We start from the raw sequence: 59,949 nt of genomic DNA, 5'->3' as shown, positions 1-59,949 counted from the left end.
AGTTATGTCCTTCACCGGAAAAGTTCGTCAATTTTGTGCGCCTTGGTGACGCCATTAACCAGATAGAGGGGATCGCCTGTATCCCTGCACGAATGATGTTCACTAAAAGCAAAGTTTTTCGTGGAAATGCAACGAACTCGAAAGTTGTCTCTACAATGAGGATCGCTTGAACAAACGGTTAAAACTAAGTGCGTCTACAGGTAAAGGATATCCTGTTCAACATTTTCCCGAACGAAATATGAACAATTGTGTCGACAAGGCAAAATTCTCTTAGTATGTATAACTTTAAACGGAGTTGACCAGGTTTTCTGTATGGTAAGCATCTCATGCAAATATTGCTTGATATAGCCAATAGTGCTGACAATGGCGTTAAACAACAACAATCAATCAATCAATCAATTGACCGATAATCAAGGGTTGAATATAATTATACCGATCCTGATCAAAATGTGATTTTGGTGTTGCCTATTATTAAATGTTCCTTAACCATGCAAATGTCCTCCATTATATAAAAAAATATCTTAGAACTGGTTAACACTATTGTACAAATAACGAATGCAAACTGTTGGAACTTCAGCAATGCATCGATGAATTTTAAAAAGTAAAACAAAATTACCGAACTCAAAGGCCAATTCAAAAAGGGGAAGTCCTTAACAACTGACAAAATCCAACGCTATCAATCAACGGAACAAGTGAAAAGCACACTTCCATATTATACTAAAAATATGATTTAAGTTATCTAGTTTTTGATATAAGATAATATCGTCTGACTTACCAGTTCCAAATTTAGTCAGCTGCTGATCGGGGCCATATAAAATGTATGGGTATGAATTTCCAGGTAGCCTATCATAATTACAAAAACGGTAATTTGATTCAGATGTGTCAATCACTGCCACCCAAGCACGGTCGTCATCACAACCACCATAGTTGTGGCTAATGAAGAAACGACGTGCACCATAGGTATCGTCACTATATCAACAAAATAAAGAAAAACTTATATTTAACCTTTTTTTAATCAAGTGTATTGTGAACAAAAACTGAGTCATTTAGAAGTCTGAAACAAATTGTGTAATTTTTCTGATTATTTATGTTTGCAACTTTCTATAATTTGATAATCATTTATTATAAAAACACAATGTTGATTGCAAACCATCAATAAAGACAACAAAATAATGATGTGAACAATTACATCTTATTGGGCGACCGTCAAAAATGAGTAAACCCATACGGTTTAGTAAGCCACAAAAGGCCCCTGTATGAAAACGTTTTAAATATGGCAATAGCAAAAAACCTACAACCTTAGTTATAATTTATCATTGAACAAATATGCCAGACAATAACTAACGTCAACTACAGGATTACAGGCTTAAAACCGTGTTCAACTCCCCTAACCTAGGACAGTGATGTGACAACACAAACAATCTCCGCCGCAGAGCTCACATCCGTTTCGTGCTTACTTCGTATCACTACACCGAATATGTAGTGTGTAGTGTACTGAGTAAACGGAACGGAAACGAGCGCTGTACGGAGATTGCAACACAACATAATAACAAACAACAGTTGAACAGGGCTTGACTCATCACAAGGAATACAAATTACAAAAAGACAAAAGGCACAAATCACCTATCTAAATGCAAGAAAGCAAGTTCAAAGCAAAATTAAAACTAATAAATAAACCGTGTTCTCCCAGACTAAAATGTCAATCAGTACACCTCTAACGAATGTAGAGTCAAGATATCGTGGGCAGTCCGACAAAAGCAATACCTTGTGCAATTCCAACAAATAAGTATCGACAGGATGTAGGCTCGTGAGTATATATGCCTGGATAGATATACCTGTTTAGTTATTAAGCTATAGAAAAAATAGAATTAATATTAGTATCGATACAGACAACATTTAAAGATTTTTCTACAATGCTAAATTGATAACCTTTAAGAATGATTTAACTCAAAAGAACACTCAGTTAATATGGATCGTATCTTATTCTACGAGTGACCTTGGTGACCATTGATTCTAAAAGGAAAAAGCGGACAGCCTATCCATCTTACAAAATGCTATGCCAAAGTCCATGAATACATTAAGAACTTGCTAGTGGGACAGTAAACAGTCCTATTTTGTTTTCTCCTGCAAGAGGAATAATAATAGTTAAAGATCGGCAGTTGTAAAGAGAATTTGGTGTTTCCATTGAACTTTCAACTTTTTGTGCCCTAACTTTTATACGCAACATGTGATATGTTCAACGGAAAAGTACTTAAGAAGCGCGTAACATTCTAGAAGAGTTATAAAAGCAGAAAGAAAATTGCTGACATCTATTCAAAGTCAAGTTGAGAAATATCAGATACCGAGTGAGCTAATAACAAATGTGTATATAGTTCTAGTTGGTGATGAGAAGGCAGCAAACTAGTTCTTATTACAGATCTTGAGGACATTCAAGCGTCAGATCACTGTACTTGTTGGAGAAAATGTCGATGATGAAATTCTTCTAACACACCTTAGTTACCTGGGACGCACACAATTGATTTTCTGTATGGATCACTGGTGTCGTTTTATTAACAGTTTCACAGTTCAAGTAGCGTTTTGTAAAGCGAAACCAGGAGAACATCCATGAGAAATAAATATTTATTCACACAAAAATATACCTTCCGGGAAATGCGTGAAAATGTACATATACAGTATATGCCAAACGTTTATCAAACTTAGCTTGAAAATATCTTTCGAAATAACGAGCCCTATTGAATTTTTTATCAGTTGGTCAAAGGTCTGCCTATAAATAAACTAACAATTGGGGGGAAGTTTCGTTTCAGGATAATATATTTATAGCCACAAAATCGGGTTTTTACTAACCTTTGGTGGATAATGCATCTGCGGGTCAAGAAGATTCCCTTTTTATCTGAGGTCAAAGTGTCAAAGTTAATAAAATCAATTGATAAATTGAGAATTGGAAAAATGTTTGGTTTTCTACAAATATCTTTGAATCATATTTCTAATCATTACCAAAGTCAGCATTACACTTTTTGTCAACTTTTGTCCTTATTTCTTGAAATATTTCTTGTTTTTGTTGCTGTTCTCTCGATCGATCGATCGATCGATCGAAGTAATACGAGTTTTGTCTTATTTTTCAGATTAATTACCCATCCATTGAGAAGACATTAAAGCCCGACATTTGATTGAGATCGTTGAATGAATTAGAACGTAGTCGATTCTTAGTGAACCAATCAGAACTTTTTGAACCGCGACCATCAAAATAAATCTCTACAGCTAGTTTTCCATTTCTGAACAGCTCAACTTTCACCTGAAATGAACATGTTACTGTAAATTCAGACTTTTCTGTGTGCATTAATTATTGCGATTGTTTAGCTATGAAAAATAAATGCGAGGTCAATTCTATAACAATGTTTTCTTTGTCGAAGCTTGCACTCTATGTTTCCTAGGCCTTCGTGTGATTGCAATCAAGACGATTTTGTCAACTTTCACCAAAATCTCTCTATTTAGTCTATGTGGGGTATAAATGTCAAAGTTTCATAAGAATACCAGGACAAAAAGTAGTTCTAATTAATTCTCTTACATGTCTTTCATTAACTTGAAAAAAATTATCTAAAAAATGGACTTAATATTCGAGCTAAATATAGCACTTACGGAGCATACTCCTTTTATGCTCACCTCCCGGATGACCTAATTGCAGAACCTGCATAATGGATTTTTGTCTGATATGTTCTCGTCATGAATTTGCATGCATTTATTCCCACAAACGTTTAACAATATCAATCAATAAACAAGGAGATGACATAGTATGAATATTTAAAATACTGTAATTAAAAAGAATTAAATGATTTAAAGTGATTTCTTAATGATCAGCCTGCTAACAAAAAATGAACCGAATATGCTTTTTAACAAACGTGTTTATAATAAATGACGAATATCTTTCTTTAAAACCATTCCTGTAGCAAAGGAACATTGTCATGTACAGCGATAACTGTAAATGTTCCACATTATATCTAGAGCTGACAAATATAATACATAATATATCTGCCTAATAAAGCAACATTCATTTTCAAAAGAAGTATTATAGTTTCTTTGCGTTGTTGGTTATTCATTGCAATATATTCGCATAACTATCATTTAAAAATTCAATGATAACAAAGCGTAAGTAAATACTAAATTGAGTTACAAACTAGCAATATTCATCATTATCAAATATTTTGCACGGGTTTCCTTTGCTTTCACATCCAAGTACCACATGCGCTGAAACCTTTTAAATTGAAATTGGTAGCATACGTTTTATTCCATGTAGCTGAAGCCCGCCTCCAGGTGCGGGATGTTCTCGCTGTGTTGAAGACCTCTTGGTGGCCTTGGGGTGTTTTCTGCTCTTCGGTCGGGTTGTTGTCTCTTTGACACATTCCCCGTTTCCATTCTTAATTTTATCGAGTATCATTTCCATGTGAAAGGTGACGGACCAAACTGGCTTTGTACCTCTAAGTAATCAAAGTATCTATAAATTATATGCTAGTATACCTGGTCAATAATTGATCCATTCCATTTGTCAATCATAGTACTTCTGAGGTGTCGATTGGTACACGAGTTTTCAATGTTTCCTAAGCCAATGTCCAATCCCAAACACGGATCTTTCCAAGTGTCCAATACTGACTGTTGATTTCCAGAGCATGCAACAAATATCTTTTGGAAATCTTAAGAAAGGGAGAGACATAGTTATTTCTTCCATTTGTTGTTTTATTTTTTATTATTATTGATATATTTATAAAGAACTTATTTGAGATAATTGTTCTTTAACAGAAATATTAGGTAATTCTATTTTAACGAACCTTCCGTAAAAATAAAGTACTGATACATGAATCAAACATGAATATGTCAATATAAAAATAAGGAGATGTAGCATGATTGCCAATAATAAACAACTATCCACAAAAGTTCAAATGAAGTGGATGAAAGCAATTATAGCATCCGTACGGCCTTCAACAATGAGAAAAATCCATACCCTATAGTCGGATGTTACAAACCCCGACATGAAAAATATGAAACAATTAAATTGAGAAAACTAAGGGGCCTTATTTATAACAAAACAATTTACGAAAAACAAATATGACCGACATAAACCTATGACAAGCACTGAACTTCAGGCTCATGACTTGGGACAGGCAAATAAAAATGTGGCGGGGTTAAACATGTTTGTGAGCGCTCAACCCTTCCCCGACCTGGGACAGTGGTGTAAGGGCACAAGTAAGAACAAACTATAAAAATCAGTTGAAAAAGGCTTACCTAACAACAAAATTATTTTCATTTACCTGTGTTTTAAGTTATTGCAAATGGATGGTATTTTTGTTCGAGCATAGTGTTTTTCTTTAATTGTTTAACATTTCTTACCGATATAACATGTTACTTTTATTATTCTTCCCTTAGTTTATTTATTTTGTATCAATATTATTTATTTTGTAAAAATATTTCCTTTCTCTATTGGTACTGTACACGTATACCTAACAACTAAATTATTTTCATTTACCTGTGTTTAAAGTTATTGCAAATGAATGGTATTTTTGTTCGAGCATTTTGTTTTTCTTTAATTGTTTAACATTTCTTACCGATATAACATGTTACTTTTATTATTCTCCCCTTAGTTTATTTATTTTGTATTTACATTGTGTCATAGGTCAAATTTATTTGTTCAGTGTATGTTCAATGGTGTTAATATGTCCTTTGATTGAGTTAAGCTATTTCAGTTGAATTTTTATAGTGTGTCTTTCTATGTTGTGATGTTACAATATTGTTTCAGAAAAAGGGTGAAGGTTTGGTACCATTAAAACGTTTAAACCCGCTGCATTTGTTTGCACCTGTCCTAAGTCAGGAAGCTGATGTTCAGTAGTTGTCGTTTGTTGATGTGGTTCATAAGTGTTTCTCGTTTCTCGTTTTTTATATAGATTAGACCGTTGGTTTTCCCGTTTGAATGGTTTTACACTAGTTATTTTTTGTGGCCCTTTATAGCTTACTGTTCGGTGTGAGCCAAGGCTCCGTGTTGAAGACCGTACTGTGACCTATAATGGTTTACTTTTATAAATTTTGACTTGGATGGAGAGTTGTCTCATTGGCACTCATACCACATCTTCTTATATCTATTAACTCACAAGATTGATACCAAGCAGAATACATCATACACAAAAAAAGACCGGACGTGGACAATTTATGTTTGATTTACGTTTCAATGAAATCGTAATTTTTCTATTTTATGCAGATTTATGATCACTTGTTGCTCATCTATAAGCTGTTATCATCTTATATTTACTTATTCATATTCACCGGAGGACTGAAACATGTTCCAACGGGAAGGCTATCCGATATTCGAATTCACTTTGGGCTGACGTCAGTCTTTCGTTGTTTGTCGTTATAACGTCTGAGCTTAAGGGCATACGATACAGTTTTGATCCCACGGTGAATTTTTGACAAAATAGATATAAGAAGATGTGGTATGAGTGCCAATGTGACAACTCTCCATCCAAGTCACAATTTGTAAAAGTAAACCGTTATAGGTCAAAAATGTCAAAGTACGGCCTTCAACACGGAGCCTTGGCTCACATCGAACAGCAAGCTATAAAGGGCCCCAAAAATGTCTAGTGTAAAACCATTCAAACAGGAAAACCAATGGTCTAATCTATATTAAAAACGAGAAACAAGAAACACTTATGAACCACATCAACAAATGACAACCACTGAACATCAGACTCCTGACTTAGGACAGGTGCAAACACATGCAGTGGGTTTAAACGTTTTAATAGGCGCCAACATTCACCCTACCTCAACATACATGTAGAAAGACACACTATAAAATATCAATTGAAATGGCTTAACTCAGTGATGCATTGATAACGTTCGTTAAAATCTATGACATCACTACACACACGGGCATAACGAACGGGTTGGGATATATAAACACCGTATGATGGAGCCAAAGTAACATCGCCGTCTAAAAAGGGAAAATTAACAATAGGGAATGAAAAATCGTCTCTTTTGTAAACAAGCTATTTTTTACCTAGTCAATTTTTAATAATGTAATAAAAATATACCTTCATGTGCGTCTTTTAGGGGTAAATGCGGTCGAAATTTTAGACATTTACTAGAAATTTCGGTTTATTTAACAATTCTATCCTTTGAAAAGACATACTTATCTTTTTTGTTTCAAAAGATAAACACAAGCGGATTTTTGTTAAAGCATTTGGATCATCTTCTCTACATAAGTGTGCATTGAATTTGTGTAACAATTCTTTGGAAATTATTCATTTTTAAAACATTTTCATGATTTAAGTCAAACATGTCAAAGAACGGCATTTTTGGCTGTATATTCATCTAATTTAAAAAAAATTCATCGGTGATTTTTTCATAGAAATTGGCACAAATAATCTTCATACATAATCAAGCCAAATGTCATTTTTAAAAAGAGTGGTTCATGAACTCGTATTCAAGTTAAATTAGTCTGAATGATAAAAATCAGTCGAAAATGCATCTTTTCCCGATATGTCACAGTTTGAAGTCGTCAAAAATAACATTTTATGTTAGCAATGTCATTACCTCCCCTGTATCTCTATCGTATGCCCTTTTAACTCTCATACCAACTGCGATCGGTGTAACGGTCCGGAGAGCAGAAAAAACGGAATGTTAATTTTTCTCCGAAGTTAATTCAAGCAAATGCTTGTGTATGTCATTTTAAGTAATCATAATCGAAGCTCTTCGAGTTCTTTTAAGAGTACATGTTCCTGATAATCTATAGTGAAAGGCACATTAATGTTAATTAGCTTTGAAATCGTTTTTTGGTTTTTTTTTGTTTTGTTTATAACTCAAATCTTTATTGTTAATACTGATCAGTAGGCAACAATAAACTGTTGACACAGAGATATGTTTCGCCTGTCGGCAAAAAATTCAGAAAAAGACAATCTGATGGACAGCTAGCAACATTGCTAATTTATTCAAAGTCGCTGGACCAACTATTGGGTAGGGCCTTAAAATTGTTGACAAACTGAGATGTACAGACAGCAGTGTAACTTTATAGAAAATAAAATATATTGTAAGTAGTTCCTATCAAACTAACTTAATTATAAAACTTGAAAATTGTATTTGATTGAAAGTCACTGGACCATGACCTAGGGGACAGGACCTTAAAATAGTCGTCAAACTAAAATGTAACATGTACTGATAGTAATGCAACTTTATAGAAAATATCATTGATCTATCGCAAGTAGTTCATATCAAACGAACTTAAGCAGAAATCTTATCATTGAAAATTGCTAATTAAATGAAAGTCACCGAACCATGGCCTAGGTGTTTGGGCCTCAAAATAGTCGTAAAACTGACATGTACTGATAGTAATGCAACTTCATACAAAATATCATTGATATATCAAAAGTAGCTGCTATCAAACGAACTTAAGCACAAAGCTTAACATTTAAAATGGCTAATTAATTCAAAGTCACTAGACCATGGCCTATGGGGTAGGGCCTCAAAATAGTTGTCAAACTGATATGTACTTATAGTAATGCAACTTCATACAAAATATCATTGATCTATCACAAGTACTTCCTATCAAACTAACTCAAGCAAAAAACTTAACATTGAAAATGGCTAATTAAATCAAAGTCATTGGACCATGGCCTAGGGGGCAGGGCCTTAAAATTGTAGTTAAACTGATATGTACTGATAGTAATGCATCTTCATACAAAATATCAATGATCTTTCACAAGTAGTTCCTATCAAACTAACTTAAGCAGAAAACTTAACAATTGTTGACGACGTAATTGCAGCCGCCGCCGCAACCGTCACCGTCGCCGGAAAAGCAATCCCTATATCTCGCTTTCCGCGACTTTCGTCTCAGGCGAGACAAAAAGTACATAAAACTATAATAAAAATCAGAAGAGGAAAATAATCAATTCTTTGATATCTAGTAAGATACCCACCGGCCAAAAAAAAAATCAAAATTAAATAATCAATAATTATTTGATATCATGCGGTTTAACCCTGTAACCTCGACTGCTGCATTCCATTAAAGAGCAAGGTCATAAAAAGTACAAAAAAATACGATATTTTGCATTACTCCGAACCAAATACAGAATTTGAATGCAGAACGACAAAAAACAATGTCTTCTTGTTTCACACTATAAATAAGAAAATTGATGTTCATGCCCACAACATAGGCATGCAATCTACAGGAATAAATAAAATTGAGAATGGAAATGGGGAATGTGTCAAAGAGACAACAACCCGACCATAGAGCAGACAACAGCCGAAGGCCACCAATGGGTCTTCAATGCAGCGAGGAACTCCCGCACCCAGAGGCGTCCTTCAGCTGGCCCCTAAACAAATATGTATACTAGTTCAGTGATAATGGACGTCATACTAAACTCCAAATTAGTCCAGATCTTGGACAGAAACCTCATTTTTCGGTTTCTTTTTTTCTGTTTCAGGCGTGAACAATATACCAAAAAAGCATACATGACAGAATTTAAGACTATTTGCATCATGATTAGATATTCTATAGATCGCTGAAATTTTATTACCCAGTTTGTGATTTTTTTTCTTCAAAAGTTTATTTTGAAATAATTTCTGTACCGCTCTATTTGGATTCCCGCTGAAAGGGGGTGATATACTAGAAAAGCGCATACATTTGGCATTACACCTAGCCACCGAATGACCGTATACAAAGTTTTTGCATAGCTTCTTCAACGTGCAGCCAGTATGACTATATTGCAACAAAATAGTATTGTTCGGTATTTTTTAAATTTACAAAACGAATAAACTTTATATCATATAATCTATAAATATAATTTCATTGAATTTAGAATTACAACACATAGCACTGAGGTAAGATGATTATTATATATCTTAATAACTGTAAAGTGTGTGTATTTTTCTGTCTTTCTTTGTAAAAGGGATCGGTATAAGTGGACCATTGAATTATATAACAAATATTTATTCGAATGTTTTTTCTTTTTAAATTGAATATCGATCAGTCGATGAACACTTTCTTGCAAAATGTTGTATTTTAAATGTGAATTACTATTTCATGTTGCCAATTGTTAATGGACTTTCCGTTTTTTAAACTTTCCTTGGAGTTCGGTACTTTTATCATTTTACTTTCAACAAACTTGTATAAATTACTGACCAAGCTGTGGAGACAGCCCAAACAGACGGTCTTAAGATAACTTACTATTTTCAGGCGAATGCATATCTGCAAACAATGGGAAGCACTTGTAAGCCGTACCCTTTTGCATGCACACTTCATTAAGCTTACAGTCATGACCTTTACATGGACCAGCTAGTTCCTGAAAGTTGAAACGTAAATGAATTGAAATTATTGCAATTGGACCTCGTGTACTTCTTAGTTGTTACGGGAAAACAACAAATAATAACAAATATAAAACAGCAAATTTATGTAAATTGTGTGTAACTTATCCTGCCTCTGCTTCTAGATAATAACATTTAGGACTTAACATGTACTGATGTAGTTCATCTTTACAGATAATATCGTTTAGGCCTTGACATGTAGTTCAAAATTATAGATAATCATGATAATATCATTAAGGCCATGACATGTAGTTCATGTTTACATATAATATCGTTTAGGCCTTGGCATGTAGTTCATGTTTACATATAATATCGTTTAGGCCATGAAATGTAGTTCATGTTTACATATTATATCGTTCAGGCCTTGGCATGTAGTTCATGTTTACAGATAATATCGTTTAGACCTTGGCATGTAGTTCATGTTTACAGATAATATCGTTAAGGCTTTGACATGTAGTTCATGTTTACAGATAAAATCATTTAAGCCTTGACATGTAGTTCATGTTTACAGATAATATCGTTTAGGCCTTGGCATGTAGTTCATGTTTACAGATAATATCGTTTAGTCCTTGGCATGTAGTTCATGTTTACAGATAATATCGTTTAAGCCTTGACATGTAGGTCATGTTTACAGATACAATCATTTAAGCCTTGACATGTTGTTCATGTTTACACATAAAATCATTTAAGCCTTGACATGTAGTTCATGTTTACAGATAATATCGTTTAGGCCTTCGCATGTAGTTCATGTTTACAGATAATATCGTTCAAGCCTTGATATGTAGTTCATGTTTACAGATAAAATCATTTAAGCCTTGGCATGTAGTTCATGTTTACAGATAATATCGTTTAGGCCTTGGCATGTAGTTCATGTTTACAGATAATATCGTTTAGACCTTGGCATGTAGTTCATGTTTACAGATAATATCGTTAAGGCTTTGACATGTAGTTCATGTTTACAGATAATATCGTTAAGGCTTTGACATGTAGTTCATGTTTACAGATAAAATCATTTAAGCCTTGACATGTAGTTCATGTTTACAGATAATATCGTTTAGGCCTTGGCATGTAGTTCATGTTTACAGATAATATCGTTTAGGCCTTGGCATGTAGTTCATGTTTACAGATAATATCGTTTAAGCCTTGACATGTAGTTCATGTTTACAGATAAAATCATTTAAGCCTTGACATGTAGTTTATGTTTACACATAAAATCATTTAAGCCTTGACATGTAGTTCATGTTTACAGATTATATCGTTTAGGCCTTCGCATGTAGTTCATGTTTACAGATAATATCGTTTAAGCCTTGACATGTAGTTCATGTTTACAGATAAAATCATTTAAGCCTTGGCATGTAGTTCATTTTTACAGATAATATCGTTTAGGCCTTGGCATGTAGTTCATGTTTACAGATAATATCGTTTAGGCCTTGGCATGTAGTTCATGTTTACAGATAATATCGTTTAAGCCTTGACATGTAGTTCATGTTTACAGATAAAATCATTTAAGCCTTGACATGTAGTTCATGTTTACAGATAATATCGTTTAGGCCTTCGCATGTAGTTCATGTTTACAGATAATATCGTTTAAGCCTTGATATGTAGTTCATGTTTACAGATCAAATCATTTAAGCCTTGACATGTAGTTCATGTTTACAGATAATATCGTTTAGGCCTTGGCATGTAGTTCATGTTAACAGATATTATCGTTTAAGCCTTGATATGTAGTTCATGTTTACAAATAATACATTTAAGGCCTTGACATATAGTTCATGTTTACAGCTAATATCGTTTAGGACATGACATGTAATTCATGTTTACAGATAAAATTATTAAAGCCTTGATATGTAGTTCATGTTTACAGATAAAATCATTTAAGCCTTGGCATGTAGTTCATGTTTACAGATAATATCGTTTAGGCCTTGGCATGTAGTTCATGTTTACAGATAATATCGTTTAGGCCTTGGCATGTAGTTCATGTTTACAGATAATATCGTTTAAGCCTTGACATGTAGTTCATGTTTACAGATAAAATCATTTAAGCCTTGACATGTAGTTCATGTTTACAGATAATATCGTTTAGGCCTTCGCATGTAGTTGAGGTTTACAGATAATATCGTTTAAGCCTTGATATGTAGTTCATGTTTACAGATCAAATCATTTAAGCCTTGACATGTAGTTCATGTTTACAGATAATATCGTTTAGGCCTTGGCATGTAGTTCATGTTAACAGATATTATCGTTTAAGCCTTGATATGTAGTTCATGTTTACAAATAATACATTTAAGGCCTTGACATATAGTTCATGTTTACAGCTAATATCGTTTAGGACATGACATGTGATTCATGTTTACAGATAAAATTATTTAAGCCTTGACATGTAGTTCAGGTTTACAGATAATATCGTTTAGGCCTTGGCATGTAGTTCATGTTTACAGATAATATCGTTTAAGCCTTGATATGTAGTTCATGTTTACAAATAATACCTGTAAGGCCTTGACATGTAGTTCATGTTTACAGATAATATCGTTTAGGCCATGACATGTTATTCATGTTTACAGCTTATATCGTTTAGGCCATGACATGTAGTTCATGTTTACAGGTAATATCGTTTAAGCCTTGACATGTAGTTCATTTCTACAGATTATGTCATTTAAGCCTTGACTTGTAGTTCAAGTTTACAGAAAATATCGTTTAGACCTTGACCTGTAGTTCATGTTGACAGGTTATATCGTTTAGACCTTGATATGTAGTTCATCTTTACAAATAATTTATATTTGTAATGACTCTGTATAATTTTTTTGTACATATTGTAATGTTCTTGTTGTTTTTCAACATCAGGGTGAAGTAAAAAAAATGTCAAAGAAATAGTTTTAGGCTTTCGAAAGAATGTATCACGAAATATATCTACCTTTTGCATATTAATGACCTGTCATGTATCAATTTGTAATCAACTTGTGATATATTTGCTGTTTTTAAACATCAGGGTGAAGTATAAAAAAGTGTTAACGAAATATTGTTGGCTTTCGTGGGAAAAAAGACGAAATATATCCATCTTCTGTGCATTAATTACCTGTCAGATTTATGGTTTTCGAGATATAGACAATTAATGAATTTTATTCATATGATCTATATTTACCTATGTGGGCCAACTTGGCTGATTGACAAAAAAGAAAAACACAACTGCATACGAGTAACCCTTATGACCCGTTAGTTTATGTTCGGTTTAATTGGTAAAGTTGTTTCAGAGGAAATTTTTGAAAAAGTTGACGGTGGCTAAGTGATGGCAATGGCTGATTTAGCCCATAGGGCCAGGTGACCTTATAATACCATATATCTATTACTATATAACTATAAAACTCTGCAAAACATATACTTAAAACTTACTTAAAGGGATTCAAAAACAAAACCAAAAATAACTGTAAAAACAATGCGTTAAAAACTATTTCTCTGTCAAAACATTAATATAATGTATTTGTATGACGTTATGGTCCTTTTATAGGATGAAAAGTTTTTACACTATATAATTACCAATGGACGAATATAGGCTGTTTCAAATCTCACAAGACGTTAACCTGGTTCAGCATCGTTTATCTGGTAAGTGTTGTTTTATGCAATAAAGATTTTCACTCTTGTACTTTAGAGCAAAACTGGACCCAAATTTACCACATCGGTATAGATACCTAAAACTCTAGATGGCTATCGGGGATTAATCAACTATCGTAATATAGAAAAAAAACACAACCATACTGTTTAACGTTTACTTCATATATTCTGAGGTTTTAAGGCTACGTCCCGCACTTACGTCAACCCTAGATACAAATAAATAGGTAAAACGCGACGTCGTAACTGCCGCCGTATTCTCAACATTCTCCGGGCCGCGAAAAGTAAATATTAAAATTAAATTACAATAAATTGAAAACCAAGGAAAATTACTGTCTATCAAATCTAAAACTTAAACTTAAAAACTTTAGCACAGTCATTTAACTTCCAGATTAGTTATCTTTGAAATAAATCACAATGAGTCTATTTCGTATACACAAATCACAGAATGTCTGTATTTTCCGTTCTCCTTTCAATGAAATAGTATCATATTATAGGTTTTTGAAAGTAAGTAAAAAAATCAAACATTGTCGTAACAGTCCATAATAAGTCACAACAGTTCATTACATACGTATCAATCAGTCCATCTTTTAATTTTTTCCCTGTCGGTTCTACTTCCTCAACTCTCTCGATAAATCCGCGACGTGTCTGTTCCTTTATAATATCTTCTACGCCAACATCCTCTGATTTATTCGAAACCAGTACGTTAAAGATGCTGGATGACGTACCCGAACGTACACCACCTTGTTGTAAGGGTCCTGATAGTAAGTATCCAAGCTCCTCGTATTACTTCGTCTACGATAAAGTCCCAATAATATACGGCACCAATAAGTAACGAAATTTCAAAAGAATCTTCTTTGGTAACTGTATGAGCGAGTCTCAATCCTTTAAGATAATTCATATTTCGGTTAACATAGCGCATGTGATTTTGAAGTGGGACTGCTATGGTAGGTACAATTAGAACTTCAATCGGAAATTAACGCCTATTTTCTGTTTTGATGTGTACGGTGTATTTACGTAGTTCTCTCGTGCTGCTGTTGTCCTTTCCAAATGCCTAAAGGTGTACAACTTGAACTCCTTCAGTTTTCAAATTCATTTTTTTCGCTAGATCATCTGTTAAAAAAGATCTTTGTGCACCTTCATCAAATAAAATATTAGTATCCATTCATATACTACTTGACCATACAGGAGCTACAGCCGTTTTCAGTAGCACATTTGTGCGCATCTGTGTCGAAGAATGTAAAACTTTCGTATCATCTTTGTTTTCACTTTTATTAATGATATTGACAGCTGTAGATTGATTCTGACTTTGATTGTTCTGTTTATCTGGGTTGCTTGCAGTTTCCCTGTTACCATGGTAACTTACATTGCATAAGCTGGAATGGTGTCTCTTGATACAGTGTCTACACGTTCTTTTTGATTTACACTCATTAGCATGAAGATTCTCAAGCAATTAAAGCATAAATTGTCTCGTTCAACTACAGATATGCGGGCTTTATGGTCACTAACTTTGGTACAGTATGTTGGCGCATGTATGTCTTTACAAAAAACACATGGTCTCTCCTTAATATTCCGGGGCCTTTCTTCGCGTTGTGTGCTGTTTTTCCTTGTGGTGAAATATTTCCTGTGTGAAATGTACTTATAGATGTGTTTGCAAACTGGTGGTCTATAGATTCAAGATAAGTACCTGTATTTTGTCCTGCCTCCATGATTTGAATTTCGTTAAGTATGCTCTTCCTTAAATCTTCAAATTTCAACTTGATGCCCAAGAAACACACGACGTAAGTACGACGTAATAATTTGGTCGTATATAAATTATTGCTGAAGTTACCTTAATTTGACGTCATTGTGACGTCGAGGTTTGGTAACGTAAAACATAACGTATTTTTACGTAATATTTACGTAATGGGCTTTTGGAAATACGTTGTAATGACGTTTTTATAACGTCGAACTTTTACTTATATCGGCGTATGATAAACGTTACATTTACGTAATTGAATTTTACAGATACGTTATAATGACGTTGTTCTGACGGTATTTTTTTACGTAAATTATTTCGTAATTAAAACGTCATTACAACGTATGCAAGTAATACTGTATTTGTGACGTCTCACTGACCTAAGTAATACGTTTTCTAATATTGTGTATCGTAATTATTTTGTAGTAAAATTTACGTACTATTTGGTCGTTAGTGAGCAAATTTTAACATTATAACTGTACATATATAGTTTTTATTGATTGTATTCATTGTTTAAACTTTGGTGTGCTACGACACAATGTTTTGCGCATCTCAAAAACAATGTTCTTTCAACTGATAAATTGTGGTCAGTGCATGTTTATCCGATATTCATTAATATATCATAAATTATCTCTGATAATTATTTTAATCTGATGCACATTTTTGTGCGTTGCAAATATTCTATCTTGAAATAAACAACTCTCCTTTTATTCATACACAAACACATGTTTATTGTGTTAATACATGTTGGTCACAAACTGTAAAGTTTATAAGACAATAAAATATTTGATTTGATTTGATCTGATTTGATTTGTTATAGTTGACAATTATATCACTCGACCGCGCTGTGTTTTAAATTACATTGAATTTGATATCAATGGGAGCGCCTGCCAGAGGAAATAGGTCATAAATAAAATTCAAAATAGCATTATCAACACACAGAACTTTATACACACGGAAAAGAATGTAAAGAAGCTGGGGTATGTTTATAAATCAATTATGCTATTACATTTGTATAATTAGCCGTGTATTACTTATGTTTAAATAACAATTAATGAAATATTATTCTCTTTTTGATGGAGTTTTGGTGCTCTTTGATATTAAAACATTGAATGATATATAAATTACACAACAAAATATACACGAAATCATACAACGAAACGATAATTATTTGATATATCACGTCTATAACAACTGGAAGTACAATGTATTATACTCTATTGCATGATCATATAGAAATAGTTATGAAAAAACAATGACAAACGCACATGCAGCTGAGATACACATGATGTATGTGTAAATATATAATAAACTGGTATTGCATAATTGATATCTTTTAATGCCTCCAAGTGAGACAAAAAGTATTAAATCATAAGAATACAGCAAAATGTATAAAAATTCTGTAGTCTAGTGTAAAACGCTATCAAAGATATATATATATATATATATTTACAAAGATATCCCAGATAAAGTTTAACATGTTAAAGTAATTCATAATCTTTTTTTATCATATATCCTATTTTTATATGACTTACATTTAATCATGCATTTGACAATAAAGACATAAATTTAGTATAAAGTTTAAGAAATATAAAAAAAATAGCCAAAACCAGTATTCATATAAGAGCTGTTATGCAAAATTTTTAACTTTTATATATAGTGAATAAATTTTTAATACATGCATTATATTTTAGATTAATTTCAAATCTCACGATAGAAATTTCCCTAGATCAAAGACGGTGGACCTTGAAGATTTATTAGAGGAACTTGAAGCACTCATCCTAAGCAGAGGAATGCGGAATAAATGGTATGGTCATGTTTTAGTCTAATTCTAATATATAAATTTTACACTATTACTTTATGTCATATCAATATGCATTTAGAAATGAATCACGTTATTTACAAGATAAAATAAAATTGTGCAATGCAATTTATTTAGAAATAGTTTTATTTCAATTTATTTCAATACAACAATACAACGTTACATGTTTTGGTCTGAAATGTGATTGAAGCAACAGCAAAGTAAGCCTATTATGCATAACATGCCTCACCGGGAGTAGAATTTGAATAAATCTAGTTTTCCCTAACTATAGAATTTTGAAAGGCTGATTTAAATAGCAATACTGATTTTTTTTTTATTTCAATGTGCAGATTCAACGCCAAATTCCACAGCGACATCAGGCTTCAGTGTAGGAACGATAGCAAGCTTCAGTGTAGGAGAAAGGCCCATGCTGAGAGTAGTGAACAATGATAGACGATTACGTTATTTTTGTAAATTTGTTCAATCAAACAATTAAATTAAATTATTAAAGGTTGATCTGATTTTGATTCTGAATAAAGCCTGTCGGAAACATCTCATGCTGTCTTAGTGCATAAAGCTTTTACTAGAATGTCCCATCTACATGGTCAAAAATAAAGAACGGAAAAAGGGGCAATCACAAACCATAATTCGTAGACAAAAAGACAACACCATTGCCAACATAAATAGACCAGACACAGGAAACTAAAGATTCACCTAATCGACCCCCTCCCTTTTTACGACAGTACGACGTCATTTCTTTTGACTGAAAATACGTCATTATGACGTCGCTGTTACGTCTGCATCTGTAATTGTTAGGTAAAGTACGTAATTTCAAGGTCATTAATAGGTCGAATCGACGTCGAAAATTACGTCAGGAAGACGTATTTGATACCATCCATTTCTACGTAAAAATAACGTTAGTTAGTGACGTAAACGAGACTAAAAATTACTTTCAAGTTACGTTGTACTGACGTAATTGTGTTTGCTGGGTGGTCCGTGTTCTCTTGAAAAGTGCTGTCTAATTTCGCTAGCTAACTTTTTCATAATAATCGGTACCAGTAAAGTCCCATATGACGTCTCAGGTTGTCCGAGCGATTCTAAACCTCTTACGTAGGCTTCACATCGGTCATAAAATAATCTTAAGCTTGCCAAGGTGTATCGTGGTTGGGAAATATCTAAAAGTGCTTGTAAATAGGCTTCCGTAATTCTGTGTGTTTGTCTGAACCGTTCCTTGTACTGAGCACATTTATAGCCTCCAAATAATTTCCATTTGTAAGCGCAAATCCTGTTATCGTATTCAATGCCTCGCTTTCTAGTTGCGATTTCAGATAATTAAATTTCTCCATGTTTGTCAAAGTAGGATTGAAATGTACAGCAGATTCGTACGAATCCCAAAACGTTTGCCAATATAGAATGTTGCCATTAAACTTCGGTAGTGATAACTTGGGTACATGATGCTATATTTTGTGGAGCAATACGACCTGTATCAGAGCCATTGTAGCATGTCTGTGGTTGAGCGGCGGATGAAGCGTAGAATGTTTTTGTGTTTTGAAGGTTGTCAACATTTGCTGGGCGGAAAGGAGGGCTTTCTACGTTGAGTACTTGATATGAAGATTGTGTTTCATTAGAACTTGGTGTACGGTTCTGACCAATTTTTATGAAATTACAAAAATGTCTAATTTTATTGTCAAAATTATTTGAATACTCATCTGTATCTACTATTTCACTTTCAACGTCGTCTGAATCCGTTGCTTCCAATATCTATTCGTTAAGTTTCTCCAACAATTTCTTCTTCTGTGTAAGTTTATCGTATGTTGCAAGAAGTTCATCTCTGTCAAAGTCCGTGGTTGCCTTCGCCTCCTCGACTTTTCGGAAAAGTCTCGTCACTGCACTTCTATTTCCAGTTCTGATATTCTTTAATTTCTCCATCTTCAATATAATCCTGGTCACGGCACCATACATATCGGGGCTAAATCAACTATCGTAATATAGAAAGAACACAACCATACTGTTTAACGTTTACTTCATATATTCTGAGGTGCTAAGGCTACGTCCTGCACTGATGTCAACCCTAGATACAATAGGTAAAACGCGACGTCGTAACTCCCGCAAAATTCTCAACAATGGGCTCAATTTATTTTGTCTTTTCGTTTTGTTATAACTATAAATTCACATAAAGTTCAAACAAAAAGAAGACAGGATTATAAAGGACATGAAAAGTATTGGTAAAGATAACAGAAAACAAAAACATACGACAAATGGTTTGAAAAATGTGATCAAAAGACTAGAATAATAGATATTTGGAGAGTTTTAAGATCACAGTATACCTGGAGGAGAAAAGTAATGGACTCGCCAGCAGAATAAACTAGTTCTAGTCAGTCAAGATGTAAGACCAAGGGTAGTTCAAATGGACATTAGACCTACCGTAATTCAATATGCAGACCATTTATCTATTTTGCTTAAAATCAACCATTGTTGCGGAAATAAAGAAAACTTTTTAGTGATACGTTAAACTAAAGGATAGTATACTTGAAGATGTTTCATGCAAAATTAGAATAAATGATTTGATAAACAAATACGAAAATATGAGAAATAAAAAAATTTATATCCAGACATACAAGGAAATGTATTATTGCTTTAAGAAATAGTGATGGAGATATTATTTAAGATCAAGGTAAAATTTTATAAATGGGATGGGATTACTATGTAAACTTATATAATTCAACTAAGCCAGATTTAAAAAGCATTGAAAATTAAATTGAAAATACAAAACAAAATGTAGACTTAATTAGCACAAACGACAGGAATGAAACCGAAGGAAAGTTTGCAATAGAAGAATGTGCTAAAACTGTCTTTAAAATGAAACTAACTAAAACAAATGGTACTGATGGTTTACCAGTTAAATTTATAGTTGAATAATAATAACTTTTTGGTCTAATTTAAAATATCTGGCTGTAGATGTTCTTAATCAATATTATGAGAAATAAGAATTGACAAATTCTCAAAAACTATATTTAATTACCCTAATTTACAAGAAAAACGACCCGTTAAACTTAAATGACCAGTTAAACTACAGACCAATTACTCTTGTAGATACCAAAATCATTTCATATTCACTTGCACAGCGATTAAAACCATTATTGCATAAAAAATTTCAGTGATCAAAATGGGTTCGTTAAAAACTTATATATTGCATTCAATATTAGACAAATTCAAGACATTATAGACTATTCAGAAAAAGTAAACAAAGATGGAGCAATCAAAGGCATTTGAATCTTTGGAACGGGAATTTATATATTATTCTTAAAAGTAATTTGGCTTTCATGAGGCTATGCTAAGGTGGATAAACACTTTTTATACAGATATAAAGAGCTGTTTATTAAATAATGGTTGAATTTCTGCTGATGACATTTAAGCCTGTAGATTGAGACAAGATAAAAATTAAAAGTTTTTCAAATTAAGCTAGATAATAAAACCCATACTCTTTAGTTAAGTCTGCTTGCCGATGATACTACTATATTTGTTAATTCAAAACAAGCAGTTTAAATTACATCGAATATAATCGATTTTTTTGGATCAATTTGAAATTCTGGCCTTAAACTAAATAGAAATAAAACAGAAGGAATATTGCTCAAAATTTGAAGTTGTATAGAGAAAAAAGGTGAAAATATTAGATGAACAAACAGAACCATGAAGGCGTTTACGTTTTATTTTGGAATGAAAAAAAAATGTAAAAAACTTAATCTGCAACGGTAATACGAGAAATTAGAAAAGTAATAATCAACGATTGGAAGAAAAGAAACTCAACAATGCTAGGAATGATATGATTGAATCTATTAATATTGTTAAAAAGTGAAGTTTTATTTTTCAATAATATAATTGATGAAAATGGGTTAATCAATCAAAATATGATATTAGATAAACTGTCTTCGCATGCTAATTGGCTTTCAGAATACTCAAAATTAGTGAAAGCAATTGCAAAACAGTGGTTGCATCAACTAAGAAGAATCAATTAAAACAAAAGTTCTGAGTTTAATTTTCAAATAAGGGAAGGTAAAGAGATACCAATACACAAATTGTCTTCTAAAGACATTTATCTTTCCCTTTTTGACATATTGACATATATTGTGAGAAAGCAATAGGGTTTGAAAAATTGGACAGACATATTGCTCTTGACCAAACAAACAAAAGAGAACAAATACTCTATTTCATTTTCAATCATTTACAAGAAAACAAGTTGAAAATGCTAAAGTATAAATTTCTACATTACATATTACCATCCAAACTAACACTATTCTCCTTGAGAAAAGTCTTTTGTGTCATATATAAAATGTAATTGACGATTATGAACATTACTTTTTAACATGCAAATATCTGGTATTGTTTTGGGATAAAATGAAATTGTTACTTGATAAAATTAGAATAGGACATCATACTTTATCAATAAATACTCTTTTGAATGTCTAAAATAAAAATGATAAAAATTATTATGGTATTCATAATTTTCTGACTATTCTACTTTTTACTGCATATAAAGTCTATTATATGTCAGAACAGAAAGCAAAACGAATTGATGTATTTGAAATTTTCGAAAATGAGTTTTGTCAGCATTATGAAATAAATGAATGTAAACAACGCAAATGTGACAACATTACCAAATTGATTGCAGAAAAAATAAATTTATCTTCCGAAATTTTAATCAGATTTAGATATTCTTTGCTTATTTATATGAATGCTTATGATACAGAATTCATTAGACATGTTAGATCTGTGGTTTCATTTGGTATCCATTCGTTTGATGTGTTTGAGCTTTTGATTTTGCCATTTAATTACGGACTTTCCGTTTTGAATTTTCATCAGAGTTCGGTAATTTTGTTATTTTACTTTTTAGTTTTTATCTTTTTTTTTCATTTTTTATTTAAAAAAATATTTTTTAAGAAACCGACTCAAAGTATACAATACATAATTGTTACTTCTTATACTTACTTATAAATATAGAAAATATACTTATTAACTTAACTATTCTGTTTTAAAATTGTATATTGTGTTCTAACTGTACTAACCATGATAATGAACTGTGTAATACTAATGTTAACGAGACCGTGATAAGGTACCGGAATTTCATGTATCTATAACACATGTACATTCTGAATATAACATTATAACATTATAAACAAAAACAAAAAAAAACAAAAAAACAAAAAAACAAAAAATAATAAGAATGTCAAAGGGTAAATTTTGATGCAATCTAACAACCAAGAAAGCAGTATTGTGTCTTGTTTTTTTTTACCGATGATATTTTCCTTTTTTTTCAGTAGAATGTGTTCTTTACAAAGCACTCAAAAACGTTCCGTATTTTTTAAAATATGCCTTAAAACGATTTAAGTCGTCAGATAGATTTTTAAATAATACATTATTTATATTTATTTCTCTGCTTATCTTCATTTAAAAAAAGTTACCCTTTGTAGTTAAAAGGATAATTACAACTAATAACATGTATAAATTTCGATTCTTCCTTTCTTTTAAAGCGATGAAGAGATGCTATTTTAGGTTTACCCCATTAGTTGATTGACCAAAAAACAAATGCTACTACGCCTTCCTGACATTACAATTCCTTGCTAAATACAAATAACGATTTATATTTGAAAAAGAGAAAATCTATTTTATTCTCTTTTTTCTACTCATCTTGAATGAATTATGATAATATTAAAGAACAATGTTTGCATATTTGATAAGGAGAAGCTTGTATAGTTTTGAGGCTTAAGCCCCAAAATGATATACACAAGATATTTGTGTTCTGGGAACAGTTTATTGATATATAATGTCCCTGAATAAACTGACTATTTCTGAACGTTTATTATTTGATATTTTGTATTTCAATCATAGCAGGAAGAAAATTAGGAAAACGATATTTCTGTTCAAAATATTTATTTTAGGTCATAAACACAGTGGTCGGAAAGCAGAAAGATAATCAAACCCAAGTATTTTTCTGTCAAATATATCTAATTTCATTAATAGATACTACCAGACTAAAAGAATAGTCATTATTAAGTTTAAACTGAGACTGAAATTATTCTTAATAGAATATAATTAAAATTGTCATACATACGTGCATTGTGTCTCATAGGTTTGAACAGTCATTACATTTATGAAAATTATATGCAACGTTTGAGCAACAATGAGCAGGGATGCGTACCCAAAGTTAGCTACACATCTACATTTTAAACGGTCGGGAATGAAAGAATATTTGCATGGTTTCAATTCACAAGGATTTTAAATCCTTGCATATCACAAAAAAACGTAATTAATATTTTACATAATCATAACAAAATTTAATTACTTTCATAATGTTAATTATTGTATACTGTTTTAGTATGGATTTATAAGTCTCTGCTTATATTTTGTATAGCAGTATATTCATACAGTGGAATGTTAGACTTTAAAAAGATATTGATATGATAAATCAAATGTCCATCCGTAAATTCCTAACGTTTCGGTTTTATTAATATTATATTCTAAATTTTCGGAAAAAATTCACTAACAGGAATGTATGTTTATTATAACATTTCAATTCTATTTTTGTTTGTTTGTTTTGATAGTTCAACCTCATAACAACTAAATATTTGTACTATGGTACGATTTTGAAAATTGTATTCATTTTGTTGACCAGCTATCCTGCACGTCTTGATTCAGTCACATTATACACCCCCTGTTCACACGCACACTATCGGTTTGCGTTCACGAATCAAAATACTTGAGGTAGGTAGTTTGACATCCGAATTCAGCTATTAGATTAATATATGTGATGACGCAAATGCGTATTCTTATCCAGAGTATCAGTGCTTATGCTTTCTATTTACTATTTCTTGCGCAAATATACCACGTGCATGCATAAATATTATTTTCACTCGTGAATGCGAATTTTCGATTTTCTTATCTAAGTTCAGGAAACGGCAGTAAGAGCTTGACATGTGACTATCAAGCAGGGTCATCATTATACTTACGGTATTCTGACCTCTAGCTGTTTCTCTTTCGTTTTCTTTTTTTTGAGTTACTGTCCTATTATAAATTTTGACATTTTCGTAATGCTAAGGATTTTCTACCAAAGGTAAAAGTAAAATAACAAAAGTACCAAACTCAGAGGAAAATTCCAAACGGAAAGTCCGTAATCAAACGGCAAAAGATACCACAAAAAAAATTGAAATAGATTACTTAACTTCGTACTTTAGCCTTTTTAACTTTTTTATTCGAGCGTCACTGATGATTCTTTGTAGTCTTGACTCACGTCTGGCGTACAATATTTTAATCCTCGTATCTTTTTATATAAATTGGCTCTTTTTAGAGTATGTTCAGGTATTCATAAAAGTTCTGAAAATAAGATATTCTTCAAAACCAAGTTTTCCTGTAGAATATTTGGATTGATTTTAGTAAAATCAGGAAATTCTTATAATTTGAGATGTTTTATGAGACCAAAATAAGTCTCTATATAAGAGCTCCCAATGAAGCTGGTGTGGTCTCTTTATAAGAGGTCCCAATGAAGCTGGTGTGTTACTCTCAAGAAAAATATACGAGACTTTCTTGTGCATGCCACAGGGTTTCACTTCACATGGAAATTGGACTTTAAATTTATATATACAACATCTACCATGAGTACAGACAGCTTCAATAACGAGTTGAGAATTGTTGAAGGCATCCATGCAGGAAACAAAGTATGAAGATATGATAGATAAATTCAATGCATCCAGATTATAAAGCAAACTGAGTGCTAAATTTATAATGCGATTGGTTTGTGCAATTTGCATTAGACATCCGGTTTTTAGAAACAGGTCTTTGCAAAGGGGTTATGAAAAAATGATATACATTCCCAAGTAATAAATAAAATATTCGAACTTCGAAATGTATATTAAAATAGTAGCTGTATATATATACTTTTCTATTCACAACTATCAAACATTGCTTTCAACTGACTTGTGCAAGAAAATACACACAATAACATAACTTTAATAAAGGTCTTTTAACATCATCATTATCTTATTCTATTTACAGTCAATTATTTCAATTCAAAAGCAAACAAAAATTCAGCAGCAATTTTGGTGACCAGTCAGCGGTCCTTGGTTCACGTATTGCTTTTCTTTTTTAAAGAAAGCAATTTGTGTTGTTTTTTTTTTTAATTTATATATTTGTATATTAGGCCAACATAAACTGCACCAAATCTCCAATTTGATTTATAACATAATAAAACGTATCAGAAATACACAAATGACACGAGAAATAATAAGCAATGCATGTTTTGAAGTATCCACATTTCGTGTGTGTTTTCGGGAAGGCTCTGTCCGAATGACGTTCGAAGAATGCCGATGAGCTTGTCACCCCGGTATAAAAAGACAGTTATAACTCTGTTTTTATTCCCAATCATGAACAAAAGAAATCCTCTAAATCATCATTTTACTTGTACACCATTGATCTTGGTGGAATAAATAACATGGTCGATTATTTTGACATAGGTTTCAACAAATACTATATTTTATTTACCTCTGGAAAAGTAGATGCAGCGGCAAAGCTATTTCCAACACTCTCAAGAAGTTCATCATAACATCCCCCGGGTTCAGCATCGTTTATCTGGCAAGTTTTGTTCCATGCAATAAAGTTAATAGATTTGCACATTTTTACTCTAGAGCAAAACTGGGCACATATTGACCACATCGGCATAGATACCTCAAACAGCACATGTCCGCTAAATATTTTGTCTTTTTGTTTTTTTATAACGACTATTTCACATAAAGTCCAAACAAAAAGAACAAATAATGAGAAGGTCACGCGGAATATTTTCATGCTTTTCCGACCTGGTGTTCGCGTATTCTAGTAGACTGTTTGCCTAACATATCTCTTATTAACAAAATCGATACTTCTTTTGTGAAATACGCCTCTAAAACGTTTTCAGATGTCATTAACACTTTTAGATATTAGATCAGGAAAATGATGCGTATTGTTTTTCAACCGTTGTCTACCTTCTCATGTTTCTATCGCACAGTAGAAATCGTATTAAAAATTATAATTAGAAGCGATAAAGAGGAGGTGTTTCAAATTAATTCCATCTAAATGAAAATTTCAATAAGTATATACATTTTTTTTATCTAACATTTAAATTGAACTGCAAATATGTTCAATTTCTAATAAAGCGGCGTTCTTTTTTAAATTGACTTTTCATTACATTTCGATTACTAATAATATACACATGTATTTTTCAGGTGTTCGTGTCATTGAATAGTTGTCTATTGCTGATTATAATCAAATAACTAGACATCATTGAGATGGGAGCCATTAAAACATTTAATTACTCACAGGAGAACAGAACTAAGCCAGTTGTATGGATTGATGGAAAAAGACATAAAGATGAATACTGCAGCAAATGTTAAGAACATCAATGACAATGATCAGCATCAGTTTGCATGTGGTAAAAAATGTGTATGGATAAGCTGATATGAAGCACTTTTTTAAGTTATTACATAGTCCCGTTATTTGCTGAGAGTGATTTTATTCTATGTTTTTTAGTTAAAGTGTTATATTTGGCCTAGGAAGTTGTACATACATTATGACACACCCTCTGGTGTTGGTTAATATACATGTTAAGTATAAACTTTGAAATCATAACGGTTCTCAAGATATAGAGCGGACACGATCTTTTCCATAGGACATGGGGTTGTCAACTGAAACCAAAGTTTATGACCTTGAACTTTGATCTAGGAAGTTGTACAAACATTATGACACACCCTCTGGTGTTGGTTAATATACATGTCAAGTATAAAGTATAAAATTTTAACGGTTCTCTAGATATAGAGCGGACACAATTTGTTACGGACGGACGGACGGACGGACGGACAGACTGATCACAATAGGGCGACCCGCCACTCGACAGAGCCCTTATTAATTGGTAACATTCCGGTTATGATTGGTTTGTAAAAAAAATATTCTGATCCCCAATTTGATGAAAAAAAATATTCTCAAGCAGATGACAAAAAAAATGTTTACAATCCAGATTATCCCCATTCCTTATAGTGTTAAATTTTGAAGAAAAAAAATTCCATTGATAGCGACGATAAACCAATCGTTCCATCAGTAGTAGTAGAAGTGAAAACGTGTTTCATTTTTGTAATATCTAATCTTTATTGGGGTACTACTTAATTATTTATATTTTTCAAATTACAATCACATAATATACAAACGATTGAGGGCATTCGATCACGAAAGTAGTCAGGGGCAGTCCAATTATGTAAGAAACGAAACATATTAAGCTTTCTATACTTTCTTATGTTCGCTAGCAATTACCTGGTGGATTATCTATAGGATTGTCATTTGTATATCAAAATTCTGTTTATAGAAGTCCTCGTCAACAGAAAAAGGTCACAGTTACTCTTAAAAAATCATTTGAAATAATATATTGCGTTTATGTTTCCAACGATAGTAAAATAATAATTTATAAAGGTGTATGGCTTCTCTATAATTTCGTAGACAATAGTACTAGTATTTCACCGCTAACAAACTTTTTAATTAATTCACTCTAAGATACATAATATCATCTATAAATAAAATCAATCGGTACTTCTCTCAGTACGATTTGACTTTTTTTCAAGGATGCTACAACGTATATAAAACAGACCTTTCAATGGAAAACATTTTGAAGGGCAGTTCGTCTCCGTTAATAATCATGATTTTTCTACTTTTCATTCTACACAACCACACAACTTTAGAAAGTTTTACTGTTCAATAAATCGATCTTAAAATATAAAAGGGTTTCATAGTATCTTTTTTAATTGATATGACTTACAGAATACCATTATTTGGACATGAGTAGAATAAATCAAAGACATTAATTTTATTTATTTTTTCTTGATAATAATATTTACGTTTGTTTTGGGCAAAAGTATTCCGCTAAGCGATTTGTATTACGATAGGAATTAATTGTGTCCCTCTTATTGCATATTTATCCCTTTACTGTTATATATGAATTTATTCATGTCAGTAAGACTCTACGAACATTGGTTTTAAAAATACATGCAGATATACAGACGATATATCCTGTTAACAATTCAGATTTTTTAAAATATACGAATGCAATTTATGCACCCGATTTCATGCTTACATTAATAGTGACCATATATTAGAATTTATCATGGTAATCTTAACACCATTATGTATGATAACGGGACATTTCCTTTCCTTGATGTTGATGTTCCATTATCTCTTGGAAGTAGTCCCCCCAATGGTGACTGGTGAATAGAAATATGGTCCCTACAAGTCTTCTTCCGACCGGTAGTAAAACCCTTGTCAAAGTGGCAGTGTATGATGTACAAGTACGCAGCCACGTCCGGTCAGAATAGGGATGTTAAATCCGATGCCTCGTAAGCAGAGGGCGCCCCGCTCTCTTCACGTTAAGAACACTTGTACCAACTATTTTGAGGAGTCCGTAGGTGGCCTGTTGCAAGGCAAAATGTATGTCTGAATCCAATTTACCCTCATTTCCCAGTGGCAGTCCAAATACCCATACCTTTATCCCGAACAGCCTCTATTACAGTATCTACCTATTGTATTCATTGTTAATTTGTTCTGGTCCTGAACATGCATGAAATTTTTGCCACTGGACGTTAAGCAACCAACAATCAATCAATCTCGTGGAAGTATGATTCTATACTAGGAATATTATAAAAAAAAATATATTTTACGCCTAGCTTTTTAACGTATGGAAACAATTTACAAAGCTAATACGTTTAGGAATTGCCCTTTTTCAATCCCAAATTAATTTTTGGGAGTAGTACTCAAGTGTTTTCTTTTTTCAGCATTTAAATTCTTTACACTGGCAGTTTGCTCTAGGCATTTTGCAAGATCACGTCTTAATATTGTTTATCGCGTTGGTCTATTGTGAGAGTACATCGACCGATATTAGAGTGTAAGATGGCATGATTTCATTTTTATTCAAGGAGTTATTGTCCCTTAATTAGGATCATACCACATCCAGCAGCAAATATTACATGCGCCTATTCCTTACGAGAGCAAATTTCAAGCTTAATTTTTAACAGAACTCATATTTTTGCTGAGAATTTAACTATAAACCAGATTTTCTCAGCCAAACTGCAAAGCCTGTAATTTGATTCCATAACTATTCTGAACTCCGTGTAACGGTAAAAATATATAAAATGTATGATTGTTACTGGCAATATGTTAAAGAAAAAAGAATAAAACTAGTCTGAAATAATATCCAACTGCATACATTGTACACTTGTAAAAATTACTCACTTTTGGAAAAGATGCATGAAATTGTAGTTGCCTGATGATAATGATTGACTGCACGCATAACTAAAATGGCAGTCACTTTAAATAATCATGAGACATCTTGATGGCGACATAAAGTCTTCAACAATAGACTTCAACAAAATATTCAAATGTATCTTTACTCTGCTTAAGTCGTCTCTCTCTAAAAACAAAAGTCAGTATGCACTCTATCTTACTTTGTTGCGAAATGTCGGCTCTTTTTTAATTAAAGAGTTTTTCTTCGGGAAATTCATTCTATGTGTGATTTTATAAGTATCATTAAAATTTTTATTCTTCGAGTGTTCAACAGTAAAAGAATAGAATTACAACCTATTTTGTTCTTTTAGTCCTAATAAATATTCTACTTTGATGTATGGTTTTTTACATCCTATATTTTTCCTTTTTAAACCGTAAATTAAACACAAATTGCTGGGATGTATAAATACGCAGAAACGTTAGGAGCTATATGACCAAAAGTTCCTAATAAGAATAGTCTAAAACACTGAACTAATTGAATCCGTCGACAATTTGAATGCTTCTTACTACAAAACAGAAATATAAAATCCACTAAACAAAATATACACCAAACCTGGAAAGTAACAAAAAACGAGCAAAATAGTTGAAAAGTGAAAATTTCTAAAAAAGAAATTACAATCAATCAATAAAATGCAAATGCGTTATGTTATGATATTGTAATTATCATGTTCTTTTTATCATGGCCTAATTTGTTTTGTGTGGCCTTATAGTTGTTTACAAAATAATATTATAATTGTGCAGTTTATAAATCACTGTAACAATCATAGATAGTGATGGAATTATTAGAACTTTCTATTTGACTTACATAATAATTCTGGAATGATCATAATCTACGATGTGTAATTTAAACTTCTACCATATTCTAGAAGTTTCCGTTCTAAAGTTTTCTAGGAGTTTCCCTTCTACAGTGTTCTAGAGATTTCCGTGACAACTATGTATATACAGACACTAAAGTTAGATTTTGGTATTAGACATTAATAAACTGGTATTCTCAGAAGTTCTCTCAGTTGGATTGACACTTTTATTTACGTTAACTACATCGTACTAGATTGTGACTTATTGGACATAATATTCTGTTTGGATTCCCGCAACAGTGAAGAAAAGAATTCCGGATCAAGAAAAGACAAAAGGATCGGACATATATTTTAACAGTTAAGTTGACATGTCAATTTGTATAATATGTCTTGTAAACTTGTGTATAATAAATCTTGTTAAATTTTATTATTGATTTGTGTCTTTTGTTGGCTACAATTTAAAGGTGATTTCTGGCCGTAACAGAAATTGGGGGCTCGTTAATATCAGATCAACATTTTCTGTATATATAGAATTAGAATTAGCCCACAAAGTTCTACGAAATGGCATTTGATGCCGATAATTTTTTTAAAACGCCAGACCTGGAAAGGTTTGATAACTAAAAGAAAGAGGAATTAATGTTGCTTGCTAACAATTTGAAAATAGATTTTAGGGTATCTATGAGAAAACAAATTATAAAAAATTTGGTAATAGACAATTTAGTTGACGCAGTCTTTTTGGTGAAGAGGCTCTTGAACTTAAGATCGAAAATGCAGCAGATTGAATTAGAACATGAACTTAGATTAAAACAATTAGGAAAGGAAGATGAATTTAAATTAAAATAATTAGAAAATGAAGTTAAAATAAAACAATTGGAAAAAGAGGAAAGGTTAGAGATGGAGAAAATAAAAGAAAGAGAAAATTAATTTGAATTAAAACAAGCAGAACCTAAAATTAGGGAAATTTAGAGATGGAGAAAATAAAAATTGAAACGGTCAAAGAAGAAAGCAACACTAAAGTAGTGTCAAAATCAGAACATTTTTTTCTTGATGCACCAAAAAATAAACGTCTGGTTTCCAGATTTTGTGAAAAAAAACCAGTTGATAAATATTTTCAACAGTTTGAGAAAATTGCTCAAAATTTGAAATGGCCAAAGCCTTATTGGACTACAACGCTGCAACGTGTTTTTGAGGGCAAGGCCGCTGAAATTTACTCAGCACTTTCTTCAGAAAATAGTTCTAATTATGACACGGTAAAACAGGAAGTTTTGAAAGCTTATGAGGTAGTGCCAGAAGATTATAGACAGAAATTTAGGTCTTATAAAAAGTTGAATTCACAAACCTATGTTGAATTTTCTAGGGAAAAAGAAGATCTATTTGATAAATGGCTAACGTCAAAGAAAATAGATAACAATTTTGATAAAATAAAACAATTAATGTTATAAGAAGAGTTCAAGCAGTGTGTTCATTTAGACTTAAAATCACATTTAGATGACAAAACTGTTGAGACTTTACAAGATGCAGCTGTTGTTTTCAATTATTATACCCTTTCACATAAAAGAAGTTTCAAAGCACTACAAACTGCTTAGAGTCTGAAAAGACCATATTTTGTGCTCGACCAGTAAAGTCGAGTGCTGGACCAGTAAAGTCGAGCACAGATTTTACTCGACTAGACTCGACATTATCTCGACAGTACTTAAGTCTACTAAACTGTACTCGACTTTGGTCTCGACTTTACTTAATAAGTCTAATTCAGTACTTGATGATCTTGGTGTAGTCTGAAATGGTCTCGACCAAGGCTCGACCTGTCTCGACCTGTCTCAATCAGTCTCGACTCAGTCTCGACCAGTCTCGACCAGTCTCGACCTGTCTCGACTAGTCTTGACCTTCAAATTTAGTCTTGACTGGTTTGAATCAGCCCATCTAACTAAATTAAATATTGATCTTACAAAATGCCTGGTTATTTGGTGATTTGGTTCACTGCTGTGAAATCAAAGAATTTAATTAATAGGTAAAAAAAGCAAGAATTTTCAGTTTTGATTAAATTCAGATGGTCATCTTTCATTATTTCTATAACTTTTTCAAATCAACTTGGATTTTCATAAAACTCTACAGCTATCTCAATTATACATTGATCTTACAGAACGCCAGGTTGTTTGGTAAAATTGAGAATAGAAATGGGGAATGTGTCAAAGAGACAACAACCCGACCATAGAGCAGACAACAGCCGAAGGCCACCAATGGGTCTTCAATGCAGCGAGAAACTCCCGCACCCGAAGGCGTCCTTCAGCTGGCCCCTAAACAAATATGTATACTAGTTCAGTGATAATGGACGTCATCCTAAACTCCAAATTATACACAGGAAACTCAAATTAAAAATGATACAAGACTAACAAAGGCTACAGGCTCCTGACATGGGACAGGCGCAAAAATGCGGCGGGGTTAAACATGTTTTTGAGATCTCAACCCTCCCCCTATACCTCTAGCCAATGTAGAAAAAAAAACAACAGTACATACAGTAAAACTCAGTATAAGAGAAGTCCGAGTCCGATGTCAGAATAGGAAACAAAAGAAAATAAACAGAATGACAATAATACATAAATAACAACAGACTACTAGCAGTTACTGACATGCCAGCTCCAGACCTCAATTAAACTGATTAAAAGATTATGTCTTCATCATGTGAATATCAGGCACAATCCCTCCTGTTAGGGGTTTAGTATTATACCGTCATAAAATATATGAGAAGAACATAACCCGTGTCATGCCAACAACTGGTTTTAGAATAAATGTGTTTAATTCCGATGCAAAGACCCTAAAGTGAATCAATATTAAAGCCAAAATATGCAATCTTTAATGGTAGTTTGATTTATTGCTGTCAAATTTGAGGATTTAATTAATCTAGGTCAAAAAAGCTAGAATTTGCAGTTCGGACTAAATTCAGATTGTCATCTTTAAATTTTTTTATAACTTTTTCAAATCAACTTGAATTTTCATCAAACTATACAGCTATCTCAATTATATATTGATCTTATGGAATGCCAGGTTGTTTGGGACTTTGGTTTATTGCTGTCAAATTTAAGGTTTTAATTGATGGGCAATTAAATGGGCTAGAATTTTCAGTTCAGGCTGAATTCAGATAGTCACATTTAAATTTACAAAATACCAGGTTATTTGGTAATTTGGTTTATTGCTGTCAAATTTAAATATTTAAATTATAGGTATCTATCTGAATTTAGTCAAAACTGAAAATTTTAGCTATTTTATACCTATTAACTCAGTCCTTAAATTTTACAGCAATGCACCAAAATACAAAACAACCTGCCATTTTGTAAGATAAATATATAATAAAGATAGCTGAAAAATTTGATGAAAATCCAAGCTGATTTGAACAAGTTATAAAATTTTAAAAATGACACCTTTGTTTTGTTAAAACAAGAATTCAATATAGTCATGATAATAGAACTATCATAGTCATCCTTGATAACCTTTTAAAAAAGGAAATGTGTTCCAAAGTTACAGTAAAAATTTATTTCAATCAAATTTAAATAATTTTTGACAAAATTAAAGACATGGCATACTAGAAGCACTTTAATAAGGTTTAATTACATCAGTACATGTGTGTTTTACAGGTAAAAAGAAAGCCCTATTTTTCTTTAACTCGTGTATTAGTTATCCAGTGAATTCAAAAGGCCTTGCGATTTAAGTTAAACAGGATGTTGCAATTTTGAGTGAATGTTATTTAGAATTTAATACTCTCTGACCAGGTGTGATCTTTTTAATGAGTTTGCCCCAAGCAGGAGGTACTACTTTATACTTCACCACTAATCAAATAAAGAACTATCAATTTCTTTAATTTTTTATCCCTTTTTGATATATATTATATATACTATATCCCAAAAAATAATAATAGATATATTTCTAATATAAGGTTAAACAATTTCAGTGATTTTGTTGGCTGTTGTTACCTCATTAAAAAGATAATTATATAACTATTGTATGTAACCATGAAACCTATGTAGTTTTTTTTAGGAATTTAGGAAAATTAAGTTTAAAAAAAAACACACATGCCAAACAAGAAGCATCTTAATAAGGTTTAATAACCCTCAGTATAGATGTGGTTTTTAGGTAAAAGAAAATGATTTTTTTAACAAAACTCTAAAACTTTAAAATTAATATAATTAAATTATTATATAAGATAATTTGATTTAACTATCCCTATTTGATAAATCTGAGAATCATGTAAGGATGTAAAAATCTGTTTTTATATATATCTTTATTTTATTGTGGCTGATGTCATGTCAGTTAAAAAGAAATTTATTTTAACAGTTAAAATTTTAAGTTCGCACTGAAATCTGATAGTCACCTATAAATTTTTTATCAGCTTGGATTTTTATCAAAATTTTCAGCTAATTTTATTATATATTTATCTTACAGAATGCCAGGTTGTTTTGTACTTTGGTGTATTGCTGTCAAATTTAAGGACTGAGTTAATACAGTACATTCCGCGACATGGTCTGAAAAATGTCGCTGGTTTTAAAAAGGCCCAGCATCAGCAACCTAAATGTCGATGATTAGATTACCTGCTGTCAATCAAATCATCAGCTGATAACGGGTGCAATAAAATCAGTCAGGCATTCATGGTCGGTCGCACATGCTACGTAATATATGTAATTAGTTGTAATAATGTTACAGGTAAAATCGATAATTACATAATAGACATTTATAAGGCATGAACGGTTTTTAGATTGTTTCAGTTCAAACTGTTTAATTTACCAATAAAAGAAATGAATTTCTTTTTTTTATTTTCAGGTCACCCCGAGGAAGAATCACTATACAATTATTGTTTTTTTTATTAATCTTTCTTTATGAATAAAAATTCAAATATCTATTCTATTTCCTTCTCTTCATATTACTTCCACATTTCGTCGAGAATTATATGTTCTTGCAATTTTAAGATCTACTAGCTTTGGTTTTCCGTTATCTTTTAAAAAACGTTATTCTCCTGTCTTTATTCATATTTGAAAACGTAACTTTAATATATTCTCAAAACGTGAAATCTTACTGTAATAATAACTGAAGAAATACACGAACAAAACAGCTGATGAAACGTAAATTATTGACAGCTATTTTTCGTTTGTAAGATACGATGGTTATTGACATTGTAATAAAATATTTGAACGGGAAGAGAATCAGATTGAGTATTTAAATGTTTTTGCTGGTGAAAGCGGGGTCAAGGTTGACACGATAAAAACATGTGTGTACATGTGTTGTAAAACTTTTGGGGTTTTCCTGTTCACTTTCATGAATTTGAGTATTAAGAACTTTATTAACTTTACATATAACACTATGTCCAGTTTATTCTTCGTGAAAAACATCGTCATACACGATCGACTGTCTAAATACTACTGATGAAAATTTAGAAGAAAAAACTTTTCCGATATTTTTTTTTTCTCGATAAAATAGTGTGCAGCAAGTAATCTCGATTTTAATTTAAAACTGACTGAATAGCATAAAAACGTGTTTACATAAACTTTGCAACATTATGACAGTGTGCATTGTTTTAAATTTACGATATTTATTTATTCGTTTAATAGCTTTTCAACACGAATATTAAACGAGTTCAGAGTTTTATGAAATCTAAATGAAGATAATTTAACACAGAATAGAGAAATTTCGATTTTTGTTTAAGTACTTGAAAAACAAGGAGGATAAACAAATATATACGTTTAAGCGATCAGTCGCAAACAGTACAGGGTCATTAGGATTAGGAAACGGGTATTGTTAGTAAAACTCTTTGAATGTATAACAAATTAAAAACATCTTTTTGAATAATTTTGATAGCCTGAAAAAAGGCTGTTATAATTATGAAATATTTTCTGCTACATCTCTCGGTCCCTCGGTCTTCTCAGTGCGGTAGAAGGTGTTTAATCTTTATGGTGAAACTGGGGTCATCCAACTTGGTTTTGAAATATCGAATCGATTTACCAAACGACCTTTCTGGAAATATTTTACGAGGTACATCGGCTGTTGCACGTCCTTCCAATGCTATTACTACTGGGACAACTTTGTATAAATGGTCAATAAAGCGGTTGTAGTACTCAATAGTAAGGCCTCTGGTCCAAAACTCTTGTAGATCTGTTTGAAGGTCATCTTTAGTTTTAAGGGTTTTCTTAGCAAGTCGGCGTTTCAGCATATTCCATACCATTTCAATTGGGTTTATATCGGGAGATTCGGAAGGCCAGCAGTCCCACCACTTAATGTCATTGTCAATCATGAAACCTTTGGCAAGCTTTGAGCGATGCTTTGGGTCGTTGTCTTGTTGAAAACGATGACCATCGGGATAAACAGATTTTATAAAAGGCAGAAGTGTCTTTTCTAAAAAATTTTCGACGAAAAAGTCGGACTTAAGAATCCCGTCAAAAATAAGAAGACGTGTGGTTCCCCTTCGACTAATGCCTCCCCATACATGGACTTTCAATGGATGCTTCGGTTGTGGAATAGGTGTAACAGATTAATCCCTTAAACGATAAACAACAACTTTGTTGTCATGAAGTTGTACTGTGCATGAAATTGTCATTATCTAACACAAGCTGTTTGCAGAAATCTACGCGTTTAACTTTGTTGACGTCACGAATCATTTGACAATAACGAGGTGCACTTGCAGTGTAGCCAGCTTCTTTTATTACTCTATGCACGGTGGTCTTTGATAAGGAAATTCCTGTTTCTTGGAGTTGGCGCTGAATGTCTGTTGCAGTCATGGTACAGTTTTCAGAAAGAGCGTTTTTTACTGTCAAAATATCGGAATCAGAAACTTTTCTAAATTTGATAAAGCTGTCGGTTGGCATTGACTCAGCGAAAAGATCTCCTGATTTGTACTTTAGTATAACCTTTTTAACAGTACACCAGTCGATGTTAATACCATGTTGATCACCTAAATAACGGACTATCGCGCTGACTTTCCAATTCTGACGGAATAGAGATATTATTTCTAGTCTATGGCAGTGATTAAGTTTAGATTTCGGCATTTTCGTAAACGATCTTCTCTCGGAATTTGCATTTACAATACTGAATTTATAATCTTTATTTACAAGTCTATATATAGGATATGTTTGAATGATATAACTTTAATATTTACAATCATATGGAGGTAGGCCGGTATTTCCTTTCAATAAACAAGCATGTGTCACTTTGACAATTATCATGCATGTCTCCTCAATGTCTATCACATCTACATGTATAAATCTGATGGGAAATAATTCATATTTGAATAAATATTTGTTTACCTGCCTTTACATTAATGTATGTTTCTTATAAGAAAAAATATATATTAACCTCATTTCCAAAACAAATTTCCAGTGAAATTATTTCTGCTCTTAAAAATAAAATAGCTTGAAGGTGAAAATAAAATTTAATTGATAAAAGATGATTTTTGTTCTTTTTCTTGAAACAGTTTAATTTCATACAATTAGAAATCAAAGAAATAAAGGAAAATTGTTTTAACAAGCATTATTAAATTTACAAAAAGGAAAGAAAAATTTTTGTGTTTATTTGATCAATTAATTAACTTGATTAGGAACAAATTATTTCTTATTTAGAGGAATGGAGGGATTTATTGGCAATATTTATAAACAATGATAAAATATATTTTTCATCTATAAAAACATCAAAGCATACTTATAGGGATTAATCAATGAGATCAAATGCTTCAATTAAAGTTTAAATTAGGACATGGTTAAATGTTTTCATACTAAACAAAACATGTCAAGCTGATCTTTAATTAAAGATGTATATAAAGGCTAACATTGTCACTTCAATTATATCACTTAGTAACTTGTCATGACTGCTAGAACAATAACCAAAGAGTATGGCCATTTCCTTGTCAAATGGGGTGGCCAAAGTAAAAAGATATAATATCATGTTGTACCCAGATCTAAAGTTTTATCAGAGGGACGTATAAGAGTTGGAGATGTACACAACACCATATGGGGAGACACATCTTCTGAAGCAGACTATGCTGAGATAATAAACACTGGAGGATGGCTAGAGATGAGAAAAGAGCTGAAAACCTACACAGAACATCCTTCATATACGTCTCCTGTCTTGGCTTCTCTTGAGAGCCATGCATCAAGTTATTTGATTTTTTTTATTAACTGGTTTCTTATCAAAAACAATTAAGATCTTTTAATTATTTATGTGAGGACAACACACAAGTAAATTTACCTGTACAGCTTAATATTATGTAAACAAGACATGAAACTTTCTACCTGTTAATTAATTTAAAACACCAGGCTGACCACCTTTAATTATCCCAGCAGGTAGTCTGACTATCAGCCTGTGATTTATGACCCCCAATAAAAGCCCAGCATTTAATGCCAGGCATACAATATGCTGATGATTTTTCAGACTAAGTCCCAGTGTGTACTGTAGGTATAAAAAAGCTAACATTTTCAGTTTTGACTTAATTCAGATAGATACCTATAATTTAAATATTTAAATTTGACAGCAATAAACCAAATTACCAAATAACCTGGTATTTTGTAAGATAGATATATAATGGAGATAGCTGTAGATTTTGATGCAAATCCAAGTTGCTTTGAAATAGTTATAAAAAATTTTAAAGATGACTATCTGAACTTAGTCCGAACTGACAATAGTAGCTTTTTTTACTTTGATTAATTAAATCCTTACATTTGACAGAAATATGCCAAACAACATAACGACCTGATATTCAGTAAGATCAATATACAACTGAGATAGCTGTATAGATTTATGAAAATCCAAGTTAGTTTGAAAAAGTAACAAACAAATTTAAAAGTGACTATCTGAATGCAGTCTGAACTGAAAATTCTAGCTTTTTTTACCTAGATTAATTGAATCCTTAAATTTGACAGCAATACACCAAACTACATAACGACCTAAGATTCAGTATGATCAATATATAACTGAGATACATTTGTATAGACTAAGCTGCATAGTTTTATGAAAATCAAAGTTACATTTGTGTAATTTGAAAAAGTAATAAACAAATTTAATTTGACTATCATGACTATCTGAATTCAGTCCAACTGAAAATTCTTGCTTTTTTTTTTACCTTTTAATCAAATCATCAAACTACCAAACAACCTGGCATTCTGTAAGATCAATTTAAATAGAGATAGCTAAAGAGTTTTATAAAAATCACAGTTGATTTGAAAAAGATACAGAAATAATTAAAGATGACTATCTGAATTTAATCAAAACTGAAAATTCTTGCTTTTTTTACCTATTAATTAAATTCTTTAATTTCACATCAATGAACTAAACTACAAAATAATCTGGAATTTTGTAAGATCAATATTTAATTTAGTTAGATGGGCTGATTCAGACCAGTCAAGACTAAATTTGAAGGTCAAGATTAGTCGAGACAGGTCGAGACTGGTCGAGACTGGTCAAGACTGGATCGAGACAGGTCGAGACAGGTCGAGACTAGTTAAGCCTTGGTCGAGACCATTTCAGACTACACCAAGATTATCAAGTACTGAATCAGACTTATTAAGTAAAGTCGAGACCAAAGTCGAGTACATTTAAGTACTGTCGAGATAATGTCGAGTCTAGTCGAGTAAAATCTGTGCTCGACTTTACTGGTCGAGCACAAACTATGGTCTTTTCAGACTGTGAGCAACTTGTAGTGAAGGTCAGCATTGTAATACTTCGAGTGGAAATTATAAAAATCAAAGTCCTGAGCGTACTGATAGTAAGCCTGTTGCACAGAATAAGAGACAGTCTAGTTATAATATGTCTAGTACAAAATTTGATACTTTTGAGAAGCAGTCACTAACTTATGCTTATTGTAAGAAAAATGGTCACCTGATGGCTGATTGTTTTAGACTCCAGAAGAAGAATAAAAGAGATAATAAGCCCAAGTCCAGTGCTTGTACGACACCCCTTGTTACCAATAAGTTGGAATATTCTGCGAGTCAGGCTTGTAAGTCCAGATTTTGCGATGACATAGAGGAATATAAACCCTTTATGTCTGATGGGTTTGTTTCTATTGTTGATAGTACTACTCCACATCCTATTAAGATTTTACGGGACACTGGAGCTTCTCAGACTTTATTGTTAGAAGGTGTGTTGCCTCTGTCCAAGGAGACTTCTGTTGGTGCCTCCGTTTTGTTACGAGGTGTGGAGCTAGGTTGTATAGATGTTCCCCTCCATCGTATTTATCTGAAGTCAGATTTAATTACTGGACTAGTTGTTGTGGGTGTTCGTCCTAATCTCCTTGTTGAGGGCGTTTCATTATTGCTAGAAAATGATCTAGCTAGGAACAAAGTATTTGCTGAACCAATTGTTACCAGTGAACCGGCGGTGGATGTTAAATCACCGGATGATGATACTGAATTGTATCCAGCTTGTGTTGTTACTAGGGCGATGGCAAGAAAACAACAAAATGCGGATTAACAAGAAGACCAGTTTGATTACATGGACCTTTCCGTCACTTTCCTTGCCGACATTGATGGTTCCTGTGGCTCAGAAAAGGCCATAATAAAACCACCTAGTTTTTACAAGCATGTAATTATGCCATGGCCAGACGTGAACAGCCATTCATTAGATAGAAAAAAATTTATGGAAGAGCAAAACAAAAAACCTTGAGGTTCTTCAGGTCCGCAAGAGGGCTCAACCACAGGAGGAAGCAGACAAAGTGGCCGAATGTTACTATCCTCAAGACGGCATTTTAATGAGGAAGTGGAGGCCCCCTGATGCTACCCCAGAGCCAGAGGAGGAAAGGAGAGTGGTATACCAAGTGGTGGTGCCTAAAGTCTATCAGCAAGAACTTATTTGTCTTGCCCACGACACCCCTTGGCTGAACACTTAGGTATAACGAAAACACTTACCTTAAGCTCTTGCAGCATTTCTACTGGCCCAGACTTAGAAATGATGTCACAGAATACTGCAAATCATGCCATATATGCCAAGTTGTTGGTAAGACCAACCTGAAAATACCACCAGCACCACTTCTGCCAATTCAAGCCTTTGAAGAACCTTTCAGCCGAGTACTCATTGATTGCGTTGGACCTTTTCCAAAGACCATGACTAGAAATGCGTATTCATTGACGATCATGTGTACATCCACTCGCTTTCTTGAAGCTATTCCGTTAAGGAATATCAAGACACCAACTATTGTTAAAGCTCTTATCAAATTTTTCACGTAAGTAGGACGTCCTAAGTCTATACAGTCCGACCAGGGTTCAAATTTCATGTCAGGTTTATTTCAGCAAGTCGTTTAGGGATTGCACAGTATAGGTCAAGTGTTTATCATCCAGGATCTGAAGGTGCCTCAGAACGTTTTCATCAAACATTGAAGAACATGATTAGACCTTTTTGTCTTCAATTAGACAGAGACTGGGATGATGTCGTTCACTTTTTACTTTTTGCGGTTCGAGCGGCTGTTTAAGAATTCCTTGGTTTTAGTCCCTTTGAGTTGGTGTTTGGTCATTCTGTTAGGGTACCTTTAAAATGTGTTAAGGAAAATTGGCTTACTGAACACACTGACTTGAATCTTCTAGACTATGTATCAAGATTTAGAGACAAATTGTATACTGCTTGCCAAATTGCTCAGAAAAACTTAAAAACTGTTCAGAGTAAGTTGAAAATATGGTATGATAAAGATGCCATGGACAGAGTTTTTGAGCCTGGTGATAAGGAACTTGTATTTTTGTCAGTCCCTGGACATCCTTTACAGGCTAAATACTGTGGTCCTTATACAATAGAGAGTAAAATCAATAATTTGAATTATATTGTAAAAACTCCAGGTCGGCGCAAACAAAATAGAGTGTGTCATATTAATATGTTAAAACCTTATTTTGAGCGTACTAATGAAGGTGAGAGTAAACCAGTTGTCACTTTAGCCATGGTTAACTTGGAAAATTACATGACAAACCAGATATAATTGAACCATCTTTTGATTCAAAGACTATGGAACAAACAGTAAGATTGACAAATTCAGAAATTTTGTCAAATTTAGACTCAAAACTTGCACATCTGACTTTCGATCGCAGAGAAAAATTCAAAACTTTTGTATTTTCTTTTAAAAACCTTTTTCCGGATGTGCCAAACAAAACCACTGCTGTTTGTCATGATGTCGATGTAGATGATGCTTTTCCAATTAAGCAACATCCTTACCGGCTCAGTCCACTTAAACTGGATTTTATGAGACAAGAAATTAGATATATGCTTGACAATGATATTATTGAGCCGAGTAACAGTGAATGGAGCTCTCCTTGTCTCCTTGTGCCCAAACCAGATAAAACCTTTCGTTTCGTAACTGATTTCAGAAAAGTAAATTCAGTTTTAAAATCTGATTCCTATCTGACTCCAAGGATAGACGACTGCATTAATAAAATTGGACAAGCAAACTTTGTGAGCAAATTTGATTGATTGAAAAGTTACTGGCAGGTACCCTTGACACAGAAAGCTCGTGAAATATCAGCTTTTGTCCCACCAAACGGCTTATTTCAATATACTGTCATGCCGTTTGGTATGAAAAGTGCTCCAGCTACATTTCAAAGAATGATCAATAATGTTATAAACGATTTAGACTGTTGTTATGAATATATTGATGATCTTATAGTATGTAGTGATAGCTGGGAAGAGCATTTAACTTTAACATCGATACTTTTGATAGATTGTCACAATCAAATTTGACTGTTAATCTTGGTAAAAGTGAATTTTGTCAGATAAATGTTGATTATTTAGGGCATACAGTTGGCCAAGGTCAAGTGAAACCTAATATGGCTAAAGTGAATACAATTACCAAATTTCCTCCTCCTACAAATAAAAAAACAACTTATGAGATATTTAGGCATGATTGGATTTTACAGGAAATTCTGTTCAAATCTTGCTACTGTTGTTAAACAATTGACTCAGCTTTTACGAAAAGGTTCTAAATTCATCTGGAGTGATAATTGTCAAAACGCTTTTGAAAATAGCAAATCACTTTTAATTAATAGTCCAGTTCTGATCACTCCAGACTTTGAAAAACAATTCAAACTTGCCGTTGATGCAAGTGATGTAGGAGTTGGAGCCGTTTTACATCAAGAAACGGATGATAATGTTGAGAAACCTATATCATATTTTCTAAGAAATTAGATAAACATCAGAAAAATTATTCAACTATTGAAATAGAGTGTTTTACACTGTTGTCTGCACTTCAACATTTTGATGTATATTAAAACTATGCATCCTATTCTGGTTTATACTGATCATAATCCTCTCACCTTCATACATAAAATGAGAAACAGGAACTAGAGGTTGATTAGGTGGGGTTTAGTGTTATTGGAATATGATGTTATTGTAAAACATATTAAAGGTAAAGATAATGTAATAGCAGATGCTTTATCTAGATCTTATTAAAACACTGTATACATCCTATATATTTTTGTATGTATTGTTCATGTAAAGTTCTCGTTACACTCAAACTTCTTTTAAGGGGGAGGTGTTATGATATTGTAATTATCATGTTTATTTATCTTGGCCTTATTTGTTTTGTGTGGCCTTATAGTTGTTTACAAAACAATGTTATAATTGTGCAGTTTAGAAATCACTGGAACAATAATAGATAGTAATGGAATTTTTAGAACTTTCTATTTGACATACATAATAATTCTGGAATGATCATAATCTACGATGTGTAATTTAAACTTCTACCATATTCTAGAAGTTTCCGTTCTACAGTTTTCTAGGAGTTTTCCTTCTTCAGTCTTATACAGATTTCAGTTACAACTATGTATATACAGACACTAAAGTTAGATTTTGGTATTAGACACTAATAAACTGGTATTCTCAGAAGTTCTCTTTATTGTAATTATCATGTTTATTTATCTTGGCCTTATTTGTTTTGTGTGGCCTTATAGTTGTTTACAAAACAATGTTATAATTGTGCAGTTTAGAAATCACTGGAACAATAATAGATAGTAATGGAATTTTTAGAACTTTCTATTTGACATACATAATAATTCTGGAATGATCATAATCTACGATGTGTAATTTAAACTTCTACCATATTCTAGAAGTTTCCGTTCTACAGTTTTCTAGGAGTTTTCCTTCTTCAGTCTTATACAGATTTCAGTTACAACTATGTATATACAGACACTAAAGTTAGATTTTGGTATTAGACACTAATAAACTGGTATTCTCAGAAGTTCTCTCAGTTGGATTGACACATTTATTTACGTTAACTACATCATACTAGATTGTGACTTATTGGACATAATATTCTGTTTGGATTCCCGCAACAGTGAAGAAAAGAATTCCGCATAAAGAAAAGACAAAAGGATCGGACATATATTTTAACAGTTAAGTTGACATTTCAATGTGTATAATATTTCTTGTAAACTTGTGTATAATAAATCTTGTTAAATTTTATAATTGATTTGTGTCTTTTGTTGGCTACAATTTAAAGGTGATTTCTGGTCGTAACAGTTTCTCAAAACGCATTATACGACAACACCATTAACATGATTAAATTAGAATTGTGTTTAATAACACAACCAGTAAACACAGAGCAATCAAAATATCTACATATCAATTAATAGTAATAACTTAAATGTGATCGGTTTCTTTGCTGCCTACCTTCGTCACTCATTATCTCCCACAGTTGAAATCTTTATGCAGGCTTTATTAAGTATCGGATATTCATCGGAAAAGCAGCGATTAACAGTAAAACAAAAAGCCGTTATTGAATATATTGAGAGCAATAAAAGTTACAAAACGAATTGATCAAGAGAGTCCATTACCTCAAAGAACGTTCTAATGACACCCATCCGTGTGAGAAAACTCACAGAGATCATCTGTCGTAAGAGCTTAGCGAATAACACATGTAATAGGACTACTTTTAAGACGTTAGAGTATAGGATACCAAATCAGAACTAACATTTTGAAATCAGGGAAAACATGCTGGACCTTTACATGCAGAAGGACGGACCGAGACGCTCTATCAAATAAAACAAAACGATTGGCCTTTAACAATTATAATGTTTTTGTGCAAGCAGGGATATTCCGCTCTTCAGGTACCAAAGCTGATATGAAACGAGAACGGATTGGGCTTAAAATGTAGTAACCAAATATATCTTCTTGAAAAAACATAAATCGAGGTAAACTTTGATTTCATTGCAGAAAATCCATGTATAAATTTGTATTCCAAAGATCTTTTGAAAACTGTTAGCCATATACAAGTGTATCCGAAAGATAGACAATCTTGTTGCTGTAGGTACAATGTGAGACTCAAGACTCAAGATGATGAAACAAATTCCCATGTTTATAATTATATAAGTGACATAATAGATATCACCTTATGCAACACACAAGATTATGTCCACAAAAGGGCATGCATCTAAAGAGATGTCGGAGAATGTGATATTCATAAACTAGAATTACACTCGTAGGAAACTGATAATTCAAAAACTGCATAAATAATGATAAGGGAGAGATTTAAAAGTTTACAATATAGTGATAATCCACAAACGAATTGAAAAGTTTATCCTGGTGAAGAAATAAATAAAGGTTGGAAGAAGGGCATCGTGGCAAGACAAACAATATCAAACAGTTGCATCAAATCTTCCATATAATATTTGCGACTGTGTAGTCGGATTTTCCAAAAATTACCACTGTAAGGATAAACAGGAACTTTAAAGAATATAGTTATCAAAGGTTAAATAACACTTATTTCAAGAAAACGGAAGTATCTGTCTATGTCAAAAAATTCATTGCCACTCTCAACTGAACAATCCTATCAAATATTTAGCAGTTCAACCTTTAGAAGTAGTAAATAAGCAGCCTGGTGAATCTCATTCAAAGTTTGTACGATCGCGGAAAATAATTGAATTAAATTGGATTAAAAAATACAGACAGTCTACCCTCTCGGTCTTAATGATAATATCATGGGAGTTGGTAATATATCAAAAACCGATTCTGTTAACATTTTGGATATAGTTTCTAAAACTGTTCGTAAAAACCGTTCTCATGGTCGTAGAAAAAATCGCAATCAAAGAAAATTTCGGACCAATCATACCAATATTTCGGACCTAATTTCTATTTCAAAAAACAACGGCAGACATTATCTGTTAACAAAGCTCTGTTCATTACCGGTTAATAAGTTAAATAAAATTTTAGAGGATTGCAACACAATTTCATATAGCAGTCCTAAGTATGAAATCGTTCAAATTATAATGGCATATTGTTATTCTAAACTGTTTCCCAAAATTAATCGCCCTGAAGATCATAAAAAACAGTTTATTAAAATAAAGTATGTCAATAAAGGTTTTGATTTTGTAAATATTGCCGGTATTTTTAACGACCATTCTGTTAAAGAACAAATTCCGGGATATTTTGATAATACTGAGCTCCCTCTTATTTGTTATATTTACAAGAAATCTACCCGGAAATTTGTGTTTAATTATAGCCAATTGTGTAAAGATGTTAATATCAGTGAAAATACACCTACTTCATGTAATTGCAGTAATTCCGAATACATTTACGGACCCATTTCCCATGTTATAACAGGAGATCTTAACATCGTTCAAGACCGAGAGTTAAAATCATTCCTCAGTAAAGGACCTAAATATCGTCCCCCGTCAATTATTAATTGGAATGAGTGTCGTAATATCATCCACGACTCACTCCATACTTACTGTTTGAAATGTATAAAACGGGAAAAAGCTGACAAAAAATCTTTGGACTCTTTTTTTAAATCAGTAATGAACATAGTTGATATACGTATTCAACATTTTAAAGAACATTTTACTCTTAACAATAACCACAATAAACCTATTTCTCGTATCAAACATAAACTAAAAGAACTAGCCAAGGAATTTGTTTTTGTCCCGGCCGATAAAGCTGCTAATAATATTATTATTGTTTGACGTAAATTTTACATTGAGGTTCTGAAAAAAGAAATCACCAATTCACCAACATTCCAACTGACTCCATTTTCAGAAAACGACATCTGTAACAAACATAAACTTTTAGCTACCGCTTTACAAGCAGAACCAAATACAATGAAAGTCCCAACTATGTATTGGCTTCCGAAGCTACACAAAACACCTTACAAATATAGATTCGTTTCGTCTTCAAGCCATTGTTCCACTACTAAATTGTCTATTCTTCTTACCAGTACACTTGGTACAATCAAAAACCTGATAATAAATTGTTCAAATAAGGCCTTCGAAAATAGTGGAATTAATTACTTTTGGAGTGTCAAGAACTCGTTGGAAGTACTTGATAAATTGCATGCATATATTGGTGATTTTGAATCTGTTCAAAGTTTTGATTTTTCTACCCTATATACCACATTGCCTCACATTCTCATTAAGAAAAAATTCACACCTCTAATTAAATGGGCATTTAAAAAGTCAGAATGTGAATATATATGTTCAAACTCTTTTAGGTCATTTTTTAGTAGCAATAAACAAAAAAACTATGTCAATTGGACATGCTTTGATACTATATATGCCCTTGAATTTTTACTAGATAACATTTTTGTTCGCTTTGGAGATTCCGTATATCGTCAGGTTATCGGAATTCCAATGGGGACTAACTGTGCACCACTTATTGCGGACCTTTTTTTGTATTGCTATGAGTTACAATTTATAACAAAAATCAGCAAAGACCCATCGAAACAACATCTGATACACAAATTTAATAATACTTTTAGATATTTGGATGATATTTCGGCTCTCAATAATGACGACTTCAGTATGTATACTAAAGAAATTTATCCTGTTGAACTTACTTTAAATAAAGCTAATACTAACAATGACCACTGCCCTTTCCTCGATCTTGATATCTATATCATTAACGGAAAGCTTAATACTAAAATATATGATAAAAGAGATGATTTTTCATTTCCTATCGTTAATTATCCATTTTTAGATGGTGACGTTCCCTTGTCACCATCTTACGGTGTTTATATATCTCAACTTGTACGATTCGCTCGTGAATGTAACAATGTTTTAGATTTTAACGAGAGAAATTTATGTATTACTGAAAAATTATTACACCAGGGTTTTCGATATCACAAACTAGTCAAAACATTTACTAAATTTCATCATCGGTATAAGGACATCATTCGTAAATATAGCTCAACATGCAGACTTCTTATACGTTCAGGTATTTCACATCCAATTTTTTATGGAAATATTCTTTATAAAGCACAAAAATGTCAGTATTCACCTCTGAAGCTAACAAAACCTTTAAATAGACTTATTAAGAAGGGATATAGTTACGATACTGTTGTCAGGTCATTAAAGATTGCATATTTTGGCGTTAATATTGATTCACTTATAGGGTCTTTGCATCGGCACTAAACACATTTATTTAAAAACCAGTTGTTGGCATGACACGGGTTATGTTCTTCTCATATATGTTATGATGGTATGATACTAAACCCCTAACGGGAAGGATTGTGCCTGATATTCATATGATGAAGACATAATCTTTCAATCAGTTTAATTGAAGTCTGGAGCTGGCATGTCAGTTAACTGCTAGTAGTCTGTTGTTAATTATGTATTATTGTCATTTTGTTTATTTTCTTTGGTTACATCTTCTGACATCAGACTCTGACTTCTCTTGAACTGAATTTTAATATGCGTATTGTTATGCGTTTACTTTTCTACATTGGCTGGAGGTATAGGGGGAGGGTTGAGATCTCATAAACATGTTTAACCCCGCCGCATTTTTGCGCCTGTCCCAAGTCAGGAGCCTCTAGCCTTTGTCAGTCTTGTATTATTTTTAATTTTAGTTTCTTGTGTACAATTTTGAGTTTAGTATGGCGGTCATTATCACTGAACTAGTATATATATTTGTTTAGGGGCCAGCTGAAGGACGCCTCCGGGTGCGGGAACTTCTCGCTGCATTGAAGACCTGTTGGTGACCTTCTGCTGTTGTCTGTTCTATGGTCGGGTTGTTGTCTCTTTGACACATTCCCCATTTCCATTCTCAATTTTAATACTTACATTGTGCACTGCCTTAATTTAATGTGTTATGGTAGATAATCACACTTAAGGGTAGTATGTTTAAAACAGTCATGATTTGTATTTCTAATTTTAAACTAAATACACCGTTTGAGTTTTCTTTCAAACATCTACTACAGATAAAAGTATCCATCAGTTATAAAATGTATAATCAATATGTTTTCCATCATTCAGATATGTTGAACCCATCCCGAGGAACACAAACTGTTCTTACAATTATGTTTCTAATATAAGATCAGTTCACTTAGTCATTATTCGTGATAACCATGATTTAATTGTAATCAGGGAACTGTCCTGTTTTTCGATCTTGCGACAAATGTTGGAGTCACGTTTATGAAGGATGTGATAATATATCAATCAAAGACAGGGAGTTTTAAGAAAGTAAAAAGGACAAATGAAACAAAGAGAAACGTGAATAGCACTGGAATTCAAAGACACCGAATTCTAAAGGGAACAATTGCTGTGTTGAAGACTCATTGGTGGCCTTGGGCTGTTTTCTGCTCTTTGGTCGGGTTGTTGTCTCTTTGACATATTCCTCATTTCCATTCTCAATTTCATTACTTAATCTTTTCAGGACACGTCATTTACGTTTACACCGACGACCGGATAAAAGATTACTATTTTGGCGTGGATCGGTATTTTTTCATCCTGCAGCTGGGTTTTTGTTTTGTTTTCTTTCATTTTTGCTTATGTGCTTTATCTATAGATTGTCTATATGCCATTTTGCTTTCCTTTGTTGAAATAGTTGTTTGTGTTTATAGTGATTAAGATTATAACCCAATGTTGACTGCTGTACCACAATTTTTGACACTTTTACCTATTATGTCTGTTTGTATTGCTAACACATTGTTGTTAATATAATAAAATTAATAATACAAGCGAGTGGGTGTTCGTTTGGCTGTGCTGGATGTATAAGTTCATAATCACGTCCGTTAAGAATATAGTAAGGCTATTTAATCGTATTTATAACTGATCGATATATAGACTATTGGACAAATAAATTGGTATCTTACTTAATTCATAATATACTATAATCGCTTATACTTCATAGATGTTTCTTCTTTAAATATTGATAATAAAATTCCCTTTCTATATATCTAGTTTTCTGTACGCTTAACCAAAACAAGGCCTACATTGACTATAGACTGAATGTATTCAAAACTTGATTTAAACAACATGTAAACATTGATTTTTAAGTTGGAGTTTAGTTTACGTGTTAAGGCCACTAACACCACTCAGAGTTTAGCTCAATGTGAACAAGGCCTGTGACCTCCGATTGGGGAGACAACATAGAAGATGTCTTAGTATGATTGATAGGTGAAGTGTGCACCAATACTGAGCTTAAGATAAGACCACTGCATATTAAAACGCAGCAACGTAAAATGAATGGTTTGAAACTTAAAGATGAATGTAAAGCAGTAAAATTGACAATGTACGAAAAAGAAATTATTGTATTCCATCCATATGTATTGATTGTGGGAATGATGGTATTATTTTGTTTACTATAAGCCTTTAGTAGAGGCTCCTGGAATGGAAATTGTAAAGTATATAAAAAAAGGGAACAGGTAAACAAGATGCGGAAAGGAAAAGAAGTTATTCAAATTATGCCTATCAGTCAGAAAAATATAAAAATAAGAAGATGTGGTATGATTGCCAATGAGACAACTCTCCATAAGAGACCAAATGACAAGAAATAGAACATTAATATAATGAAGTATGTAGACAGCTCTCTCACAAGCAAAAAAACCCTAACTGTAAAATATAAGGGCATACACTACAGAAAGTGGGTATTACAGCATTAATCATAGAATTGTCAAAAGATCTATAAAATCTTGCATATATTTAATTGTAGCCACCTCGAACATTTCGCAACAGAACCAGTTTGGAAGATCTACGTACAGCAGGAGGGGCAGAGTCTGATACTTGCAATAAGTTGAAAAAATAAAAAAAGATGATGATATACAAAACGAAATAAGACTTATTGTTGGAGGCCCCATGGTGACTTCATGATGAAGAATAAACGCATTGTACCATTGTGATCTTTATAATGTATCAATTTGGGATTTGTCTCATGTATATTTTCTCCATATCCTTTAATTTTCATTAACTGCATAAATTATGTATTTTCATAATTAAAAACAACTAAAAAAAACTATCACTTAAAAATGAATAGGAAAACCAATGGGAGTGTTTCTTACTTGTTGTGTACAATGAATGTCTCATCCATTTACTCAATAATCTTGCATTTCCTTGTGTTGTAGAATACCGAAAACTTTTTTTTCTTTAAAAAGATAATGAAATTAGAAACTCGTTGCAAGTTGGATGTGGCGTTATGCCCAACTTGGGGAAGTGAGAAGATGTGGTCATACAAGACCACACTTCAAAATGAAATTACACAAACTGTCAATAATGCTGGAGATGCAGGTGCAGCAACCAATGTAACACATGATGAAATTATAACCAATGTTGATGATGATGCACCTGCATCTCCAAAGAGAATTCATTCAACTGTTAGACTAAATCCACTCCAACCCAAACCAAAGGCAAACAAAACATCTAAAGGAAAAAAGATTTGCAGGATATGTGGGCAATCTAACCAAAAATTGTTTTGGCTAGGTTGCTCATACAGACACCCAAAATCAAAGAGACAAAACTGAACCTACTGGTTGCACCAGAATTGTATTATCTTATATTATAAAAGTGAAAGGTACTTGGAGCAAGAAGCATGCTCTAGTACACAGCAAAAGGAATTGAAAACATATACAAACATTTTAGTATGCACCTCAACAAAAGTTTAGAAACACTTCCTGATCAGTAAAAGTACATTTTTATAACATTTTAAACAAGAATGTGTCCATAGTACACGAATGCCCTACTCGCACTATCATTTTCTATGTTCAGTGGACCGTAAAATTGGGGTCAAAACTTTAATATTAGAAAGATCATATCATAGGGAACATGTGTACTAAGTTTCAAGTTGATTGGACTTCAACTTCATCAAAAACTACCTTGACCAAAATCTTTAACCTGAAGCGGGACAGACGGACGGACAAACGGACGCACAGAACGGAAACATAATGCCCCTAGGTGGGGCATTAAAATATTAAAAATATTAAACAAACATAATATTAAATGAAGATTTCATTAAGTAAGGAACCATTGCATATTAAAATTTTAGAAGGTTCATTTAAAGGTTACAAATTTAAAAAAAAAATCTCTTCTGCAAAATCTTTCACCCAGTATTTTTTGTGGAGTATATATAAAAGCATTCTATTTAATACATACTTAATTTTTACTTTTTAAGATTTCTAAACTTTATTCCAAATTATATACTAATAGCCAAACTTGTAAAGTGAGCTTTTGGTGAGGTATCATTCTTTTTTTTACATATTTTATGTTTACTTTTTTTAAGATTTATAACTTTTATTCAAAATAATAGATTAAAAAATAGATTAAAAATCACACTTTAAAGTGAATGTAAGCTATTGATTTACATAAAATACTCTGATGATTGCCACTATTTTGTTATAATGAACTGTTAGTGAGTTATTGAGCTACTTATAATTTGTTATGTTTTTCCAACTGTTTAGTAAAGATATAAAATGTTATTCTTATTCTTCAAATCACCAAACTATTGAATTTGTTCTGCATACCACTTGCTTAAAAACACAACACAGCTGGGTATCACAAATATATCATCTGACACAGTGTGTCAATGGGGCGATTCAGAGCCTGCTGCATGTAAGACATTGAGGTGACCTCTGGACTCAGGGGTTGGCAGTTCAATCCTTAATTGATAGGAGGTACCGCTGGGGTTCTGTTACCCAATTCTTTTCATATAATTTAGAGTTAAAAAAAATTTAAAAAAATCATATATTGCGTTTCCGCAACAATTTTGCTGTTTGTCCAGGAGTTCACATTATTTTCAACACCTCTTCATCATACAAATTTATAAACACGGGCGAAGTCCAGCATCCTTACCATGATTAACATACTTATGGAAGTTTTCATATGCAACTGTCATAAAATTGACAAGATCAGGATGCAACTCTTGTCCATCCAAAGACTTCAGGGGTTCCTCCAAATGGGGCTTTTCAAGAAGATTTGATTTCGGAATTGCTCTTCTAAACATTTGAACCTCTTTGTCAAAATTAAACGTAGATCCATGCTCGTCACTAGGATCTTCCAATCCAAAATTATCAAAAACAGATTTTTTAACCGATGGAACTCCCGGAGGTAAGTGTTCTTTCAAAACACGATTATTATGTTCCATTATATAATCACCCTCGTCTCCTCGTGTACTATCTCCTGGAACTGATAAGGCTCATTTTTTCAAAGTAATTTAGTACTTCATGAGGGGCGGTTGATCTGATTTGCAAATCTCTGACAACTATATGCTGATATATTCGATGTTAATCAATAAACATTAAGGGTGCTACTGCTTGTCTGCCAGCAAGCATGAACTTTGAATTGTTTATTTCTGATACCACTGCGGAAAGACTTCATACCAAGGAACATATTAAAAATCATATCATAGTGGAAGTTATAGTTTGGATTCTTAACTTCAAAATACCTCCAGAAGACGAAATCTGCCACTGAAAATATGTCTACAAAATTTAAGTAGCGTCCTCATAAACTCAATATGTCCAGCACCTCGTACAAACAAAATTGAATCAAACACCTTGGTTAATTCAACATTTGTATTTTCCAGATATGCGTCAATAAAATGTGACTCAATGGTTTCTTTGCCTGTGTCAATATATACATATATATATATATTGCATACTTTACACAAAACTACATTATTGATCAATTTTTCAGCAATAGAATATGGAAGACCATCACATCCTACTCTAACCTATTCCCTTGTCTTGCCAATTTCACATTGTGACTGTAAATTCTATAGCACTTGTTTGACAGTATCGTAACTATATGGATTCCCTGCAATGATTTCCCCTGACTTAACTTTGGGATACATATCGGATGTTCAGATGGAACCCCTGCATACAAAGCTGACCATTCTAAAGAATAGTTTGGATAATAATCACATTAAGGTCATGTCATTAATGTAAAAATATAAATAAACCCACAACAATTACACACATATTTGTTTTCATTCGTTTCAGAAGTCTTATAAAACATACTATCCTTGAATTCACCAGTTTCATCCTCAAAAGATAAAGAAGAAGACACCTCAGTGATCAACTGCTGTTGTGCATTCCTTTCATAAGAGTGGAATACATTATCAATGCATTCTCTATTAAAGCTTATGACTGAATAGACTTTTTTCATATTACCGACTTTTGACTCCGGATTATATAATTTTTCGACAGGTTACCTTTTCTGTGGTAGGACATCCTGGTACTCGGTTCAAATAAGAGCAACCAAAATAAGTAAAATCAAATATATAACTGGTGTAATTTGAGGGAAAAGTTTACTGTTTTCCGATGATTTTGTCGTGTATAGGAAATATAAAGCAGTTAATTTTCCTAAAAAATTGTACCGATTGAAAGCTTGATTTTACTTCTGTATGTTGCTCTTACTTGACTTGGTACCAGGATGTCCTACCACAGAGTAGGAAATCTGTCGAAAAAAAAAAACTTCGGAGTCAAAAGTCGGTAATATGAAAACAGTCTATTAAGGATTGGTGTTGGCGAAAGTGAGGGTTTTAATTCAGATTTAGACTGAATATTTGATGGTTCCTGACGCTGAATACATAGAACATTAGTTGCCACATCCATTGGTGTTGAACCGCCTTCCCTTACCCGCCTAGTCTTTCCGATTCTTTGAGTATACATCAATATGTTTTTGTTCAAAACAAGTGTTTGGTGACGCTGACCACTCTTTGATAACCTCTTTCATAGTAGGGACAGTGCCGCATGCAGAAGAAGCATTGTTAATATTATGACTAAGTTTACGTCCAGTTAGACTCCATTTCAATAAACTTAAACTAAAAGCAAAAATTCCAATGAAGTTCCTGTTTCTTAAACAAAAAGTATGTACAAGCAGTACACATATTGTAAAGCCGGCCTTCCCCCCTTATTGTAGTAAATCTATGTCTGTATAGTTTCTGGAAGTTATTGAGGATAAACGATAGATGTTATTGAGATGTCCAATGTTGAAAATAATATAAGACCTGTAATTTGTAATTTTGGCTGTTGTTTCAAGGATACGACAGATTTGTGTATGTTAGGAAGTTTTATTTCACGTACTGATTCCATATTTTCGCGGTAATTACCTTGTTAGACTATAAACTCAAATAAAACTCTTCTAATGATCTACTAATAAATTTAAAGTCAAAACCCATCTTTATTGATGCAGATCAATCCATGTTTACAAACAATATCAACATTACGGGAATTTCCCTTATGTGATCCATGGTTGCCGATTGGTAAACAATATGTAACAAGCTCTGACATTGGTCAGTCGGAAGTATAAAAGCAAAAGCAACAACAGAACCGGGGGATTGTTGGGTTGGCAAAGTTGGAAAACTACACTTGTATCAAATTTGAACAGAAGCTAAAATGTGTCTGATAGTTAACAAGCAAGAACAAAGATCTTTAACACACGGCATAGGCAAAATCTCTTTGTTCTTATTGTGCTATAATCTGGTGAGATTTGGGGTTTTACTAATAACAGTATAATAGAATAATTATTATGTCAACAATTTTATAAATATTCTTTGTTTGAAGAAATGTACACCAAATTGTATCATGTATGGTAAAATAGGAAGACTTCCTATTGATATTTTTTATCAACAGCAGAATAGTTGCATTCTTGAAAAAGAATTATTTGTAATAAACAAGATAAAATTGCAGATGCTGTGTACAAGTTATTATATAACATGCATATAAAAAAAATCCATTATAAATGGATTGTTTGTATTGAGAAAAAAAAACTGAATTAATGTGGTTTTTACTGGCTGTCAAAAATGTACAAAAAAAAAAAGAAATAGTATCAAATCTAGTCAAACAATGTCTCTGTCATCAGTTAAAGCAAACATGGGTTACTACTGTTTATGATTCAGCTACTAGTAAGTGTTTAAAATAATGAATTTTCAAAACAGTTCATAATTTTGAAAGATATATTGTTGATATATCATATGATCTTCGAAAGACATATTGCAATTTTAGATGTAGGAATCATAAATTGCGAGTAGAACAAAGTTTTTCGGGAGTGTCGATCTTGATGATCGCATCTGTGATTTATGCAATTTATGTGAAATTGGTAATGAATTTCACTATCTGTTTAAATGTACTTTTTTTTCTCAAAAGAAGGCTTTCGCCATTTAATGTGTATAAAAAGCCTAATACTATAAAGTATTATGAACTTTTTTGTTCTGGTGACTACTGTTTAATTGTCAAATTTGTTCTGTCTGTTATAAATTAGATTTGCCCTTCATTGCAAATTCCATTAAACATGTATTTTATACAACTGTATATAAAACCATATCATTCCATTACATGTATCTTATTGTTTTGTACATATGTTATTGTTGTTATTACTGCTTAAAATCACATATCCCTGATGGGTTCTTGAGAAATAAAAGTTTCAAGTAATTTCATTAAATAGGCTAAAAATTATATATTTTCCAATCAAAGGGGCGTACTGTACTCCTTCCATGCCCCCCTTTTTTTTTACAAACTTCGTCGCTTCAAAATATGAAAAATCAAGCGTTTCTTTTTCGAAAAGTTTTCTTTTAAATGCAAACTTTACACTTTTGATTTGGGCACTTCGATTAATCTTCCTTTTGAGCATTTTTCTTGAGGGAAACAATGTAAATAAATCTAACAGGAACCATCAGAGATTTCCATTAAAACGCAATTCTCCAAATAATGTAAAAAAAAAATTGGAGGAAGTCTGATAAAAAAAAAACAAATTATTACAAGTTACCAACTTTTTACTGCTTCAAGGCGTATATCCCCTTTACTTTACCCTATAAAAAGAACTTTCCCATGAGCCTTGGATTAAATGTCGTCCGCATATTTCCAAAATGTTCATGTAAATTTATGGCTTCATGTGTTAAAACAGTTGTTGGCCAATACGACCCATTAAACCGAACTCCTACGTCGTTCGGGTAAATTAGTGTCATCCTAGCCTTGCAGATTAAATGTCATATACCGATTTGCTTGTTCAATAGCTATAACGTCAGTTCACTTTAAAACTTTTTAATCGTAAATATTAATTTACCTTGATAGCATAAAACTGTCACCTATGAATAAAAGGAGATGTCGAATGCACGTTAATGTGACAGAAACCCGACGACAAAGAAATCAAAAATACAACTATGGTTCAACACAGCTATGGGTGAACACACGGTTTTCTACAATAAAATTGTCTATACAATACTTCAACAAATGCTCTGATAAAGATTTAATTTGTACAACAAGTATAATGTCTTTTAGCCGTCCGAATTTATCTGTATTATTCACTAAACATTTCATTATCCTGAATTTGTTTATGTCTTTTTCGTCTTTTCTCTTATTCCTTTTACGGAAATACGTATTTTACATTGAATGAGAGAATTATGCGACGACGACGATGATTATGAGGATAACGATAAGAATGATGACGATTTGACGATTACTATGAAAGATGATGACGACGATGATGATGTTGATGATATCGTTCAGTGGCAAATATAACATGCATGTATTTCAGGACATTTTAATATGAAATGCATATAAACCCTGCTTTGAACAAGACCGACACGTTCAGTAGGATTTTTTACGTGCTATTTAACAATGAAGACATGTCATCCTACCTTGAAACATCATTCTTACTCCGAGCTGACCAACCGAAAATGCAGAACCCGTGACCTCTAGCCATGATCGCGTGCACACTACCACGAAGTTTTCGGTGGGATTCGTGTAGCCCAGTCTTTAGTTTGCTATGTTGAATGTGTTTGTATACTATTGTTTGACTTTTGATCAGTTTTTGATTTTTTTTGCCATGACATTGTCAGTTTATTTTCGACTTATGAGCTTGATTGTCCCTTTGGTATCTCTTAAAAAAAAAACACTTCACACCGGTTCGGTTTTTTGACAAAAAGTTGCATGATATAAAAAGTATGAACAGCAGAATAAGTTTATTCCTTCGTGGAATTATTATCCATAAAATATGTACATGATCCTTAAAAAACACCAATATAAAAATAAGAAGATGTGGTATGAGTACCAATGAGACATGCAAGTATCCGCCAAAGTTCAAATGACGTGGATGTAAGCAGTTATAAGCATCTGTAGAGCCTTCAACAATGACAACAAAAAAAAAACGTATTGTCGGCTATAAAAGGCCCCGATGTACTTTAAGCCTCGTAGGAAGTAATCTTTATTTAAGAATTGGATGCTTCTTTTTGTAAATTTATTGGGGTGTTAAAGCGTTGACCGAAGTACATTTTGTATGAAGCGCTTCTAAAAATGTGCGCACGGTCAACGCTTTTACAACCCTATTAAATTACTAAAAGAAGCATTCAATACTTATTTATAATTACATTAAGTTTTTGCTAAGATCATGAAAACACGATTTCTATTATTTTTTTTTTTCTTTTATTAACCTGTGCACTTTATTGTGGAAGCTCGTGTCGTCATGAATGTTACATTTCATTTTAAAAAATGAAGGTTAATTTCAGAATGACGCGAGATTGCTGTTAGCCAATCAAAATAACGTTTTATAATGAATAAAATTGAGAATGGAAATGGGGAATGTGTCAAAGAGACAACAACCCGACCATAGAACAGACAACAGCAGAAGGTCACCAACAGGTCTTCAATGCAGCGAGAAATTCCCGCACCCGGAGGCGTCCTTCAGCTGGCCCCTAAACAAATATATATACTAGTTCAGTGATAATGAACGCCATACTAAACTCCAAATTGTACACAAGAAACTAAAATCAAAAATAATACAAGACTAACAAAGGCTAGAGGCTCCTGACTTGGGACAGGCGCAAAAATGTGGCGGAGTTAAACATGTTTATGAGATCTCAACCCCCCCCCCCTATTCTCCTAGCCAATGTAGAAAAGTAAACGCACATTAAAATTCAGTTCAAGAGAAGTCCGAGTCTGATGTCAGAAGATGTAACCAAAGAAAATAAACAAATGACAATAATACATAAATAACAACAGACTACTAGCAATTAACTGAAATGCCAGCTCCAGACTTCAATTAAACTGATTGAAAGATTATGTCTTCATCATATGAATATCAGGCACAATCCTTCCCATTAGTGGTTTAGTATCATACCATCATAACATATATGAGAAGAACATAACCCGTGTCATGCCAACAAACATACATGTAATGTAATTATATGTTGTTAAATCTTCTTAC

General features: G+C 32.6%; 2 long non-coding RNA genes across 2 annotated transcripts; one reads left to right on the top strand and one right to left on the bottom strand.

Annotated features, from left to right (window-relative positions):
• Nucleotides 1-4,521: 4,521 nt before the first annotated feature.
• LOC127710930 (uncharacterized) lies at nt 4,522-26,375 on the bottom strand. The gene is made up of 3 exons (XR_007986402.1): nt 26,013-26,375; nt 10,202-10,316; nt 4,522-4,685 (listed from the first exon to the last, which is right to left on the bottom strand). It is a non-coding gene; the product is annotated as an uncharacterized LOC127710930 (long non-coding RNA).
• On the top strand, nt 16,530-18,058 carry LOC127710928 (uncharacterized). Its single transcript, XR_007986400.1, has 3 exons — nt 16,530-16,659; nt 17,374-17,486; nt 17,831-18,058. It is a non-coding gene; the product is annotated as an uncharacterized LOC127710928 (long non-coding RNA).
• Nucleotides 26,376-59,949: the final 33,574 nt, after the last annotated feature.

The sequence above is a fragment of the Mytilus californianus genome, unplaced genomic scaffold, assembly GCF_021869535.1.
Source record: "Mytilus californianus isolate M0D057914Y unplaced genomic scaffold, xbMytCali1.0.p SCAF_8, whole genome shotgun sequence".
NCBI lineage: Eukaryota > Metazoa > Mollusca > Bivalvia > Mytilida > Mytilidae > Mytilus > Mytilus californianus.
This window is presented reverse-complemented; position numbering and strand designations above follow the sequence as displayed.